At 33.4% G+C, this 56452-nt stretch overlaps 4 protein-coding genes and 1 pseudogene across 4 annotated transcripts; 2 read left to right on the plus strand and 3 right to left on the minus strand.

The window, feature by feature from the left end:
• Nucleotides 1-14300: 14300 nt before the first annotated feature.
• Nucleotides 14301-17346, minus strand: LOC132735433 (uncharacterized). The gene is made up of 2 exons (XM_060722376.1): nucleotides 17079-17346; nucleotides 14301-15551 (listed from the first exon to the last, which is right to left on the minus strand). The coding sequence occupies exons 1-2, from the start codon at nucleotides 17099-17101 to the stop codon at nucleotides 14390-14392; spliced, it is 1185 nt and encodes a 394-aa protein (XP_060578359.1). The 5' UTR covers nucleotides 17102-17346; the 3' UTR covers nucleotides 14301-14389.
• Nucleotides 17347-17484: 138 nt separating this feature from the next.
• LOC132735435 (ADP-ribosylhydrolase ARH1-like) lies at nucleotides 17485-19273 on the plus strand. The gene has a single exon (XM_060722377.1). It carries the CDS (start codon nucleotides 17647-17649, stop codon nucleotides 18766-18768), a length of 1122 nt encoding a protein of 373 aa, XP_060578360.1. The 5' UTR covers nucleotides 17485-17646; the 3' UTR covers nucleotides 18769-19273.
• Nucleotides 19274-28259: 8986 nt separating this feature from the next.
• Nucleotides 28260-33009, minus strand: LOC132735431 (uncharacterized). Its single transcript, XM_060722374.1, has 2 exons — nucleotides 32852-33009; nucleotides 28260-30139 (listed from the first exon to the last, which is right to left on the minus strand). The coding sequence occupies exons 1-2, from the start codon at nucleotides 32875-32877 to the stop codon at nucleotides 28981-28983; spliced, it is 1185 nt and encodes a 394-aa protein (XP_060578357.1). The 5' UTR covers nucleotides 32878-33009; the 3' UTR covers nucleotides 28260-28980.
• Nucleotides 33010-33148: 139 nt separating this feature from the next.
• On the plus strand, nucleotides 33149-34787 carry LOC132735432 (ADP-ribosylhydrolase ARH1-like). The gene has a single exon (XM_060722375.1). The coding sequence runs from the start codon at nucleotides 33296-33298 to the stop codon at nucleotides 34415-34417; it is 1122 nt and encodes a 373-aa protein (XP_060578358.1). The 5' UTR covers nucleotides 33149-33295; the 3' UTR covers nucleotides 34418-34787.
• Nucleotides 34788-40553: 5766 nt separating this feature from the next.
• LOC132735436 (ADP-ribosylhydrolase ARH1-like) lies at nucleotides 40554-44603 on the minus strand (annotated as a pseudogene).
• Nucleotides 44604-56452: the final 11849 nt, after the last annotated feature.

The raw sequence follows: 56452 nt of genomic DNA on the forward strand, positions 1-56452 counted from the left end.
AAATTCCCCACTCTGACGCCCAGTTCTCAAGACTTTGAAGGTCTTTTTGTAATCTTTATGGTTTTTAATTTCTCTATAGAGGAGGCAGTCGTCTGCGAACAGTCTGACTTGTGATTTAACGCTTAGTGGCAAGTCATTTATATGACAAAGGAACATCAGTGGCCCTAGTACGGTACCTTGGGGCACACCCGATTCAACCAGTCCACTTACGCTGTTATTCTCAATATCAGAACTGCAAAGATTGATTTACCACATAGGAAGCAATTATAAGCCTTTAAATAACCAGTATTTGTAACTCACTTGAAAAATTTAACTGAATTATAATCATGCATTAACTGCATTTCTATGTGGTCTAATATAAGTACTGTCTTTAACTTATAAGGATATGTTGATCCCTCGAAATATATGTGAATACCTATCTAATTGGAACATTCAAATACTTAACAAGTGTTGGATATGTAGATTAGGTACATGTAAATAAATTTCATTTACATTTTTACAGGATAATGAAGAATGTGATTTGTCTGCTAAATGGGAGACAAATGTAACATCCCACACAAACTGATGATATTCAGAGGAGAGGACAATTGCTTTGGAGACTTAGATTCAGTTACTTGAAATTTACTTTGTTTTCGACATAGAACATTGTTATATATTGTCTCTGTTTTCAAGACTCTCCCAGCAATTTGTATTTGAGAAGAATAATAAAAAGGAAATTTTATGAAAATAATTTTATTTTCTGTAAGAAATTTTAGGAAGTTATCCTTTACTCATTTGTTATATTAAGAAATTATAAGACTCTATTCATGCACACAAGAATAACACATATAATAATATAACATGAAATAATTATAAGTGAAACAATAATAGGATATGGAGAGACAGGTTATGTTGCTGTTTGATTAACTGATTATTACTCAATACATATTTTTGTGTTCTGATATTTAACGCATAATTAAAGTAACATGTACTAAAAATTACTGTAAGGACTTTGTAAAACAGTATTAATTTATGTTATTATTGCATTTTGATCATAATTTTTAAAATCTTTTAAATGTTCATTTTTTTTCTTTATAACTGTTTATAAGGCTTAGAGTTAGAAAAAATCGGAAATTTTGTATCTAAACTAAAATTAATTTTGTTATTGTGAATAACTGAAGAATAATTAAAAAATCTCAATATGATTTCTTCGTTTTATGACTTAGATCTGTTGTTTTATCAAGTGTTCAAAAATTAACATAAGTGTTCATCATTGTTCTAACTTTGAATATGTTATATGCGTTCAATATATGTTGCATCGGAATTGAACACGTCCGGCATTTAAAACTAGAACATCTGAATGTTCATAACATGTTCAATAACGAAATAGTTTGGTGTTAGGAATTTAACGTCAATGTTCAAAAATGAACGCTAGATGTTCATCAGGCGATAGTATATAAACAGTAAGAAACAAAAATTGAACATTAGTATTAAGAAATGGAACGCTTCTTGGCGTTCAATATCTGTTGCAAATAGGCCTCCATAATGGTCCATAATATCGTTGTCATATTAATATACATGTAGTAGAGGCGGCAATACAACATACGACACTTGTACTTCCTTAGTTTATACTTAATTTGCTTTAGCTGTTGGCTTATTGAAACATTCTTGTAATCGTTCCTATAGCCACCTATTACACAGGTTCAGGATAAGGTGTCTTTCTCATGGAAACAACAATCGGCGATGTGTTAAAGTGTCCGCTTATAACACAGGTAGATCCCGAGTTCAAATCCCGCACGGACATACGTATTTTTTGGTTTACATTTTTGCATTCAAAGTTGTTCCGTTGATATGACCGAAACATCTTTGTATGTACAGTGGCACCGTTTGAAAAGACATTGTAAATTTGCTGTATTTAGTGCCTCCGAGGTTCCGGATGCAATATGATATGCAATATTTACAGTATGATTTAAAGAATCACATATCAAATATTGCAAATAGAAATCAAAGGATAATACATTCTGAAACTTATTGAACATCACAACCTGAGGGTACCTGATTCTTATGTTTTGGCGTGTTTTTCGATATTTTCATGTAACCTTAGTAAACTTTCGGGATAGTGAATGTTATTGGTGGTCTCGTTATATTCAATAAGTTCTTATAAACAATAAACTAAATTCTTTTTATAAAATAAACTGTTCACTAGAAAATACTATAAACACAGTGTAAAATGTTTTGTGGTCGAAAGTTTGGTTATATTTCGGCAATTTAACTAGAAAGTAAAACATCTATTTTAGAACTATCCTTTACATTTCATTTTAAAATAGCAAGAACTATCATGTACATCTTTTTTAGAACTACTCTTCACTTTCTATTATAAAATGGCAAGATCCATCCTTTACATTTAATTTTAGAATGGCCAGTGAGATTCCTAGATTTAAATTTGTAATTCAAAATGACAAATGAAAATAATTCTTATCATAAATGTTGTTTACTTGGGGACCATACGCCAATTTTCATGGAATGGCACTACTGTGTCACATTGAAGGTTCCATGATTACCGCCGCATAAACACATCTGCGGATATTCTAAATTAAAAATTTCACCATTTTCGTGTTTAAACGTTGAATTCTGCTTAAGCCGGTGCTAGGGGGCGTGGTCGGTAACTTGCACTTTACAGTACCGTCCATGAACAGGCTCAATCAATCCGAGCCTGCAACGTTTTCAGTTTTGCCGTGTTGGGCTTTCTTTATGGATTCTGTTTTTCTCTATTATATTCAGTCCTTCCCCTTTAAGTGTTACAGGAAGTCAAACTGAATTAAGATGGCTGCCAGCTAAAGAAACATCTATTAAATCTCCAACATTAAGGGTGCAATAATGTCACAAATAAGACAGAAATAGTATTTCCTTTTGTCATTTAGATGTGAATTTCCATATTTCCAAGCATTCAAAAATGCCTTTTTAAATAAGTTTTGATCTCACATATCTGCCCCTCCGACTTTCCGTCTGAGCGTGCCAGTAGAAAGTTAATTCCGTGTAAGCCGGATCATTGGTTATAAGAATTTTGTACTGCACAAGTCTTTTGTTTCAAAGAGACAGTGTTATTCATTTGCATAAGATATATGTCATTATCTGTTAAGCCTTTGTTTTTCATGAACAAACCAGTTTTATTATACTTACTTACTCATACAACTTGGTACAATTGGCATAAATTAATATTGTTCACATATTTTAAATTTGCTATATACAATATAGAAACGGGAAATTCTATAGGATTCTAAAATGGCAAACAATAAAGGATTCAACAGAAATAGTTTAGCAAAGAAAAAAGGATTCAAACATTTTCATTCGTGAAATTAGTTCTAGACTGGCATTTTCATACTTCGTCAAAAGTAAAGTTAAATATACAGTGTCTAAAATTCTATGTTGTTGCCATCTACAAATAATCAAGATTCTTGCACCACAGGTAATGCCAATGTCTTATCGACGGACACTCGTTAAGTACCATTCTTATTTGCCCGTATACAGGTAAACAAGACTATAACTAACGCTATTTAATGCGTCAGCAATGAAAGCTTCACTCGGTAAAAACCTTCGCCAAACTTGGCGAATTTTTTGGCAGATAGCGCCGAACCACGTTTAAGAGGTGAATTTTGATTGGCCGAAAATTTATGCTATTTGTATGGCTAATTTAGAAGAAATGAAGAGATAATATACACTGTTGTACAGCGTCCACCGGATATAGACCATAAAAACACCGAAAGCTGCACACTGATTACGACCAAGGTAATGTTTAAACTTATTTCTTCATCATAACTTCATCGATTTTTTCAAACTAAACAATATTGTAAAGCTAAATATGTCTAGTTTCAGAGCAGTGTTTGCTTTTGTCTGCAAATTAAATACTTTTTGTTAAATTGGTGATAAATTGTAGCGTATTTGTTGACATTTGCGAACGATGTTGATATTTACCACTTAATCAAGCACAAAACGCATTTGCTGTATCAAATTCCGCCGTTTATACAAACTATAGTCATCCCTCTACTTATATTTGAGTTTTCACCCTTCAAATCGAGCTGCTTTTAACAAAATTTAGGAAAAACTGCATTGCCTTGTGTACAGAGTCTAGCACGAATGTGTACAGGGTGTAGATGGAAAACTGTTAGCGATTGTACGGGGTGTTGTAGGTAAACGAATGTCATTTTCTGCAAAATAAATTCAGTACCAGAGCATATACACGTGCGCTGATGAAGAAATCGATTTATGTCGGGATCAGGGATTGTGAAGTGAATGAATTAATCTTATAAAGGATAAAAATGTTTAATCAAATTGTAAACATGTTACGCAACATGTATATTAATTGCAGTAAACAGTTTCCGTTCTGCTATACCACTTTTTATGCGTGACTATAAGTTAACAGGAAAAATGTAAAACTCAAACGACCACAATGTACAGGAAATTCTATAATTTGCCTTAAACAATTTCAAACCATGTTCGAGTTAAACTAAACTTGATCTAGACTTGTTAAATTGGTTTATTATGTCACCGGTCTTAAGACTTCATTGAAAAACAAACATATGTTAATGAGCTTTGCTAAAATATCCGCCTTGATTAGTTAGGTTAATCATTAGATTTATCTTTGTGGAAATACTATATCACTGGCTATAAAGTCTTTCATATTTTTTTTTTGCAGTCAAACTCGGGTGACCTCACTTGTGATTTCGATATTGTTTAATAAATACAATGCTGCCGCTTAAATGCTGCTGCTTTTTCTGAAAATGATTATGATGACTCTTCAATGATGATGATGACGATGATGATGATAATGATGGTTCTTTCTGTTTTCAGTTAAACAATGCCATACCAATGTACAGAGTGTGCAGGGAGATATGAAACATTTAGAGAGTCTATTCGACTATTATTATTGGTATCTTCTTTTTCTTTCTTTTTTTAATGCGTTTATTTAAGGTCGCCGCCGGAAAGCCCATTTGGGCGACCGTACACTCAAGTCGGGCCATCCTAGAGCGTCCCGCCGAGATGTTTCGTCGATTTTTCCAGCTTTATTGGTGGAGGAAGACCCCAGGTGCCACTTCGGGCATTATTTCAGGCACGAGCGGGCACCTGGGTAGAACCATCGACCTTCCGTAAGCCAGCTGGATGGCTTCCTCACATGAAAGATTTCGACCCGAGTGAGGATCGAACCTACAGCGGCGAGGGACCTATGATCTCAAGTCAAAGACCTTAACCACTCGACCACGGAGGCCCCTTTTGTATCTTTTAAGTCGACTAATAACATATATAAGGCGGCTAAAACTGTTTTATAGAAAACAGTGCTAATGCCGTTTTGTAGAAAATGACACTCCTGCATAATCAATTTTCGATCTTATGTGTAGGTCAGTTATACAGTTATAATCCCCATTCGGACCATTTCCATTTAACGAGTTGGTTAGAAGACACCACAATATGTCTTATAATTGGTTAGAAGACTCCTCAATATGTCTTATAAATACCGACAGACACTATTCAGCTGATGGTTGTGATGGTGCCAATAAAAATTAAACGTAGCTATACTTTTAGGCTCAAAAACACTAAAAAGTTAAATTATTAACAAATACCTCTGTATCGTCCTCTAACCTATCCATGTTTAGTCTGAAATGAGATTAATTCCAATTAAAATAAAAAAAAACTAAACTTTAAAAATATGTGACTGCTAGACACCGTTCACATCTACTAAACCCTGTACACTAATTTACTACACCCCGTTCACTTAAAATTGTTTTCTTTGCTAGACTCTGCACACAAGGCAAGGCCGTTTTTTGCGAATTTTGTTAAAAGCAGCTCGAGCTGAAGGGTGTAAACTCAAATATAAGTAGAGGGATGACTATTATTTGTGTTAAACGGCGAATTTTGATACAGCAAATGCGTTTTGTGCTTGATTTAGTGGTAAATATCAACATCGTTCGCACATGTCAACAAATACTCTACATTTTTTTCGCCAAGTTAACAAAAAGGATTCAATTTGCAGACAATAGCAAATATTGCGCTAAAACCAGAAACATTTAGCTTCACAATATTGTTTAGTTTGGAAAAATTGATGAAGTAATGATGAAGAAATAAATTAAAACATCTCCTTGGGTGTACTCGGTGTCCAGTTTTCTACTTTCGTTTTCGGTGTTTTTATGGGCTTTATCCGGTGGACGCTGTACAACAGTGATATAGGTCGTTATCAAACAGATTTCATTGGCGCATTAACCTATCCGATTTTGCAGCTTAGCTTGAAGAATTTTGTGATCTAAACCACGTGGTCTGTGTATTGACATTTCTGCACTGTCTCGTTTATAATGTTAAAAATAGTGACAACGGTGTCTATTAAAGGCCAAACTCGACACCTCTGCACTGTAATTTAAAAACAAAGGAAGGGATAATACTGATATAATTGGTACATGATCTAATGATTCAGTAATTATATTGTTATTCTAAACTCTCTATAGACCTATACAAAAAGAATATAGAGAGATATGAAAAATTTACAACCCTAAAACGGCTAATAATAAATTACTTGGTTACCTACAATGTGATATGTACAGCTTTTTAAAGAAGAAAAAAGCTGGCTCATACTTGACCTACTCAATGAATTAACGTGGGCTCCATTTTTATCGTGTGAACTGTTTAATACGTATATTTGTGTATATAGGTACAATCTGATATGGAGTCTTTGCTAACATTAAGGTTGTCTTAAAGTAAAAAGAAATACATTTTATTCCAACATATATATTATCTTAAAGAATATATAATGCTTAATTTTAATTATAGAAATAGACAGCCTTAATGTGATGAAGTCCTGTTGATAACAAATAAAAGTAAAATTCATACTTGATTGAGCCCCATATAGCCTTTGCTCCATATTATTTAAACAGGGGCTCGATATCTACATATAGTATGTTATAGATTGTACTCTATATAAGAAAGAATAAGAAAAAAGAAAGTTTGTTTATTTACAAACAGACCAGCTGTTAATTATTTACAAGGGATAGAAATATAGATAAAAGTTGGAAATGGAGTTTTTATTATACATTGTAGGTATCATGTAGCCACAGCCCAATTTTGATGATCATGCACCAGGGACAATAAAACTAAGTGATAGTGAACAGTCAGTATTTAAGAAGATATGTATTAAAATATATTAAAAATGTATATAAATAAACAATAAATAGTTATCTCACCGTTTCACGGCCACTTTTTAGGACTACTTTAAAATTGAATCACATGTACTAAAAGAAACAATAGATTATTTACAATAAAAAGTATCTGAACTGTATACTATTACAACTATTAAAAATTTGTATATGATGCTCTTAATTAATATTACAAAAAGAACAACAGAGTTAAATTGGCAACACCCCTTGGCAAGTAATTAAAAAAAATAGCTACTATATATATATGTAGCTTAAACTGTTGGAGTTGTCTCCTATCTACAGTTAAATAATATCAAAACAAATAGTTTTAATTAAGAAAAGTTCAATACATATTATAGATCTAATATTTTGCATGGAGGAGACGCGCACCGGTAAGAGGAAAATGACCATAAGTTATTTAGTTGTTTTTGTTTTTGTTTTTTTTGTTGTTGTTTTTTTTAATTGAAATTATAAGGGTATATATTAGGTTAGATTTAAATTAAACTACTTACTGTTTATCTCAATTGTATAGAAACAGTTGGAAATTAGTAATTAAACAGCCTGGAAACGGTTTTTTTCCTGATGTTTGACCAGTCCACACGCTTAGGTCAACCCGCCCCAAACTTGTTTTTATCTTTTGTTTTTTTCTCTCTCTTGAACACCTTTTATAACCTTTAGTCTTTTTTATTTTAATTTTCATGAAAAGAGGGTACAACTCTTAATTGAACATCATCATTAAAATAGTAAGAGTTGTTTCCCCTGAGTTAATGCCAATTTTGTCAAAAAAGTATCAAAGTTAAGTTTATATTGTTATATTGAGATCTTTCCTTTATGTTAAATAAGTTCTATAATATTGTAATGTAATAAATTCTGAAAAGGAATCATTTTCTAATGTTATATTAAAAATAGATCTAGCTTTAATAACGTTTCACGTTATTGGTAAGATTATACTATTGAATACCTTTGAATTAGTTTCTTTAAATTATTTGTAGAATCTTAAAAGAAATCTTTTGTTCCTCTGTAAGTATATATCTCTCAATATATTGTAAAGAGATCTATATGCATACATGTTTGTATTGTTAAAACATCTTCACCTATATTATGTTTTGAAGTACTAGTTAGACGATGGCTTTACTGTTATCTGCTGGAGATGTGCTGCTTTAAGTGTGTTATCAAAACTTCATTACAAACCGATACCCTTTATCTTAATATTGTGTTTACACTCTGTCTGAAGATAAAATAAAATTTCCGTTTCATTTTAATTCACATGTCATTCAATTTCTGATGGTATAAGCTGTGCAAATTTTATAGGTGTTGTATTCGGTATTCTTTATTATGCCCCAACTTCAAAGAAGAAGGGGTATATTGCTTTGCATTTGTCGGTCCGTCGGTCCGTTGGTCCGTAGACCAAATGGTTTCCGAGTGATAACTAAAGAACCCTTAGGCCTAGGAACTTCAAACATGGTATGGTGATTGGTAATGACCAGTAGATGACCCCTATTGATTTTGGGGTCAAGGGGTCAAAGGTCAAGGTCACATTAACCTTGTATGTAAAAACGGTTTCCGATCAATAACTAATGAACGCTTAGGCCTAGGAACTTCAAACTTAGTATGGTGATTAGTCATGATCAGTAGATTACCCCTATTGATCTTGGGGTCAAGGGGTCAAAGGTCAAGGTCACATTAACCTTGTAGGTAAAAACGGTTTCCGATCAATAACTAAAGAACGCTTAGACCTAGGAACTTCAAACTTAGTATGGTGATTGGTCATGACAAGTAAATGACCCCTATTGATTTTGGGGTCAAGGGATCAAAGGTCAAGGTCACATTGACCTTGTAGGTAAAAACGGTTTCCGATCAATAACTAAAGAATGCTTAGGACTAGGAACTTCAAACTTGGTATGTTGATTGGTCATGACCAGAAGATGACCACTGTTGATTTTGGGGTCAAAGGTCAAGGTCACATTGACCTTGTTGGTAAAAATGGTTTCCGATTAATAACTAAAGAACGCTTAGGCCTAGGAAATTCAAACTTGATATGGTGATTGGTCATGACAAGTAGATGACCCCTATTGATTTTGGGGTCAAGGGTCAAAGGTCATATTGACCTTGTAGGTGATAACAGTTTCCGATAAATAACTTAAGAACGCTTAGGCCTAGGAACTTCAAACTTGGTATGGTGATTGGCCATGACCAGTAGATGATCCCTATTAATTTTGGGGTCAAGGGGTCAAAGGATAAGGTCACATTGACCTTGTAGGTAAAAACGGTTTCCGATTAATAACTAAAGAACGCTAAGGCCTAGGAACTTCAAACTTGGTATGATGATTGGTCATGACCAATAGATGACTCCTATTGATTTTGGGGTCAAAGGTCAAGGTCACATTGACCTTGTAGGTACAAATGGTTTCCGATCAATAACATAAGAACGCTTAGGCCTAGGAACTTCAAACTTGGTATGATGATTGGTCATGACCAGCAAATGAACCCTATTGATTTTCGGGTCAAGGGGTCAAAGGTCAAGGTCACATTGACCTTGTAGGTAAAAACGGTTTCCGATCAATATTTAAAGAACATTTAGGCCTAGGAACTTCAAGCTTTATATGATGATTGGTCATGACCAGTAGATGACCCTTATTGGTTTTGGGGTCAAGGGTAAAAAGGCAAGGTCACATTGACCTTGTAGGTAAAAATAGTTTCCGATCAATAACTAAAGAATGCTTAGGCCTAGGAACTTCAAACTTGGTATGGTGATTGATCATGACCAGTAGATGACCCTACTGATTTTGGGGTCAAAGGTCAAGGTCACATTCACTTGAAGTTAAAAATGGTTTACACTCTATACCTTAAAGACGCTTAGGCCTAGGAACTTCAAACTTGGTATGATGATTGGTCATGACCAGTAGATGACCCCTATTGATTTTGGGGTCAAAGGTCTAGGTCATATTGACCTTGTAAGTAAAAATGGTTTCAGATAAATAATTAAAGAATGCTTAGGTCTAGGAACTTCAAACTTTATATGATGATTGGCCATGACCAGTAGATGACCCCTATTGATTTTGGGGTCAAAGGTCAAGGTCACATTCACCTTGTAAGTAAAAACGGTTTCCGATCAATAACTAAAGAACACTTAGGCCTTGAAACTTCAAACTTTATATGATGATTGGTCATGACCAGTAGATGACCCCTATTGATTTTGAGGTCAAGGGGTCAATGTCAAATTGACCTTGTACTTTAAGAGGGTTTCTGACCAATAACTCAATAAGTCAAGTTGCCATGGTTGATATTTTTATATTAAACTAAAAATGCTTTTGGTATACACATTTGAAGGTCTTATGTAATATAACAACTTGGCTGTCATTAATGAGGCCTACATGATTCATAAAATTTATGCATATTTTATTTGGTAAGATTTGTAATAACTTAAATTGCTGCACACAACCTATGGGGTCACAATAATTATTACCTTGTGACTTGTCATGACCAGTAGATAACCCTTATTAATTTTTTGTTCACTGGGTCAGAAGTCATGCATAATAAACTGATCACATGACTAATTGGCTGCCCATAGGGGGCATACATGTTTTACAAACATATCTTGTTTCTTTAAATGTTTGTATCCCTTCATCACTATAATTTTGTCGCTTAAATTCAGATCCCATGAATACAATCTTTTTATATTTTGGCCTTTATTATATTATTAATTACAACTCAACATGAATTTATCATTTCGACACTGACACACCTTTACAATATAATACAAATATTGACTTGGCCAAATTTAGACAGTTCTTCTTTAAAATGTAAATATAGATGTGGATGTGTATCCTTGTTGCCATTAGAACGTGCTCACGTGGAGGTACATGCTTTAACCCGTACATGTTTTATACCATTGACAATGTAATGTCAACCCCTAAATTGGTATCATGTATTGAAAAAAATAGTTTTGATTAAAACTTAGAAATTCTTATTGTCTTCTAGGAAGCATGTTATCGGATGATCCCGTTTGTTCGTTTCTTCTTGGAAGCATAAATATAGATTTGACTCACTGTCTTATCGATATATATATATATATATATTTATAACTATTATCCGCATATGAATAGATTCCAGCAACATTGTACGTTCTTCTTCTTGGAAGCATAAATATAGATGTGACCCATTTTGTACGTTCTTCTTGGAAGCATAAATAAAGATTTGACTTTAGTTATATTGTACGTTATTCTTGGAAGCATAAATATAGATGTGACCCATTTTGTACGTTCTTCTTGGAAGCATTTATATAGATTTGACCAATTTGTACGTTCTTCTTGGAAGCATAAATATAGATTTGACCCATTTTGTACGTTCAACTTGGAAGCATAAATATAGATTTGGCCTATTTTGTACGTTCTTATAGGATGCATAAATATAGATTTTACCAATTTGTACGTTCTTCTTGGAAGCATAAATATAGATTTTACCCATTTTTCTACGTAAATATGGTCACCATTGAAGACGAGGCGTCATGCGCAAATGTCTCTAATTCAAAGGTCAACATTAAAGGAAAGAATTGAACTTAATTATTCTCATACTGTCTGCTATTTTCAAAAACTTTTTATGTTTTCATTTTTTTTTTTTTTTTTGGTGTTTGGGGATCTTTCCTTTTCAGATTTTTGACTGCAGCTTGTATCTGGTCCTTACTTCCCGCCGCATGCATGATGATATTTCAGGGATTTTTGTGTTTTAAAAAATGCATGATAGCCCTGGACCTAATAAAGATTGAGAGCATTTCTATAATGTGGTTTTGGATGTAAGTTTACATAAACAAACGGTGTAATCTTTAATCATGTATAACGAATGTATATATTTCGTATCCAGAAGAATATAAGTCTATTTCGGTTAAATTACGATAAAAAGTATGTATGACAATAATAATGATTATTAAATGCCCTCTTATGTACAATTTGAACCAAATCCGAATTATTTTTCAGCGGGTAGATATGGAAGGCCATCAGAATTTATGTGCTGCTTAATAAATTTTGTTCAATGTCTATTATACGATGCTATATTACTATTATACTATCCGTCATCTTATTATGCCTGATATTTTGCAATGCTTATGTGTCATTTCGTGATGCTGTAACGTTTTAAGGCTCACTCACCCTGTCGATGAAAAGCAAAATTTTCACGACCACTCCACCAAGAGTGGTCTGTGTCGTTATATATGGTAAGCATTCCCTTATTTCAATTCACCAATTAAGATTTTCATTATCAGTATAATGACGTTCTACCAACGTCGTAAATATGCTTATTTATCATTTTATGATGTTCATTTTTTCATGCAATAAAAGTTTATCTTATACGAAGCATACGTAGCATACCATAAGCATACCTTTGTCGGACCGTATATGTCACTGAACGTATATGTCACATGTGAGGTACATATTCGGCCAAATTATCACAGCTGTGTTTATGTGCCATATACGTTCCTGCAATTCGGTAGTTAATACCTGACCGTGTATGTCACACATTTTACACAGTAAACTATTATTATCATCGTCGTTAATCCTTCATCAACGTTGATAATACATTGGCATCATCGTCATCATCATCAATTACGAAAACAACAACAATTAGATCATCATCGTTACACATCATTAATGATGACATCATCATCGTCATCGTTAACCAGCAATATATTTGTTTAAGTCCATGCCGCCTTGCTTATTATTTTACCAGTAAGATGACAACTGTCTCAATAAACAGTGACTGACTTTGTTGAAAATATGTGCTAAATATTTTGGACATAAATATTTGTTGACTTGACTTTTTATTCATCAACTCTGAGGGGGGGGGGGGTTAAACTTTTTACTTGTCCGTGCGCTTGTGCCTTCGTACGTGCGTCCGTCCGTACCAAAATCTTGAACGTTGTTCCATAAAAAATTAAGTTGTTCAGCATTGTGTCAATGTGCACCTGGGCTTCGCTTGTCGATTCGGACAGTCATGCCAAATTTATTCACCTTGAATTAGTCAAATCGGAAATTATCAACTTGTGTCGCGCGCAGTTTCAAGATTATTTGAACTAGGGTCATGGTCATGATACTTAACACGAATGTAGTTAATCATCTGAGGTAAAGCTGGTCGATTCCTGCAGTAATGCCAAAGAAAGTGTCCTTCACTCACTTTGTACAAAATTGAAATTTATACTTGTGCCGCATGAAGCCAAAACTAGTGCCATATAACTTTACGTCAATATTAGTGAGCATATGACGTTGTGAACATTGGATGTCGCTTGCCGACTTCCCGCATTTATGCTAGAGTTATTGCCCTTAACTTGGTCAAAATCAGCATTTTTTAAACTTGTCATGCATGTTGTTGTTTGTGATTTCATTTGTAAAATTGAAGTGCTGTCATACATATAGCCTTGACTTAGGAAATTTGTGTAAAAGGTAGGTAGTCATGGAATATGTGTCCTTAGGTTTAAATAAAATATAATTGCAATATCGAAGGTAAATTTTCGACTTTTTAGCTCACCTGAGCTAGTTCAGGGTGAGCTTTAAGAATCGTTGAATGTCCGTCGTCCGTCTGATGTCGTCCGCCCACATTTGTTTGTTAACACTCTAGTGGTCACATTTTTGCCTCAATCATTATCAAACTTTGTCAGGATGCTTGTCTAGGAAATTGCCCGGATGGGTTCGAACATAGGTCATCTCGGATAAAAAAACTAGATCACAGAAGCTAAAATAGAAAAATCTTGTTAACTCAGTGGGTACTGTTTCGATTCAACTATCCTTGAAATTCCTCAGCAAGTGTGCTTTGATAACATAAAACTGTTAACATAAGTATTTGACGAGGCATATTCATAAGTAAAATATTGCTAAGTAAACAAACAACCTAATCTACACATTGCAAACTGCACATAATATCAACGTAAATAACCAAAGAGGTTACAATCTGAAAAGCAACCCTTACTGTGTCACGTCAAGCAGTATAAATATGATTATAAATACTTCAGAATCAGTCAGTCATTAATCGTACATAATACTAAGTATGTAAATTATTTAAATTTTGAATAATTTTACTCATGTTTGAGTTTCTTGAAATATTTTGGCTCCACTGGAAGTATGTAGCTTCTTATCTGATAAGTGAGATATCAACTTACATTTTTTCAGCTATTTATTAAATTATACAATTGGTCAAAATGTTGACATGAGTACGATTGAAATTCACAAATTCAAAACATTTCTCAATTTTCAGTTTGTTAGAAGCTTGAGGGAGACGTGGGTCTCAGCATCTTTTACAGATCTCCCTGTAACTTGAAACTTGGCACCAGCTGGGTAGGTTCTCTCATGCTTCATGTACATGGCATATTTCTCAATATTTCGGGGCTGCCATTGGCTGTTTGCTCTGTTATCAATAGTGAAAATAACTGATTGTTCTCCTTCTTGCCCGCATGTAGGGAAAGGTATAGCGTTTTTCATTTCAGTGGACGATGATACGACTGACTGCCAAACAAACCGTTTCCCATTGACATATTGGTCACAATCTGCTTGCGTCAACAACATTTTCCTGTATGTTGTTCTACTTTCCCGTTGTAACTCTGACCAAAATAACAGAAGCATTTGATACATGACAGCGTACGGTCCAAGCGACAGATCATTTCCAGTGGGTAAATATGATGTCTCCCTTTGTCTTCGGAACGCAATATTTAAATACGTGTACATATAGTTCTCCTCCATCGTGTACGTGTTTATAATAGCTTCGAAAAATTCGTTGCGGCTTTTGCTGCTCTTTATCTTCTTATAATTTTCTTCACAAACCACGAAAACTGCGTCGCAGACTTTGTCTCTAACTTCTTTCCAACGACAATCTGATCGATTTATGTCGTTAAAGATATCACCAAGAACCGTAATGACAGATTTGTTAGGATCTATTGTTGTGGGGTGAAATGTTTTCTTATACGCAGCAAGCGAAACAGTTATCAGCCCAAGACCTTCCCCCTGTGTATAATTGTCAACAGACTGAAATGTTGGTGTCTGCTGTGCTTTAACAGAATTTTTGTGTGTAGAAAGAATGCCAGACATCCCAGTATATCCATATGCCTGGGCAATCTGCTCAGCGTTCATTCGATCTGTCCTGCCGCATTCAGATGTGCACTGTTTGGCAAGTATATTCTTATCGCATGCTTGATATCTTAAAAGCTTTCGTATTACATCTTCTTTGTTCCAATAAACTGCTTGATGTAATATTCCCCAACGTCGATTTTCTGGAATAACGTTGAAAAGCCTGTCTCTCAATGGCCTCTCGGGCTCTCCAAGAATGCGCCAGACATTTTGCCATTGGCCCGCTCTTGCTGATGACAGAAGTACTTCTACTAACTCCGCGTCATATTCGATTGTATTTTTTTCTGGTCTCCTAAGTCAAGAGTAAAATATAATTTGTTTTTTTATTGAAATCAAACATTGATATTAACAGACAGACATTTCCTAGCTCTAGCTTTGTAATCAGTTCGGGGTCAATAAGTACAAACCAAAGTAATAGATCTCAGTTTGAAATGACCATATACAAGTATAAATAGTCAAAATTTGCAATTGACCGCCACCCCCCAAAAAGGAACATTTTCCGCGCTCTAGAGCTCTTTAGACGGACTAAAAACGCAAATCGCGTATTCGAGGTTTATTTTGTTAATTTGTTTTGCTTTGTTATTTGGTTTTATTTTCAAACAATTAAAGTTATATTATGCTCATCCTTGAGTAAAATATTTTATTCACAGAAATATATTGAAATCTATGAAGTTCTAACTGAACATGCCTTAATTTGAATAAAAGAATGAATAAACTTTATATGAGAAGCTGTGTCCGTTCCCTATTACATGTCAAGCAAAGTTGGACTTTTCTTTTTAAAAATGCTACTTTTTTAATGACACTTTACATGTTTATTCCTAGTGTGACAACCAATAGTGTGGAGGATTTAAAACATAACATATCTTCTTTCTGTAAAGTCAAGACATGTTTATTTTATATTTTTTTAAAAAAGACTGTGTAGCAATTATCAATATTTTCTAATAGCAGGTTTGAGCATAGTATATCCAGTATATACACAGTCAGCCATGTTTGTTTTCACTTAGTGGGTCCAAAGTGAAGGTAGACTATCGTTTGCAACAAACGCAAGAAAACTTGCAAAACTTAATTTCAAAAAAGCAGTATCTCATGTCTTTCTAAGCACATGTTTGGTAAAAGGTAGTGCAAGAAGGCACTCATCATTTAAAGCCTTATGAACTACAATTAAAATGTAAACAGCATTTAACCTTTCTATCGTTTAACAGTGAAGTGTGTCTGTCTGTCATGTATATAAGAAATAGATAAATTATCTTTATTTCTCTGGTACTACTTTTTTACACACAGCACGGAGGCGATATTTTTTATTTAAATCAGATAAACCACTTTTCTTAGATTCAGGTTTTTGCAAGTATTTTTGTATTTGTTGCAAAAAAGAACATTCCTCTGCACTACAACTTACTTTAAACTGGATTTTGCCATTCAAAAGATATTTTAAATTTTGCAAAACATTTTACTTTCTCTTCCGAAATTTATCACATTTAAGGTAAATATTTTTATTGTAATTCTTTTTTATTTTTGCTTATATAAGTCGTTAAAAAGTAGGAATTGTTATTGCAAATCGTTGATCATTTTACATCGTGAGTTTTGTCGTTATATTCATTTTTGCGTACTTTCACTTTGGACCCACCTAGTGAAAACAAATATGGCTGGCAATTTTGAATCACCTCAATACAGAAGAATATAACTATTTTAATAGAATCCATTTTTATTACAATTCTTTATTTTTTTAATAGTTTGCTAAACAGATTTTATTTATCATGTAATTCGTATTTATTTGAGAAGCTGGTTTATCATTATTGAATAATAGGAAAGAGAAACATACCTGCCGGGTACATTTTCAGCCATGTTTTTAATAATTTGACACTATGAAAATGAAACTAGAACATCATCTGAAAACCTGTGCGCTGTCACTAAATTTAGAATACCGAATCTTCCAATTTAAGTGTAGACAGAACTTCCCCGTGTCATATGACGAGTTTATAGAAAATGTTCCCGAGGGTTTCCCGATAAATTTACGTAACTAATAACACGTAATGTATAGTGACTTTCACGATTTCAATCATATTGTAAATTGTCATTATTGCCGAATTTTATTGTGAATTATTAAACATATGCCCTACTTTGAAGTTCTATATAATAAACCCAGGTGTATTTTTAAACACCTGTCATTAACACAAAGTATAACGTTGATAATAATTGGAAACCCAAGTAAAATTTCCGCCAATGCCTATTCATGGAAACTAATTCGTGTCAAGTAGGAATTACAAGGAATTCTACTTTTCCTTTACATCTCGGGAATTCTAACTTAAATTTCCAAATCCATGAATGCATATAACACTAACGGACATTGTTTTTTAAACTACTGTAATAATAGGAAGCCTGCCTAAGAAATGGATCAAAAGAAAGTTAAATCGAGTAACAAGTGTTGGTCAGTTGAAACGGGAAAAGAAAAATATATTGCTGGAATGGTTCTTAGTGCTGTCGGAGATGCCCTCGGCTACAAAAATGGTGCATGGGAATTTTGCACGCGAGGTGATAAGATTCATAGAGAGTTAAAAGACATGGGTGGTATTAAGCGTATTGAGGTTAGATTACCTGACTGGACAGTTAGTGATGACACGGTGATGCATTTAGCAACTGCAGACGCTCTTGTGAGACACAAAAAGTGTGAAGATAAAGAAAACCTCTATTCACTTCTTGCAGATGAATACCAAAAGTGTATGAATGATATGACAAATCGTTCCCCTGGTGAGACTTGCATGGATATGACAAGAAGGTTAAAGCCTTTCAAGGAAGCTGGATATCGTATTCCGTTTAATCCGAGAGGTGGTGGGTGTGGAGCAGCCATGAGGTCAATGTGTATTGGACTGAGATATCCACGACCTGCTGACATTGAGGATCTTATCGAAGTTAGCATAGAATCTGGAAGAATGACCCATCATCACCCAACTGGATATCTCGGCTCACTTGCTTCTGCCCTTTTCACTTCATATGCTGTTCAAAAGAAACCAGTAATCGAATGGGGAATTGGGCTGATTAGATGTCTAGAACTAGCTAAGCAATACGTTTCTTCGTGCAAGGGCATTTTCGTGGAAGAAAATATAAAAAACTGGGGCTATTTTGAAAACAAGTGGAAGGCATATTTGAGATTGAGAAACATACAAGAAGGGGTGAATAAGCCATATTTTCCAGGAGATTTTGATAATGTCGTTAAACGAGATCAGTTTTACACAATGATTAGTTACGACAACTGGGGAGGGGCAAGCGGACATGACGCCCCGATGATAGCGTATGACGCATTACTAGCCTGCGATGGTGAATGGAGTACATTATGCGATCGAGCCATGTTTCACGGGGGGGACAGCGACAGCACTGGCGCTATTGCAGGTTGTTTGTTCGGTGTTTTGTATGGGTCCAGTGATGTTCCAAAGTGCAATTATCAACATGTCGAGTACCATGACCGAATCGAAAAAGTAGCTGTCGAACTTTATGAGTTAGCTGTTTCAAAATAATATGTGAAAGAAACTGCTTAATATTTTCAATTGAAAGACATTTCAAACACTTTTGAAACAATAATTGTGTTCCTTAAATATGTTCGCTTTCAATATGCCTCCATTTATAACCATACAAGTATATTACAGATTTATTGATGAAAAATATTAAGACTGTTCTCATGAAATCATATTATTCTTTCTTTTTATAAAGGCAAATAATATTTGGACATGTTTAAGAAAAAAGTACAGTAAAATTGAAATTTGATATAAGAAATTCACATGCTATCATTGATGTTTTAATGCTTTAAGTAAACAATTTTATTCGTCCTTTATTTCTTTCAAGATTATAATAAAAAAATGCCTTATCATATATATTTATATATCAACACAATTAAATAATATTTAAAACAATTATCTATAGTTAATTCAGTGATCTTTTCAAGCATGATTCTGTAAGCAAACTTGAGGACTATATACCTTACTGTTTGAGAATAAATGTTTTAATCATGCATTAAATATATACATAAACCAAACATGTTTCTTGTGGTTTTATTTCTGGACATTGTTATTGGTCAATATAAAAAGTACATGTTTAATGACATGCATGAAATTCAATTTTGAATTTATTGAATTCGTTGAATAAAATAAAATATTATGCTCGCCAAAGGCTCGCATAAGATATCTTTACACAACTCGTTCAATAAATTCAGTAATGAACTCATTCAATATCATCGATATATTTAACCATTGTTACATTATCTTGCATTAATCCAGTTTCTTTATCTTAATCAAATTGTAATGTATGTTGTATTAGAGCTGAAACTAAATGATTTCTGTGGTAATTTTGAGGAATTTCAGAACCAGGCGTAAATGCATCTTTTCTTATTCCCTTGTTAAGTTACGTAAGTCACATTGGATTATTGAGTCACAAAAGCTTTAAAAATCATGCAAAGCGCATACCACCTACCACTTAACTTTTTGATGGGAGTAATCCATAGGTCGCTTGTTTGATCATCGGGAAGCGAAATTTATTCATAACAAATATTTTATGACACCAAGTGTAATTGTCTCTCACCGCTGATTTCGGAATCATGTGGGACCAGTAGTCGGTCGTCGATATGAAAATTACTGGCTTCTGGAAAAGATGGTCAATAATGTGATAACATCGTTGTAAAACCCTCTCTCTACATACTTTATGTAACACTAATGTAAATAGTATAACAAAATTAGTTCTCTTATTTTGTTTCTATACAGTTAAACTTTCAATTTTTCAGAAGTGCTTAGTTTATTTGGGAATTTTATGGCATATCTATATATTATGTCAAATGATAGACAATTGCAGATAATATAATAACATATTCATCTTTTAAGTACTTTGTGTTTGATTTCAGTTCACTGAGCATAGTAACTCAGAACAAGACATTACCCATAATTCTTATAATGATGAAAGAAAATGATGTTATGTGATTATGCCTGAATGAATGAAAATGTACAGTTAGTTATTCACTACAGTGATTACAACTGTGTTTGAAAATATAGGATGAGTATACAGATAGGCAGTAAATTGACCTTATCTACATATTATTGTAATTAACAACGATGGCCTGACACTTTGACAAAACACAATGTTGTGTAGTACAAGAGTTTTAGCTACGTTTTCAAACCGACTTTGGTAATAAAGTGCATAGCCCTGGTGAAGTTAGAAGTGTTGACTGAAATGTGTTGTCTGGTAAATCTTTACATAGTATATATATATATCAAAGAACTAATCTGCCTCTGGACTGTATATGGGTACATAAAGCTCTAGCTACAAAAAAAGATCGCCGTGTCAAAATCTATGACAACTGATATCAAAATTCAAATCTGCACCCAAATCTTTGGAGTTCATGTTTCAATAATGTAGCTTTTAATACAAAAAGCAGTGACGTGGTCATAATTTAGGTCCAAGATATATGCACCATGAACTCTGCTCTTAGCCCAACTGTTATAGCTGTTTTTTTACATGAACTCTGCTCTTAGCCCAATGTTATAGCTATTGCTCTGTTTACACGATGTATGTCAGTGCATCAAAATAAATTTCTGCATCTCAAATTATGCTCATAGTCCATATTTCATAGTATCATCTCTTTTTGTAAGAAGTAGATCACTGGGTAAACGTCAAGGTCAACATATTCAAGAAATCAATTAAGCATATTTTAATGCCCATCTAACCAATATTTTACAGCTGTAGCTTTAATAACACTAAAGTTCATTGGTAGAGGGGACAGGTTTATTTTACCCAAAGGCTATTATTGTAAAAGCATGTTTAAGGTTCAATAATTCGTGCCAAATTGGACAAATGGATGTACTTGGTGCGTCTTAAAAATTTATTTGGATGTACTTGGTGCGCCTTAAAAATTTATAAGTTTATAGATAATACAGTGGGACTTCTTCTTGGAAGGCTTTATTTAGTTGTGTCCTCATTATACGTGTTTTTATTTCACGGAAACATAAATATAATGTTGACTGCATTACTTCTAGGAAGTAAAAATGGGATTGTTAATCTTTTGATATGGCTTCTTTCTTAAAATTATAGATAAACTTATGCTCGACTGCGTTCGCTTCTTTTCAAAGGACAAATGTGGATATGACCTTGCCGATAACAAGAATGACGTGAATAATTTGTAAAACCATGTACCTATTACAAATATATCGCATATAAGATATCGTGCGTATCTTTATATTTTTCCATTTTTTTCAATTACACGTTAACAAAAAGATCATTTTCAGCACTCAGGAAAAACTAACACAATTTAATCATAATACTCACAAGAAAAAACTTACACAAATAAACATAAAAATATCAGCTTTATTTTTTCTTGTCAAATTGTTTATGAACCGGTAACAGGACTGGCACTTCATTAACGAGAACCAGGAAAAGCGGCGAACTTTAAAAGATGTATTTCATTTTTTTTAACATTAAAATTTACCCCGTTGTGGATTTATAAATTTTAAACGTTTAAAATCTACTTAAAAAATTATGACCGAATCACACGTACAAATTTGCCTATTTTTAAAACTGATATATAATTCACAGGCGAATTTTCGACATTGAAACCCTATGAAAGCTAGGCTAGAAAATAAAGAGTAATGGTTCTTTAACACTGCCCTTTGTCTTTATTGTATTTATAACTGTTTGAAGTTTCAATTTAAAAGCATTGATGGTTAAAGGTTATAATCAAGGTAAAATGTTTAAAATTATTAAAGGTACTCTAGTGTTATGGTTCTGGAACACTGCAAGCACACCACTTGTAACCTATAACTGTGCACCCTTCAAAAAAAGTACGGGCGGCGTTCGATGAACGCATCCCCCTACTCAGGACCATCGGTAAGTAACCTAGCAGAATATCAAGCAGGACAAAGTACGTGAACAAACGGTTATTTGAGAGTTCTGTCAAGCATAAGTAAGTACTATTAAGGGAGAAAATAGGCAAGTTTAAATTTGGTCATGGTGTTGATGATTTTTATACAGAGTTATGCCCCTTGATGAAATTTTGAGTTTCCGTTCATTATCTCCCCAACAGTTGTACAACTCAAATTTTAGATATGGAAATGTCACAGGAATGCGCAGGTCAAGTGCAATTTTTGTCATGGTTCAATGATTTTTGGCAGAGTTATGCCCCTTTCACTTTGAAAATAATATGAAATTTTCAGTTTCAATTTATTATCTCCCAACAGTTGTACATATTCAACTCAAATTTAAGATATGGATATGCCAAAGGAATGCGCAAGTCAAGATCGAATTTAGTCATGGATTAATGATTTTTGGCAGAGTAATGCCCCTTTCACTTTGAAAATAATATAAAATTTTCAGTTTCCGTTCATTTTCGCCCTTACGTTATTACACATTCATCTCAAATTTCACACATGGATACCCCAAAGGTATGCACAGATCAAGTTCGAATTTGGTCATGGTTTGATGATTTCTGGCAGAGAAATGCCCCTTTAACTTTGAAAAAAAGGAAATTTTCTGTTTCTGTTCATTATCTCACCCACCAGTTAAGGGATTCAATTTTTTACTATATAATACCAGGACATTTTAATTGGTGGTGCTATCAATCAACGATGCATTTGCTATGCACCGTTTTATAAACTCAATAGACAGTAGAATTGTATAACGCCCTTTCCGACGATCAATTCGAAAACTGATATATTTGTTTAAATAGTGCTAGTTTTGCATTTTTCCGAATTCTGAATGAACGGAATTTTTGTTAGTTAACGTGTAAATGATATAAAAAATACAAATAGATACGATGCACAACATGCGATATGCTTATGTTAAACAAGTGTTTATAAGTTGATCAGCAAGGCCATATCTATAAAACCGTACGAAGTCGATCATAAGTTTATCTATAATTTTAAGAACGAGACCCCATCACAGATTACAAATTTCATTAATACTTCATTGAAGTAATGCGGTCAAGAATATATTTATGTGTCCATGAAATAAAGACACGTAAAATGAGGACACAACCAAATAAAGACTTCCAAGAAGAAGTCCTGAAGTATTTCCCATAAACTGGCACGATATCCCGTTTTCATCGACTTTTAGGCTTTCCTTGATGATCTTGTTTATCATATTTCGAACGTTTATCTTAAACTAATCTGGGATTTTTGTTTCATAATCAAATCTGAAATAGATTTGTCCTAGATATTTTCAAGCTGTTGGTTCAAAAGTCCCAAGTGCAGAACTTCATATGCTGATTTGCTGACTCTAGCTCAAGCACTTGATACACGTAACACAAACTTTTTGAACGTTTTCGCGAAGTCAAGGACAAGTATTCTACAAATAATACTGATTATATATACAAGCAAAACCTTAGGTTCACAATTGCACATGCTGACAAATATTTCTGTAAATTCTCATGACTGAGTGACTGTATTCAAATACTTTATGAGCTACGCGCGACAAATTGAAAATTGCAATTTTTGCAATGTTTGGGGAGGCATGTTAATACCGTCCGTCAAATCTTACTGCCGCGGTAATCAGGTCAAAAAATAGTACCTTGATTTTTTCTAAGCTGACTCATCACTCATCACAGACATTTACAATATGAAAATATTTTCATTCTTTAATTTCATATCTGCAATTTGTAAAGATAATAATTCTCTGAAAAATTCTTGATGTTTGTTTGTTATTTTTTCAAAATCACTACTCCGTGACGTCATACTGCCGCGGTAATCAGGTTTAGGCATACATACGTCTGTAATAAATAGTTATGGTATGAAAACCCTTCTACATAATAACTTTATCAATAATTGTTTAACAAAAAGCATAAATGAACATTTATAAGTAAATGCTTTAATTAGGTGGCAAATATTCTTTATTTTTTTTTTTATAACAATTTTCCAATTACTACGCAGCGACCAACTGTTTACTAGAACGTTGCAACACCGTAGTCTCAATATCATGCATGTTCTTTTGTTGATATAAACCATTAATAGTCCTTAATATTTTTTAAAGACAAATAATGGTAAATTGTCGCTTACATCAGAGACATGGTTCGTGCTTGCGTGATAACTAAGGAAAACTAACTTATTAGTACACCCTAGGAGGCTGTACGCGGAAAACGCTCATAAACCGCTATATCATATAGCTGTAAAGTTGAATAGTTAAATGAAGAAATATGTGTTCAAATATGTTTAACAAGGAAATAATTATTTCAGAGAAAGACGCCAAAGATCAGTCCTTCAATCAAATGAATGACCCCGTATTGTGTAATTAGAAAGTTTATTCAATTCTAGGGCAACGCATCATAATTTGATAGTCCATGTGTAATAAATTCAAATTTTTCAACACAGATTATGAGATACATAAAAAAATATTAAAGAATAAGAAGCTTAAAAAAACAAAAAAAAACGCATATATATACGAATGACTTACAGTCGAGCATCGGGAATCCATCAACATATCTTACGAAAACTTTAAATTTGAAAACGATTTTTGCGGCGGGCTGAAGTTGATTAATGTTTATTTGAATAAATCAAATAAAACAACTTATATGTTTGTGTTCTAAAAAAATCGGCGGCAATAAGAGGAATTTCGTATTCATTTTACAACACTTGAAAAATACTACAGAAAATGTGTTTTTTTTTGTTTTGTTTTCAACAAAAGTGTGTGTGTTTTTTAAGTTTATTTTATACTCGGGGGCCGGAATAACCATATGTCCGAAGATTATAGCATCGGGGACGTCTTTTTCAAGCCGAATCTTCCTGGTAGCCCATTCTTCGTTCGTTGGTGGAATAAGGAGACAATACTGTCAAGGCATCAAAACTTCCTGACTGACGACAACAAAAAACGGCATTCATTAGCGCCAAACCTCCAGAGTAAGTAACGACAGGTCAACCAATCACCTCTGGTACTTGAGATGATTGACCTTGACCTGCGTGTGCCTTCGTCTCCGCGACGTGCACGCCTCTGGAGGCAAATTTTGGAGAAGTTTTCAACAAAAACTTCCAAAACACGCTATTTATAACACCATTCATAGCACTGACGCTTCGATTTCTCATCTATTTTGCGGGGAAATGGTCACAGGGAAAACCCTACGTAATAACGGCGCACACCCTGTTAACAATAGATTTTCCGCAGTTATATTCAAAGCTAGTGAGGTTTAAAAATACATGTAGAATCTATCTTATTAACTACCATAAGTTTGGTTGAGTGTTGGCGGTAAAAAAAAAAAGATATAACTTCCTGATCAATTTTCACTTAGGTGGATTCAATTTTGAATAAGCTTTGCAGATATGTATTTTTCAAGAAATATTTAGTTTTAATAAATATCCGAAGCCGTCAAAGTCAGCGACGAGTAATGAAAATGGAATAATTTTCTGAAACGTGATTTTATTCTTTCTGTCCGTAGAGCATGAATATTAATACTTCATCACAAGACAGTATCTTATTGAATCTCAATTTAAATGAACAGTCGCATACTTTTCTGGTATGTCATTTATAATTGACAGTTTAGGTTTTTCAAAATTTGCAGGATTAGCAGTCCGAATGTAAGACCTCAATGAAAATGTTTCTGGAATATTAACAAATGAATAGTCAACCAATTAACCATATATATGAATGGTTGAACACAACGTAAGGATAAATGACACAATGTGCACATTTCTTATTTTGGTAATAATTGAAATAACAGCACATTTTAAGCAAAAAAGAAAAGAAACTATAAGTCTGAAACATTCTGTCATAGCCTCCCCATCAGTACATTCAGTGCTTTGATTCTACTAAGTCTATTAAATACAGAATAAATGCACAAGCTTACACCTTGTACACAACTGCACATTCTGATCAAATTCCTGTAATGTTTCGTGACTGTAGATGAAATACTGTTGCAGCCATGTGCGACGCAAGATGAATTATTTTTTTCTAAGTCAAGGAAATTCATTGTCACAAAACTTAATTAATTCACAAGCTAAAACCCCAGGTGCAAAATTTTACATCCTAATTAACATAAAGGTAATGTTTGTTGACTTAAACTTAAGCATTTTAAATGGTAAACGTGACAAACATTTTGCAACGGATGCACGAACAAAAGAAATTCTGAATGCCCTCCCCACAGATGGGGCATAAAATGAAAGGACATAATATAAACTCCTTTTTTGACTCTTGTCTTAATACTGTCTCAAAACGTCGATGTTTATGTTCTATAGTTGCCAAGGAGAAAGTTCTGTTAACATCGCCTATCAAAATTCGTATAACAAAATTTACTGTACACGTGTATATATACGAACATATGACCCAAATTAACAATAATTATTTCGTTTATGAAATAACTTTAACAATCTAGCAAAAATGTTCTCTTAAAATATTCTTTTTAAACTTGACAGACATCATTTTAATGTGGATCAAGTAACTGTTGATAATTACGCAAGAAGCTTATTATTTTTGCTGATTGATGCGCTAATAAGGTAGTGCATGTAGTCTTACTTATTGTACTACGCGTTCAATTATTGTGATGTTTTTCTTATGAGCAACATTCTGACCCAGGACAAAAAAATCCCAGAATCTAACTGAGCATAGTATTTTTGTTGGCTTCATGTATTTGGCTAGAAATGGAATATTATTTTTATATTCATGGCTGAACGGCGATTCAAATCATTTTTGGAAATGCTTATACTTGTTGTTCAATTACAAAGAAACAAAATGTCTTTCTAAGCCATGCTTTTGATAAAAATTCAGACAAAACACGGAAATAAAATACATTAGTTTCCATTTTTGTAGTAAATGAACTAGGCATAGTCGTATACGTTATCAATTATAGGTTATAGTGATAAAAAATTACATATTATATCCTAAAGTCTTGAAAACGTGACTGTGTTTCATTTGATATCAAATATCATAAATCGGTCATATAAAATCGATAATCTAAGGCAAACGTAATATTTTATTGATAAAATGCAATGCTTGTGTATGATTCACGTAGACATATATTTCTAACAGGTGTAATAAAACTAAATTAACAACGATAAACATAGGTTACTCAGCCCCTAAAGCATAATTTCAATACACACACATACGTAAGGTCGTATCAATAAAAACAATTAAGTTAGGTCGTATCAATAAAAAACATTTAAGTTAAGTCTCATTAAAATTTACACTTGTATTAGGTCTATCGATACACAAACTTCAGTAAGGTCGTATCAGTTCACTCCCTTAAATAAGGTCGCATTATTCGAGGAAGGCCAACGTTGCTTAGGATAGAAAATGCCCGATCAAGCAAAACATAAGATTACATACTAGTATAATAGCCGAACGCTATGAAAGAGTAGAATTCGTATCAGCCGAATAAAATTAACGGATACACGAGCTGGAAGAGAAAACTTAAACCTGAAAAATAATTTAACTTTTTTAGAATTTTGAAAAAAAAACCTATTGCTTGGTTGACACCGTAAGTTCAAAATTCCACATTTTATCATTTCATGTTAAAACGTTGAATCTGATTAAGCCGGTGCACAGGGGTGTGGGCGGTAACTTGCATTTTCCATTACCGTCCATGAACAGACTGGCATGTTCTAATGACATTCTCCTTAATGTTTCAGGAGTCAATGCCAAACGATGCGTGGAATGTTACAACAGGGATAGCTGTTAAAAAGATACCATGTTTAATAATTCAATCCACTCATCGTCATCGCTTGTTCTGTAAGGTGAACCATACAAAATTGGAGACATGTTCTCTTCACCAATAAATCTTGGTTATGCATAGACTTTACTGACAAACGGGCGAGACTTGATGCAAGAATGGGTTGCCATTCCCACAAGGACAGTCTGAAACTGCATGACAAGGCGTTGTCAATCAGTTGCCTTTAACAATGGGTCACATAAACGTTACTGAGTTTGAACTTGTTTACATAAATGTGGCTGTAAAGTTTGGAAATACGTTGTGTGTTCCAAAATATTGGATATAGGAGTACTTCTACTTCTTTAACACATATTGTAACTAATGCAAAATCAGTAAAATGTTTAATATGCCCTTCAACAAAATTTATTTAACATGAGATTAACATTTAAAAACATTGGTACTACGATAATTAAACCATTGCTGAAAATATCCACACTTACACATTTGGTGCTTTGTAAACATTAAGTAGTACCGTTTCGATTTGGCTCATATAATAACTGGTCAATAAACGCATACATTGTAATCGATATAACACAAAATTGTTCACTCCATCATGCTTTCTTAAAAAGAAGGATTTAAGCAGTTAATTATTTAATAGATATTATGATGCTATGTAAACAGTGGTATACTCTACAATCATCTAGGTTTTAAATATTGATTAATAAAAGCTTGTTCATCGTGTATATACGTGTATACATAATATATATATTCATCATATATAGCCAGGCATGGATTAACTTGCTTATCTTGGTTAATATGTTTATCAACATAATTGAATTTCCGTTACTTTTGCCAAAAATAACTAAAATAATGTTGTTTAAAAATATCAATTATAAATTAAACTAAAAAAGGGTATCAAAACCAAAGTATTAACAGGGTTGTCTATAAAATATTTAATTAAGTAAACTTGAAATAGAAAATTACACGTTCGAACATTTAACTCTCTATTACTGGTTCAATTTATATTTTAAATGATTTATTACGTAAATTATCGAAGAAAAATTATTATTTATTTAGGGTTGAAACCTCCCCCCCCCCCCCCAGCCATGCCAACATAATCTAAGATTTAGTTTGGTAGAAGCTTGAGATAGACGTGGGTGTCCGAACCCTTTACAGATCTTCCCGTGACTTGAAACTTGGCACCAGCTGGGTAGGTTCTCTCATGCTCCATGTACATGGCATATTTCTCAATATTTCGAGGCTGCCATTGACTGTTGGCTCTGTTATCAATTGTGAAAATAACTGATTGTTCACCCTCTGGTCCGCATGTCGGGAAAGGTATAGCGTTTCTCATTTCAGTGGACGACGATACGACTGACTGCCAAACAAACCGTTTCCCATTGACATATTGGTCACAATTTGCTTTTGTCAACAACATTTTCCTGTACGTCGTTCTACTTTCGCGTGGTAAATCTGACCAAAATAACAGAAGCATTTGATACATGACAGCGTACGGTCCAAGCGACAGATCATTTCCAGTTGGTAAATATGACGTCTCCCTTTGTCTTCGAAACGCAATATTTAAGTACGTGTACATATAGTTCTCCTCCATCGTGTACGTGTTTATAATTGCTTTGAAGAAATCATTGCGGCTTTGGCTGCTCTTTATCTTCGTATAATTTTCTTCACAAACCACGAAAACGGCATCGCAGACTTTATCTCTGACTTCTTTCCAACGAGATTCTGATCGATTTATGTCGTTGAAAATGTCGCCAAGGACCGTAACAACGGATTTGTTAGGGTCTATTGTTGTGGGGTGAAACGTTTTCTTATACGCAGCAAGCGAAACAGTTATCAGCCCAAGACTTTCCGCCTGTGTATAGTTGTCAACAGACTGAAATGTTGGTGTCTGTTGCGCTGTAACTGCATTTTTGTGTGTGGATAGAATACCTGACATCCCTTTATATCCGTATGCCTTGGCAATCTGCTCAGCATTCATTCCATCTGTCCTGCCACATTCAGATGTGCACTGTTTAGCAAGTATATTCTTATCGCATGCTTGATATCTTAAAAGCTTTCGCATGATATCTTCTTTGTTCCAATAAACTGCTTGATGTAATATTCCCCAACGTCGATTTTCTGGAATAACGTTGAAAAGCCTGTCTCTTAATGGCCTCTCGGGCTCTCCAAGAATCCGCCAGACGTTTTGCCATTGACCCGCTTTTGCCGATGATAGAAGTACTTCTATTAACTTGGCGTCATGTTCGATTGTGTTTTTTTCAGATCTGAGTAAGATAAAGATATCATATCATTTTTACTGGAGTTAAATATAGGTATATATAGATATAGGGTCATATTTCTCAAATCTCACATATTCGCAATATGTACAATTTTTAATGTAATTATCATACCATAGATCCAGTTCTAGCATTGCTCTTTCGGTTCAGGGAAAAAGTCCAAGGAAATCAAAGGAAATTAAGAACTTGTAATACAGTTACGAAGGTCCTTAGCCTAGGGGAAAGTTTACATGAACACCACAATAGTAGTACTAAAGTTTAAAAACACAAAAGTAGTATGAATATTGGCTTTAAGTGCAATATCATCATATATGCAAAATTTGCACATGCAAAGCTACGTTAGTTATAGGAAAGTAATGAATTAACTTCTGTGAATGTGTCTGTGAAAATATGTTTGAGCAGTTTTATCACCGAAAAAGTACATAAAGGGAGGAAATTAAAATAAATTTATTGTTATATTGCAGTGGACTGTTTTCTATATACATTTTAAGTTTTTTTTTATTCGCATATCCGTGAATAATGGTGGACAGTCGTGCCAAATAATTTAAAAATCTTCGAATGAGATGAAAAGGTTATGACCCGGGCATAAATTTACTTTCTATCCCACAATATTGACTTTTGATTTCCATGTGAAACCTTGAAATAGCAGGGTCTGGGTGTGTGACATGACACGTCGCCTTATGTTAGTGATCGTTTGTCCCAAACTATTACAGAATCTCTTGGAGATAAAAAAAATACACCATTGCCACACAAAGTTGACCTTTGATCTCCACGTATGACCTTGAACATAAATGTTTTGGTCTGGGTGTTGGACAAGATATGTTTTAAATATGTATGAAAAATTAAGTCGACATAACAATCATACCGTAAAAGGCTTTTTAATTCATAACATACGACATAATTGAATACATTTATATGTCATCGCCCTAAATAACGACATATATCAACACAATTCAGAGACACAGTCCATAAGTTTTCCCTATTAATCATATACGTTGACGGATCACGGGATTCCCCTGCCCTCCCCACAACAAACAAGAGCTGTCACAGGAGACAGCGAAGCTCGACTAATAAAATACTGGACACAGTAAGGAGGACAAAACTATGAAAGAAAAGTCAATTATGTATAATTATGTATAAAGTTATAGTAAAAAAATAATATTTGTTAACATAAATTCCAAGATCAAGGGGAATAATTCTAGAAATAGTCATGCTAGAGTTATGGACCTTGTCACACAACATTTTAGTAATGATAAGAAATATATATTTGAAGTTTGAAGTAGATACCTTAAAAAGTAAAGAAGTTATTATATTTCTTAAAGAAAATCCTAAGTTCAAAGAGAGATAAATGTGTAAATATTGCTTCAAGAGTTATGAACATTGTCACATAAAATGTAATTGATGATAAGGAATAAGTATTTGAAGTTTGAGGTAGATACCTTTAAAAATAAAAAAGTTATAAAAAAAAAACATTTTTCTAGTAAAAAAATCAAAGTTTATGGGGAGATAATTCTTGCAATATTGGTGCTAGAGTTATTAACCTTGTCACATAAGATGGGGATGATGATAACGTAAATATATTTGAAGTATGAGGTGGATCCCTTAAGAAATAAGAAATAAAGAAGAAACAGTAAGAAATAGTACTTTTTGAGGAAAATTCTAAGTTCAAGGGGAGCTAAATCTGAAAATATTGGTGCTAGAGTTATGAACCTTGTCACATAAGATGGGGATGATGATAAGGTACATATATTTGAAGTATGAGGTTGATCCCTTAAGAAATAAAGAAGTAACAGTAAAAAATAGTATATTTTAAGGAAAATTCTAAGTTCACGGGGAGATAAATCTGAAAACATTGGTGCTAGAGTTATGAACCTTGTCACATAAGATGTGGTTGATGATAAGGAACATATATTTGAAGTTTGAAGTTGATACCTTAAGAAATGACAAAGTTGTAGTGAAAAATATTTTACTGCACCAAAACTTTAATCTAAAATCTGGACGCGGACGCCGACGCCGGGGCGAGTAGGACAGCTCTCCAAATACTTCGTATAGTCGAGCTAAAAATGGGGCACAACTATAGAAATACTCTTTGCAACGACCATATGATACATACAGGTTAACATATTCAGAACAAGATATATTTAAAACACACTTTATTTTTCTCAATTGGGAAAAACGGAGTGAGCAAATGATCTGGCATTTTATACAAAATTTACTGCTCTTAACCTACATCAAATGTCTAATTAATGTCGACAAAATATCTCCAGTCCCGTCAAGTGAGACAAATAAGAAATAAGTTCAGTGGAGTCCAATTAAAGAGATAACCAAATTAACAGATATTAAAAGGCGTTTGGCACATTTGTCAAATTATCAAAAATAATATCCCCTTTTCATCAAGAACAAAATTACATTACTATTCTAAGCTACATGTATACAACTGTCCAGTACCCGTTTATTAAATGTTACTATCCAGCACCCGTTTGCTACATATACATGTAACTTCTTTCAAGTATCTGTTTATTATATCATATTATAATATTATATTATATTTATATTATATTATATTAAGTAATACTGATGAAAAGGGGAAATAATTTTATGAAAGTTTGACCGTTATTGTCAAGACCATTGCGCTTAATTTCTTCGTAGGTATCTGTTCTAATAAAATGATTTACAAAAAAAGATTAAAAAGAGACATACCTGCTTATTACAGTGAAATTAGCCATTTCTCTTACTTCGTTACAATAAATAAGAAACTATGATATCTTCTGTTTGGTTTTCAGAAAACCGGCCGAATTCGTTGAAACGCTGCAACTAAAAATAGAAAACCGGATATTCCTAATTAAATATAGATAGATGGGACGTCACATATTATGTGTTCTATAAAATGAACCAAATAAATCGAAACTGTTCGCGACGAAGATTTGATAAATCATATTGGTAACCCAAGTTTAATTTTAACTAGGAAGTCATGTTGTTAATGTGTCACACTAGTGTTACAAGGAATTCAACTTTTCCGTTCTCATCTCAGGAATTCTACTTTCTGTTTCAATACCTTACTGAATGAATTCGGTTTGAATGATCAGTATTTAACGGACACTTGGTTTGCAAACAACTGAAATTATCGGAAGCCTGAATTAAGAAATGAATCGAATGAAAATGGAAACGAGTACGAAATGTTGGTCAGTTCAAACGGGAAGAGAAAGATATATTGCTGGTATGGTTCTTAGTGCTGTTGGAGATGCCCTCGGCTACAAAAATGGTGCATGGGAATTTTGCACGCGAGGTGATAAGATTCATAGAGAGTTAAAAGACATGGGTGGTATTAAGCGTATTGAGGTTAGATTACCTGACTGGACAGTTAGTGATGACACGGTGATGCATTTAGCAACTGCAGACGCTCTTGTGAGACACAAAAAGTGTGAAGATAAAGAAAACCTCTATTCACTTCTTGCAGATGCATACCAAAAATGTATGAATGATATGGCAAATCGTTCCCCTGGTATGACTTGCATGGAAATGGCAAGAAAATTAAATCCATTCAAGGAAGCTGGGTATCGAATTCCGTTTAATCCGAGAGGGGGTGGTTGTGGGGCGGCCATGAGGTCAATGTGTATTGGACTGAGATATCCGCGACCTGCTGACATTGAGGATCTTATCGAAGTTAGCATAGAATCTGGAAGAATGACCCATCATCACCCAACTGGATATCTCGGCTCTCTTGCTTCTGCTCTTTTCACTTCATATGCGGTTCAAAAGAAACCAGTAAGCGAATGGGGAGTTGGGCTGATTGGATGTCTGGAACTAGCTAAGCAATACGTTTCTTCGTGCAAGGGCATTTTCGTGGAAGAAAATATAAAAAGCTGGGGCTATTTTGAAAACAAGTGGAAGGCATATTTGAGATTGAGGAACATACACGAGGGTATAAATAAGCCACATTTTCCAGTAGATTTCGATAATGTCGTTAAACGGGATCAGTTTTACACGATGATGAGTTACGACAACTGGGGAGGGGCAAGCGGACATGACGCCCCGATGATTGCGTATGATGCATTACTTGCCTGTGATGGTGAATGGAGTGTATTATGTGATCGAGCTATGTTTCACGGCGGGGACAGCGACAGTACTGGAGCAATTGCAGGTTGCCTCTTCGGTGTTTTGTATGGGTTCAGTGATGTTCCGAAGTGTAATTATAAACATGTCGAGTATCATGACCGAATCGATAAAGTAGCTGTCGAACTTTATGAGTTAGCTGTTTCAAAATAATGTGTGAAATAAACCGCTTTATTCTTACTTACTTATGAATGTATTGACATAAAAAACATTCTCCATTTATTATCAAATCATGTTTATTACATATTGAGTATTGTTAAAATGTAAAGACACATAACTAGTCTTGTTGGATTTTCATTATTTCTTTTTATGGTAGGAAATAATAATTGTCATTTTTGTCGGAATGAATACACTGTAGTCAAAATTTGATGTAAGAAATATACATGTCATCATTGCTGTCTTAATGCTGTACATCAATATTCGTATTCACTTTTCTTTCATAAAAGAAGTATAACGATAAAAATGAAGAATGGTTCACTTTATATAAAATATGTACTTCATCTCAATAAAAGTGATATTCATATATGTATATAAAAATATTTTTTCTAGAAGTATCTTTTTTCCACAAGGTGTTGGTGACTTTTTTTCTGAACATTGTTGGTCAATGTGAAAAGTACCAGTTTTAATGATATGCAGAAAATATCCAATATTATTGAATTTCTTAAAGCCTGATATTTAATTTATCCCGTACTTCACTTCAGTGTTGTTATGTTTTTCTGGTCCTTCGGGATCATTAAGACAAGCATTTTTAATACTAGGGGGCGTGAGTGATGTTGTACTTATTATCCCTCATGTACAGAATCAGTCAAACCGAATCTGCAATTTTCCAGTATTTTCGCTGTTTTTAATGCTTCCGCGGGAAGCAATTTACGTTTATATAGTGTAATAATTATTCACGAATCTTATCATTTACAAATGCAATAGACCACTTGTTTTGATGGTCAGGAGCAGACATTTAATTGGTAAAAGAATTGCATTCTGTTAGTTTTTGCAATTTATCGTCTTAAAACTCATTAAATCGTTTGCGGTTGTCGTAGAAAACATGTCTTCTTAATGCAGCATGCCTCCAGATGAGCGAAAATATTTCAATAAATCAAACTTGTGAAAAATGTACTAAGATTTAGGCAAAGTAGAAAGATTCAAGATTCAAGTTATAATATTCATGTTATGATTGATTAATGGTGAATTTTTGGTATTTATAACTATATTTCTACTGCGTTCCTAACGCAGCAATGGCATGTTTTGCATATTTTGACCTCTTGTTGTAATAAACATGAGTTGTAAGAGACATTGATAATGTGTATAATGATTCCGTTTGGTTACTATACAATAACACACATTTTATTTAATTTTCAAAATTTTCATGAAAATTAGCACTAATCTGGAGGCGTGCTGCTTTAAGTTTTAGACTTTCAGGGTGAAACGGTTCACACGATTACAACAGATGTCTGTAATATCGTTCGGCGTTCTGAAAGGAAAAATAATTTGTAATGTCTGTGATGTTGTTCGGCGTTCTGAAAGGGAAAAAATAAACTGTTTAAGTCATAATGACATTGACCCCATTAAATGTTCGGTTTATAAAATGTGTCTATAAATCACTTGTTAAAATAAGGCCCTATGATATGACTCATAAACGAAAAAATTTGGTCACCTTGACCTCAGTGACATCAAAACCTATTAAGTGCTTGAACAACTTGAAAGGTGCATACGTTCAAAACAATTTTGTCATGGTTTATGCTGCTTGTGGTAACTTATGAAGAGATCAACTAGACAATGATGCTACAGTCTTAAGGTTAGCTTCATACAAGTATTTAGTATAAAACTTTGTAAAATATATGATCTCCGGACAGGTCAGTTTCTGTTCTTAGAGTCATAATTATTTCAAAAAGTAGGTAATGTTACATGTCGTTATGCAAGTCCCCTACCCCCCTCCCCCCCCCCCAAAAGGAAAAATAAAAAAAAAAAATAAAAAAATACCCAAACACACAAATGATCTGCTTTCGTAGAATTATAATAAGCTTTTATTTATAATATAAGTGACCTCAAGGGTAGGATAAATTTACCCTGGTGCATTATTAATATTACTTGTAGACAATCACACGACTACTTTTTGCTTGCCAATTAGCCTAGCTATATGTGCATTAAAGTTTGTTAGAAGATTTTTTTTTTAGTTTCTTTTTTAAGGAAATTATAGCTCCTTTTAAATACGTATGCATCAGGCTCGAACCACTTATACAGCTTTTAAAGAGGGCTGCATTTGAAGTTTAAACAATAGTTTGAGTATAAATGAGATTTGTAAATAAAGACAGAGGTAGCTTAAAAAGGGATAGCAATAAGCCTAAAACAGTAATTTATTTACAAAGTTATATAAAACGCTGACATGTTAAATAGCATATAATTGCAAGCATTCATAATATATGCGTTGCTGCATCGACCTTTAAGAAAATGACATATTTTGTACTTGTATTCATATTATCATTATGATTAACATAACGTGTGATAAATGCCAATTCTTTTTATCTGAACCTCTGTCGTCAAGTAAAGGCCTCAATAGACGGTATGATTTTGCAATACAACACCAATTAAAACTAAGATGTACAGGCGAATCTTACTGTGTGAAAGCTACTATTTCTTGAATTCATACAACTTAATGGATAGGATATGTACTTGTTGTACAGACCTCCCACGATGACAGGTCACGTATTTCCCAATTATCCCTTGATAATGTGTTTAATGAATGAAATTCCAGAACAAAAAGGGCTAAAAGGTTAACTTAGTAGTAAGATGGGGGTGAAAATGGCGAAGAAAAACTCTTCAAGAGACCGAAAGTTGTGGTATGTTCGAATCCTAAATTATTCAGAAAATGATTATGTCACGGTATTGAACTGATCTCTAATCAAAAGGTGGTTTTAAAGCGGCCGGATGGCAGTAGAGCCGCAGTACGGTATTCCCAGTGTATAAGGTTCGAGTCTCGGTCAGGCTGTACATTAATCTCGCCCTGTGACAATTAAAGACTTGTTTTTTGTTGTTGTTTGTAACAAATGGATGTATTTCAATCATTACTCATGGAGTGATTTTGTGAGTAAAGGATCAAATATTGGGAGGGAACTGTTTTTTTTAGGAAAACCTGATGATTCTTACAGTGCAAAATTACGGTCTGAATGCAAGAATTGCTTTGAAATTGTACATCATATCTCCTATTAGTGTTGTTCAACTAAATTCTACCGTCTGTTGAGGCCTTAAGTTCAACTTGCAGTAAACACATGGTAGAAAAAAAAACTTTTTATAACAAACTTGTTTTTTGTTTGTTAGTTTTGTTGTTGTTATTGACATTGCATGGACATGTAAATTAAAGCAAATTTAATTTCATCTGATAAGGGTCACCTGTTCGGTTCACATTCGTACACAACGCTACGAATATAACTTGAGTAGTGTAAAATGGGATGATTCAGATAAGCAAACATGATTAATACAGGTATATATATATATATTGGGAAAAACCAGTAACAAATGAGAAAGGGGGAATTCTACGCTGCAGTTTTTAGAAAATGCACTGTTTTATTTTTCATGGAATTTTACTCTTAATTTGGAATTCCATTAACCTAACAGTTGGATAAATACATATAACGTCGAGAAAAGAAAGTAGATTTATTTCGTTGTACAATACCATAATGGGTGCTTCAAACAGGTACGGTTCAAAACAAATAACTTTTTATTTATTTTTTTATAATATGTGTTAGTCTATCACCAAATAACATAGATGTTAATTATAAGTAATTATAATTTAAAGTTTAGTGTATTTGGTTGGTTTACAATTTGTGCACCAGATGCACCAGCTGATAAAGGTAACGATTCCGTCACAAGGCGCACAATTAAAAGTTTAAAAAAATCAATGTTTATGATTAAACATTTTACACATTTTTAAATTCAAGATTCTTGCTTTGACAACAAAAAGCTTTTTGAAAACTTTTTACTTTTCCATTTTTGGATTCAAAATAGTCGGTGCTTATCAATGTTAGTTCTCGCTGAAAAAAAGGGGGATTAAAAAGGGTCGGGGATATTTGGCAAACCCGACACCCCAAAGAAGTCATTTTTTAAATTTGTACCCCATAATGTGATGGGGAGTATTCATAAAGCAGTATTTTTGGAATGAGTTAATATTTTGAAGAAAACTTAAAATGAGGTATGCGATAGCGGCGCAAAGAGATGTACATCAGAATGGGGTGATACGATGGAATGTGTGCTCTAGAAATTGAAAGACCATCAAAAAATGGGATAAAATACTTGCAAAACACAAAAAAAAATACTTAATAAAAAATTTCCCAACTTTTAAAACCCAGCTTTTTTAGGACTCTTAAGTAACACAATCGCTGCGTATAAATCTACCTTTCATCCTGGATATATCAGCCCATACAAATCAAACATTGAAATTTGAATGATATCTGGAAGGACATAGAGAGCAAAACTGCAAGATTTGAAGCTGTAAAGAAACAAGTTTGCGATGCTATGCACATCGTGTCAACCAAAAATGCGGAAATGATAATGGGTACTACGACCAAGGAGAATTTCTACAAGATGATTGTAAAGGTATACACGATCGAGAAGAACTATCTTTACAATTATATCAGTATGGCTATGCGAAGACAAACAAGCATCAATTACAAGCCAACAGGAGATGACTTGGCCCTTGGACCATATGCTGTTATGTACCAGATGCTTTTGCTCTTTTGGGACAAAATAACCCCTGAAAGCGGAACAACGTACCGTCAGATGAAAATGATAAAGGAGGATGTATACATGTATACTGAAGGTACGGTTTTCTATTGGCAATCTGTTGTTTCATCAACAAAAGATCAGACAAACGCTCAAAGTTTTCCAACAGTTGAAAATGTTACAGGCGATAAGGTTGTTTTGTTTATAATAGACAACAGTACAAAATGTATATGGCAACCAAAAAATATCGAAAAATATGCCTCGTTTGACGAGAATGAAAGAACATATCCAGCAGGAGCCAAATTTAAGGTCATAAAGGCAGCAAACTTCAGTGGAGACCACTATCAAATAAAGCTACAGCTGTTGTCCGAGTAGACTAGTTGAACTTTGTCTTGAAATACAGTCATAGTATCCTAATTATTGACTGACCAAAAAAAAGCATATTCATGTATTATCTTATGTTAATACATCTTTATCGTATGAAATAAAGCATTTACAGAATTAATGTACAAACAAAAATGAACATGTTTAAGTTAGTCTTCATTGGAACAGTCTTAAATACTTTTATAATTTGTTCGACATTTCGATAGCAAATAACTTGATATATTTATGTTAAATGCTTGTTACATTATCTTACATTTTGCAAATTTCTGTATGAATTTTAAATTGTAAAGTATATTATATGTCTATATGTCTTTATTAAATGTCAAATATTTATTTCGTCTCATTTTATTTGAACTTAAAGCTATACACAGATGATTGTTGGGAAGGCTTGGGTGCATCTTTTCTCAATCCCTTGTTTGCTGTCTTAAGAGACATTGACTCTATAAGGTTTTATAGAGTCACAAAAGTTTTCAAAATGATGCAAAGCGCATAGTTCTTCCACTTAACTAATTAGGGAGAGTATCGGTGTAATGTAATACATGGGTCGCTTGTTTGATCAGGCGAAGCAAAATTCCTTCGTGACAATTATTCACGGACACCAAGTGCGATTGTCTCTCACCGCTGATTCGGGAATGGCGTGGGACCAGTAGTCGGTAACTTACAATCAATATGGAAATTTTGTCTAATTGACAAGATGATTATGTATGGTCAAAAGACGTAAAATCGTCTCCCTACATACTTTATGTAACCCTAACCGTAAGCGCATTATACAACACTAAATAGTATGAACAGAAAAAGTTCTTTTATTGTTTTACTATACAATTCAACTTTGCATTCTTTCAGAAGTCCCTAGTGAATTTGGGGTCATAATTCAGTATATCAAATGAAAGACAATGTACAGATATATTTATCTGCTGAATTAAACGTGGTTTAAGTATTTGTTATATACAGTTCAAGACAAGAGAGTCATGATGGCCCTATTTCTCTAAACTGAGGATAAAGGCTTACTTAACTTAGGGACTGATGGAACTGTAAGCAACAGAGGAAATGCAGGCATAATATCAATTCTAACAACAAACATCAAAGTTCAAATCTGGAATCTTCATCTTGACTGTGCATTAATTAATTAGAAATAGAAATTTTATACATATAGCTGTATCTACAAATCTTAGGTCTCTGCATCAAAACTATGTTAACTGATATCAAATTTCATATCTGCAACTGAATCTGTTGCAGCTGTTCCAATTTTAATGATGTAGCTTTTAAAATACAGGTCCAAGTTATATTCTGCATCAGCAACTATACACACCGGCTGGTGTTCCTTATATTGTACTTAATACCATTGAATTTTATATAATGGTCTATATCTTAAGGAAACTATTCTAACTTTGAGGACTTAGAACTTATTTTTAGTCCAGTACATTTGAATTTAAATAAGATGTTGATTGCAGGAAGCATTTATTATTAACATTAAAATAAGTATTTTTTAAAAAAGTCGTGAATAAAACAGGTCAGTGCGAGTATGAAAACGGAAAATTAGTGACATCAATTGTAAAAGCGCTACAAAAGGATTTTACGGTCCGTGAACTGTCCGGCATGCGTGATGCCTGCATCTGGTCTACTCATTCAGTTCTGACACGTAACACGTGTTTTAAACACTATGTTAGTTGATTTAGCTATCAATATGTATCATTTTATATAATAATGATAAAACGCAATAGTTTGTATTACTTTCCTCGATATTGTTTAACAAATGATAGACTGTGCTCAGTAGAAGAGAATACTTTTCAATTGAAATATATTTCTATTCAAATATTGTTTTGAAATTGTACGATGACATGCATAAGTTAAAGTTTAAACTATAAATTAGTTTTTCATTACTAATTTAACATTATGAATCCATGCCTGTTAATTTCCCAGAATTCTCAAACTTCAGGGAAAAAAGCGGAGAGTTGCCGCCTACCGGGTAATATGTTTGGAGAGTGAAACGATAATGTGATCGCTTGCCTCCTCACTTTATCTCAACATGGCTAGTAATAGTTACATGATTCAGACAAAAAGGGCACTGGGAAAATCACTTTCAGAAAGACTAACGCTTGTTACATTTTGTATTTACTTACAACGGCATTTATATATTGTAAGCGTGCGTTGGCTTGCATATCCATTGTCATTTGAAATTTTCATAAAACCGTTATTTATAAACCTATTCATTTTTTTACCGTATATAGAAGATATGTTGCGATTTTTGTCTGTTGTAAAATTATGTACGTAAATTGAAAAATGTGTTAAGTAGAGCTGTAGTCATATAATCCTTTTTGAACAATCCTCGTAATTGTCCATCATTGGTCTGTCAGATGTAATCAAAAGAAGAAAGCGTAGTGCCAAAATGTGAAAGGGTTGAACACTAAGCATGTGGTATGTTTAACAAAGAAGGACCATAAAAATTAATAAAACGGTTTATATAAAATTTATTTAAAATAATTTTTTTTAAAGAGCTATTTCTGTCTTTAAAAACCCACTGTATGTACCATAAACTGGCTGAGGAATTCTGTTTCCGTCATCGTCTCTTCGACTTGTAGAAAATGAAGTTACTATATACCAGCGTTTGTTTTATGAGATATATCAATTTAAATCATTATTTAATCAAATGTCTTCCTTTAAGTTTCGCTTGAGGTACTGTATTTATGCCAATAACATATATTGCTAAATGAACGTTTCATTTTTCATTATTGTGTTATCCAATTATTTGCTCAAGCATCATAAAAATAATTTACAAGTGCTGATCAGGCGAGCATTTAAAGGACTTTCTTGTAACGATTCACTAGAATGGATTATATATAAGAACTCATTTTTGTAATTCATATGCACATACTAAATATATATCACATGATAAATCATTTAGTATTACAAATGCCATTGAAATGCGTAATTACGAGCAAATCATCTCGTAATTAAGACATAGTTTCTCGAAAAAACGAGATAGTCAGTTTGTAGATGATCAAATAATAGTAACAGGATTAATCTGCTAAACAAATGTCAAAGCCATATTGTTCAAGTACAAGTTTGTTTTCGTTTATTGATCCAAGAGGGTGGCAACAATAGTCAAATATTGGAAGAATGTCAGCATTGTATAAAAGAATTTTCATTTTCGTAAGAACATTTATAATAAAAATATTTGAAAGAGCTTCTTAAGTATTTAATTTCTCACAAAAATAATATGATATAGACTAGTGTTTATGTAATGTATTGACTCCACATTACATCTTAAGATGGCGTCGTGTATACTTCCTGGCAATGTAAGCGGGCAAGTTCAAGCTTTCGTGTATAGAGAATAAATATTTTCGGACTGTCAAAGTGGCTGTGTTGTGCACAGTCGATGCTAATCTATGGGTGGCTATAAAAAGCTCCGACCTCGCAATACTATGCCTCTCTTATTCAGAATAATGTCGTAAAGAAGGAGTCTCTGAACCAGTGTACCTTAGAGTCATAGGTTACATATGTTGATCTTTTCTGATATGAAGAGTTTGTTCTCAACGGGGGACTATTAATTACTTACGAGGAAGAGCTTTCCTTATTACAAAGTAAACATACATGTACTCATAAATGTTAGTACACGACAAAATAGAAGTTTCCCAAAGTGCATAGCTATCCCCATATTTAACTATTTTGTCAGTCTTCTGACGTACAGCTTGACAGTAAGACAGACGGACATTCAAAGGAAATTCTATATGACTTCCTCTACCCCTTAGTAAAAACATGACATGTGATATATACCAATGCTGACATCTTAAGTTTCCCAGTATACTGTAGAGCTGCAAGAATTCCAAATCGCAATTTTATATCCTTAAATATCCTTAAAAGAAAATTAAAAAAACACCAGATGCAGAATAAAAATGATGATAGCTTTTACTGTGTATCTTTATCATTACTGTAACTAGTACAGTTTTTGTTTTAATTTGTTTATGTTAATGAATCATCTTTACATTACTATTAATTATATTAATTATTCGTTACTGGTACAACATTTAATTAATAAGGATGTGTCTAATATTTGTCAATGCATCCAATTGTCTTGTTTTAAACAGTTTTGAAGATAATGGTTAAGTAAAATTTTCTTAATCACTAAAATAAACCTCTTCATCAATGTCTTCTTCTTATTTGCATTTATTTGTAATATCAATAGACTCTTTTGCAAGATTAAACAATTCTCTGCCTACATTTTTCAGTCGCTCGTAATATTCTACATCTGCGGATGTTTCTAAATTCAAAATTTTACCATTTCATGTTTAAATGTTGAATTCTGCTTAAGCCGGTGCTAGGGGCGTGAACGGTAACTTACACTTTCCAGTACCGTCCATGAACAGGCTCAATCAAACCGAGCCTGCAACATTTTCAATTTTGCCGTGTTGGGCTTTCTTTAGGGATTCTGTTTTTATCTATTTTGTAGTTGTTCTTGAAGACGTTATCAATTCCGTACAAAACACCATAAAGACAAACTGCATTAACACCAGTGCTGTCACTGTCGCCTCCATGAAAAATTGCTCGATGACATAAATAAATCATCCAAGTTTCCTTTACAAGCCAATAATGCATCATATGCGTTCATTGGTGCATCATGACCACTTGCTCTACCGATGTCGTCATAACTAAGAATGCGGTACATCTGGTCACGTTTTTTCACTTGGTCTTCTTCCGATGAAAAAATTGGGTCTGATGTCAGAAATATTTCTCATTCGGAGGTAGAATTCCCATTTCGTTTGAAAATAATTCCAATGATCAATATTTTGCTGTATTGTGTAATTGTCGGCATGTAAGGCTTCTCTATCGTTTGACACATATTCTTTTGCTATCTTCAGTGTTGTTAACAGTCCTTTACCCCACTCTTTTAGGGGTCTGTCCTGAACAGCGTACGATGTGAATAGAGCTGCTGCCAGCGAGCCAAGGTATCCAGTCGGGTGATGGTGAGTTAGCCTTCCTGACTCTACGCTTATTGCAACTAAATCGTTGACTTGCACCTCGTGTGGAAATCTCAACCCGATACACATAGACCTCATAGCAGCACCACATCCACCACCTCTCGTATTAAAAGGAATTCTCAATCCATTTGGCGGTCTATCGGGTTGAAGACGTCTGCACATTTCTTTACATGTTATTCCTGGTGCCCTTCCGACCATGTCATTCATGCAATGAATGTAATTGATTGCAATTTCCTGGTATAACTTTAATTTATCAACATCTTGCTTGTGTTTTATGAGAGCTTCAGCCGTTGCTAAATGCATTACTGTATCATCACTTATCATCCATTCTTTCGTAATAACTTTCAATTTTGAAAGCCCTCCCAGACGCTTTAGCTCTTCGTGAATAATATTCCCATCCGAACAAAATTCCCTATTGCCTCTTCTGTATTCTAACGCATCTCCAACTCCACTAAGAATCATTCCGGCGGTATATTTTTCTTCTTCGATATTTGCTAATTGTACAGCCATTTTCTTTGGTATAAGATTGTTTAGTTCTTGTACCCTCTAATAGTCGTTGGCGTGTAATAGCGTAGCTTCATAGGTCATATTCAAAAATTCAAAAACAAGCGAAAGTAAATTATATTTTAAACTTTGAACTACTTATAGTAGTCTTGATTAAACAAGGTTATTGACATAGAAATATAATGTCAACAAAACTTATATACTGATCAGGTGCAGGTACAGTGTACAGCGCACCCGCGGGGCGAGATTTAAGAAATAAAACGGCGGGAGCGCAGAATGAAAACACGCTAATTAGCGTCCCTCAAATAAGCGTGTGCTTATAAGCGTGTTTTCGTTTTTTAACTTGTTCATTTTCGCTGCAAATTAACGTGTTTTCGTCCTGCGACCCCGCCGTTTTATTTCTAAAATCTCATTCAAGTTTTATTTATTAACTTTTGCCCCACGCCTTCGCTAATGAGCGTGTTTTCCCTCCTCGCCTCCACCATTTTAACTTGTTTCGTTATCGACTTTTCGCTTAGCAAAGTCGCTTGACGAAAACACGCTGATAAGCGGGGACACGCAGCGAAGTTTTATTTATTAAACTTCGCCCCGCACCCCCGCTAATTAGCGTGTTTCGTCCCGTAAATCCGCAGTTTTATTTCTTAAATCTTCCTCTGCGCCCCCGCTGGGCGAAGTTTTATTTATTTAATTACGCGCCGCGCCTTCGCTAATTAGAGTGTTTTCGCTCCGCGCTCCCGCCATTTAAAGTTGTTAATTCTCGACTTTTGGTTGGCGGGGTCGCGGGACGAAAACATGCCAATAAGCGCAGGGGTGCGCAGCGAAGTTGTATTTATTAAACTTTGCCCCGCGCTTCCGCTAATTAACGTGTTTTCGTCCCGCGACCCCGCCGTTTTATTTCTTAAATCTCATTCTGCGCCCCGCGAGGCGAAGTTTTATTTAATTAACTTTTGCCCCACGCCTTCGCTAATAAGCGTGTTTTCCCTCCTCGCCCCACCATTCTAACTTGTTAATTATTGACTTTTCGCTTAGCAAGGTCGCTGGACAAAAACACGCTGATAAGCAGGGACACGCAGCGAAGTTTATTAAACTTCGCCCCGCATCCCCGCTAATTAGCGTGTTTCGTCCGGCAAACCCGCTGTTTTATTTCTTAAATCTCGCTTTGCGCCCCCGCTGGGCGAAGTTTTATATATTAAATTTCGCCAAGCGCCTTCGCTAATAAGCGTGTTTTCGCTCCGCGCCCCCGCCATTTTAACTTGTTCATTCTCGAATTTTCGGTTGGCGGGGTCGCGGGACGAAAACATGTTTATAAGCGCAGGGGCGCGCGGCAAAGTTTTATTTATAAATCTTTAGTTACACATCATCATTAAAGGTTTTGATAAAATGTTTATGATAAAAATCAAATTTCGCTCTTAATATTCAACATATTATATGGATATATTGTTAACATCTTAATAAAATATAACAAACTTTATTAGTTACAATAGTTGAAGTACAACGTTATTTAATTCACCTAATTTTACATATTCAAATTTATTCATAATGATAGAAAAGTCGTCCACAAAAGAGAGAATCGAAATGTGAGTTAACCGATTTCTACAATTGAGTTTCAGAGGGAACCATAGAATACGAAATTCATGTTTGCATTCATCATTTGTACTAAAGATATTTCAGTCATTAATAATCGGGTAAATTATTTCTTCATTGTGACTTTACCTCGATATATACGCACTATCAAATCTGTAACGTCCTTTAAGAGGTACATACACGACACTTTAGGACCAGGAAGTGGAAGTCGGTCCGCTTAATTACAAATGGACCAAGTGGTTGAATAAACTTATAATGATACCAGAAAAATAACTTCTTTTATCAGACTAAAGAATGGTCAGTGAGAATAAATAGAATTACGAAATTTCATTTTGACAGATTTATTTCAGGACAAGCCACATTTATAAAAAAAAATCACGTTTCCCCTTAGTCATTATTCATTTAGTGAGCTGTTCATTTCTGAGCCGTGTATTAATCTCTAATTGTGTACCACCTACATGTTTAATGTAAATATTCATTTATTAAAACATATTAAACTGAAAATGTATAATGATCAGCCACATCTGAAGTATATATACGTACAATGGACACAAGTTTAGTTAAAAACTCGACCCAAGATTTAAACAATAGGCATCAAAATTCTTATCTGCTTCCCACAAATGGTATTGAAATAATACACACATCTTCATTTTAATGTTACTTTGATAACTAAGGAAATTACAAACTTGTACAATGTTGTTCACCACATCACATAATTATATACATGTACATATAGAAAGTACAAAACATATAGTCCATACAGTTATCAGACCGTATATAGTCATCAATTCTGAAAGTTTATTACTTCCATAACAAACAAGCTTTCTGTACTCGTTAAAACGAGTTGCATATATTCAAATGTTAATAAACATGATAATATGATTAAGATGCATTATATGAAAACGTTCTTACATTTTTTTACTTAGTGCAAATATTTCATTATGTTCATATACATAGTTTTTACTAAATAAGATACTAAATTGAATCTGTCTTTGAACTTCCTATAATGTTTGTATTTATTTTATTCGTTCATTTGAATTTGAAATGTTTTCTTTTACAAGGGCAGATTACTCACGATGAAGGTTAGAAAGGATATATTGTTAATGCTTTCATAAAGCTAACTTTTGTCTAGTAATTGTGCAAAAATTTCAAAAATTGGAGATATTTTACTAAAAACGTTGCAAATTTTCCTAAACATCTGATGAAGTAAGGTTGGTAAGACTTACGTATGAATTATCTTTGCTTGCATTGACCAGGACAAGAAAACCAATTCAAGAGCTATCTTGTGGCTATATGTAACCCTATCATAAGTTTTAAAGTCCTTTGATTAAGTGAACTGATGAATTGTTATTATCGAAACAACCTTTTTGACAATATTTCTGCATCCATATTTTGTCTAGAAATGTTAACTCAAGATTGGCTACAAGTTTTTTCCCATATTAAGTCTCTGTGATCTAGTATATGACCCTAAGTTTTTTTGTGAAAATGTCTGCAGACACACTTGAGCTAATAATGAATACAGATTTTCATTGGTTTTGTATCAGAGCTTCAGCTGTAGCCAGATGCATAACAGTGTCATCGCCGCTTACTTTCCAATATTTTATACAAATGTTACTTAGTCCTCCTAACAGTTGTAATTCTCTGTGGATCTGCGCTCCAGAATTGCACATTTCCCATTCACCATTTTTAAATCCAAGTGCATCTCCAACACCACTTAGCACCATTCCATCAACATAACGTGCTCTACTTGTTTGTACTGACCAGTCTTTGTGTTCATTCATTTTACTTGAAACATATAGATTTGGCCTGTGTGCCATTTAAAAAGTTTAAATCATTTCTGAATTTAACAAATACAACATTTATTTATTATATAATAGTCAATTTTCGTGGAAACCGCCCATGCAAATACAGCATGACGGTGTGATTTATATTTCGTGCATTTTTAGAAAACAAAACTGGTTTACATTTAACGCAGGCGCATTAAAATCTCAGATAAACCTTTTTTCAATACCGTTATAAAATATCGGTTTAAAGCAGCTCGCCTCCAGATTCATGCTAATGTTCATGAAAATTGTTTTGAATGTGTAATATTGTTAATTCTAACACGACCGGCATTTTTCCCTATTGAACATAGAGGAACCGAAAGTGTGTGTCATTATGCTATAAAATCACTGTTTGACGTTCTATGACATGTGACGTAATCACTATACACGTATATAACGTAACCACTAAAAATGTGCCGCGCTGACAATAAGTACGGGAACAAATCAGACGTGATTTAGCTTAATTATAATGGACGGCAGCATTTATTTGTTGATGTCGTGTTAGAATCTAAATAATATATCCAAATCGGTGATTTTATTGCTTGATAACATCACTGTTTGTCGTTCGGATGCGCATCAGTATATCACTCGGGCTACGCCTTCGTGATATAATTCCCCGCATCCGAACTCCAAACAGTGATGTTATTGAGCAATAAAATCACAGTTTAGGATATATTATTTCTTAAGTAAGCAAAGGAAAGCAATTTACACATTATCAATGGCACTTACAAACAGGGGCGTACCTCGGCTTATTATGAGTGTACGCCGAGTGCCGGATTTTTTGCCAGAGAGGATCTTATATATCAAATATACTAGTAGCTATGTGCTATAACTAAGGATTTACGGTATGGGATGTTTAAGCTAATATTGCACTACTATTGTCTTGATCTATAGTTATGAAAATAACACCAAGTACATCAATGATTATATTGAATGTAAGAGAAATAGCACGAAGTCTAACGTGTACACTGTTTTAAATATATCAAAGTTATTTGTTTTAGAAAAACAAAACATAGTCAGGTATCTCTCTTGTAAAAAAGATGGGTTTTATATCCTTTTGTAACAAGTTTAGTTTTTTCTTTGTTATTTTTCTTTTGTTTCACCATAACTTAACGTGAGATATAAGCTTTAAAATGACCTGTATGACTTTAATACAAACACTACAGCTTAAATGTTTAGTGTAACGAGATTTTATCGTATTCACAGCTAAAATATAGTATCGCACGATCAATTAGCTTCTCCTTAAAATATTTTAAATGCGTATTATGTCAATGTTGTAGACAATACATATTGTCTTTAACATTTTTGTTCTCAACTCTAGTCTTTCAATTTGCATTTGAAATATTTAAGTTATTTCATTACGAAGTTAAATGCCTCACGCACATAAAGCATGTTGGAATAAACAGACTCGCCAATTTGTTATCTAATGTCGGCGAAAATAAAATAATTTAGACATGACGTGTCTTATATGGTTATATATATATATATACGTCATTGTTGTCAGAAGTGTGCATTTTCTTTACTCAATAAAATAATACAGTAGAAACAAGTTTCTGTAGTGATATATTTTGTAAATACTGGTATTCTTTTTTAGGGTCAAATAAGCAAAAGTTTAATTTGATTTTTGACGAGGGATGTTGTCAATAGTTCACTGCAAAGATCTGATTTACAGTGTCAAAGCTATTATACATCATTTGAAATGAATATAAGTTGAATGAATATTACTAACTTAAAAATAATATACTGATTTATAGTTACAAGGAAAATTATAAAAAAAAGACATTCAATACGGCTTACTCACTCCCTTCCATTGTGCTGCAAACGCCAAATTGCAAACAAGATCTGAATTTTTCATATAGATCTAAATGTAAAAAATGAAATAAATGTTTACTTTCCACTGATTCGATTCATCTGAAAAATGATTGTAATATATTGGACATATTATCCTTATTTGGATTTTGACGAGGTTTATTTAGCATTATAACGCTTAACTCGAGCTGAAAAAAGAGAAAATTCCAAAGAAATTGTTAATATCATATTTCTTCATAATTGAATTTTTGATTGTACATAAAAAGGTAACGCATATTCGAATAAGGTAACATCCTAAGCATACCTGTAGAATCAATTATAGCAGCTACGAATATGTTGATCTACGCCCAAAAATGATTTCATTTTTGATTTTTTTTTTTTTTCGAAACTTTTCCTTTTTATACGCCCGTGCGTATTGGCGTAAGTTACAAACCACGTAAATTACCAAATCGTGGTCAAAATATGCATAAATAGCCTTTACTGCGTTAGTAACGCAGTAGAAATATAGTTGTAAATACTGAAAAAACAGTCATAAATCGTATTTTTAATATGTAAAATATATTGCCTTTTTATTTTCCCTTGCATCTATAAGTACATTTTCTCAAGTTTTATCTAATTTAAATATTTTAACTCATCTGGAGGCATGTAGCTTTCAAACGTTACAGGACTAGTGGCAGTTTTAAATAGTAAAATTAATTTGCCATATGTAAATTATTATATCTTTGTTTAAGTACTGCAGAGGGGAATTGCATTGACAAAGAAGCTGCAAAAATAAATGTTGCCCACCTCAGCAAAAGCTTCTTTGTCAATGCAATTCAGAATAAAATGAAATATTTGAATGGTGTATTCTTTTTTACCATCTTCTTTAATAAAGGTTATTAAGATATTATTAAAATGAAAATTAAAATAGAGAAATACCATAATTTTCAGTTCATTTCTAGATTGTTCTTTATGTTTTCACCAAGTTCAAATGGAGCCTAATGACATGGATAAAACCAGTTTTGTATGCCAGAAAGGACAATATCGCTTCAAAAATCTCAGTTTTGGACTTACCAATGCCGTAGCTACTTTCCAAAGACTTGAATATACATGTAATTATAATGTCTGGTCTATAATATCAAACAGTACTTATTTATGTTGATGACATATTAATATTCACCACTGACTTTGAAACACATTTAGCCCAGTTAGAAGAGGTTCTCAGAAGACTAGAAAAGGCAAATCTAAGAAGAATTCTATAAGACCTAGTCTTTCGTTCTAATCCACTTCTTTGAATATTGTCAAATTTTGTATACATGTGCATATATTTCAAATGTTATTATGTAAATATTCTGAATATTCTTAGAATAAATATGTTTAAACTAATCTAAATGAGTAGATGGATAAATACCCTTAGTTTATATGATTTTGATGTAGAACGTTCGCTATAGAAATGCAGATGCATTATCACGTAAACCTTGCAGAGATTGTAAGTCTGAGCCTGATCGAGTCTCAGATCAATGAGTCAGATCAATGTATTGGTTCACGTGTTGGGACTGTTACTACATCCGTTCGAGAAGTAAATTTAAATGATAAAGAAATGACCAAGTGTTAAGAAAATAGCAAAAGTAATAGCAATAAAAATACAGACTTCCTGACAAGGGCCCTGGAAGGTGGTCTGTTAGTAAATGCAATAGAGAGGGCGAAAATTCCAATATGACCTGTGACCCCCTAAGGAATTCTGTTAGTCTAGAAGATAACTTGAAAGCAACCCAGCAACTGGAAAAAATCAATATAATTTACCACAAAATAACAGACCTACAGCCAATGACATTTCACATTTAGATAGAGAATATAAGGCTTATTATCCCCTTTCAAAATTCCATTTTATTTCGTTTCGGCCATTGTTTTCTCGTTTAGGGCACACACATTTTTTTACTTGAGGACCATAGCACTCCTTTAAAAGTATCAATCCATCGTCCCCCACCCCGTTCGGTGTTTACTTGTTTAGAAATAAATACCTTTTAATATTATATGAGGTCCAAAGTTTACCTTGCTTTGATATACATGTATAGCTTTCTTCTATATTTATATTCTGTATTTTATCTAATATCCCTTTTAAGATTAATCAACCGTATTCATTACAATAACACCCCAGTAAGATATCCGAAATATGCCCCCCCCCCCCAGTTAACTTAATAATATATAACCTACAAATATATAACCATATAAATCTATAAAAACTTTCCTCAGCTTGGAAGCTAGGTATGCTGTAGTCCCCAGTCACTTGACTAACTTGCCTCAAATAAGTTATAAGCTTACCTCATAACGGATCCGTTGTATTCTAAGTAAATCTCTGACTTTAATATTACCTATGTATTTGTATAAATTGATAAAAGCAGGTTAATTGGTACCCATTGTGTATACTTATATCCCTTGCCACCTATACAATTTCAATTGATTGTAACAATAACAATTTTATGCTTCAAAGGTAGATAAATTCACTGAAAAGTAATGGATTAGATAACTCAATCCAAATAAACTTTGTTAATTCAAAGCTTTATTTAGATGACTTAAAGAAGAAGACTCCCAACAAATTCCAATAAAAAATAAAAATGTTATAGCAAATTCCCTATGAACCCCAACCATTAATTATAAAGAAAGAGCACAGCACAACGGGTAATTTTACCTTATCTTAACCTCTTAGGAAATGATACAAAATCCGTCATATAACATAAATCTATTATATTTATTAACAGACATATCTAAGTGAATTAAATAAGGAAATCCCAACAAATTTCATTGCAAATTGATTTTTTTTTGGTCAAATTCCCTAAGATGCCTAATTATCCAAGATAATACGTACACTACATCACTAAAATCAAAGTGCTGCAGCACTGAATGCGACGGACATGCAACCGGAGAGACATTAAGGCCTTTTTTTAGAAGAAAAAAAAAACAACACAAAAGATATAACAGAGAAAATTTGTTCCATACAAGTTCGAGATTTGTAGAGCAATATATTTTATGTGTCCCATTCTGATATAATTCAGATTTTCTACTTTCAAGCAGAACAAGTCCAAATTTTTAAATACAGAATGAAATTTATGCATAAAAACTCTGGTCCAACTTGTAAATCAGTGTCCTTATCGATTTATTCCAAGAAATGATATGTAAAATCGAAAAAAAAACTGTCAACGAAATATTTCTAAAATAAAACCATGCAAATAAACTACATGTGAGAATGTAAATTAGAATTGCTTCGTGTTATATCATAGTGGGCATATAGACAATAATATAAGTCATTTGTATTTTTATTTCTCTTGGATATGTCTCATTAAAAATATTTTTGGTTAAAATCATCAGCAATTAATGATGTTTTTTTTTTTAGATCTTTTTTTTCATTTACGTCACTTAAGCACTACAGTGTTTAGTTAAATTCAATGATGATATCATCAATATTTTACTGTATGCAGATGATGTTGTGCTTATTGCTGAATCTGCTAGGGATTTACAAAGTTTGCTTGACATTCTCAGTGTCTGGTGTATTAATAATAAAATGAGTGTTAATGGGGATTTATAAGTCAAATGTAGTTCATTTTAGAACAAATAGTTGTGTCTTAACAAATCATGTTTTAGCATAGGTTCGACAATGATATCTGTTGCACATAGTTATAAGTATCTTGGTGTTATTTTAAATGAATTTTTGAATTTTGCTGAAATTGCTAATGCAGGAAGAGCAATTGGTCTTATTATTTCCAAATGTAAAACTTTTGGTGGCTTTCAGTTCTCTACCTTTACTAAACTTTATGATTCCATTGTCAGGCCTGTCATTAGCTTTGCAGCCCCGGTATGGGGAGATAAGTCATACTCGTGTATAGATGCTATTCATAATAGGGCCATGCGTTATTTTCTAGGGGTAGGTAAATACCATTCGGAACTGCCTCGGCCATTATCTACAATATTGACCTCGGAAACAATACGGATTGAAAGTAGTTCTACACGTGGTTTTACTGATGTAGAACAGAAACAGAGATAATGTAAAACGAATGTATATATTTGACATCTAAATGTCTGTTCCCGGTAAGCTCTTATGCTTGAAAATATTGTCCGACAACAATTTGTTATTTAAGTTATGCCCTCTGATGTTCAAATTTTTAAATAAATCCGACCCAAAAATGTCAAAGGGTTGGTATTTTGGGGTACTTTCGGTTTCACAGCCATTATTAGTAAATATATAAATAATGTCTTGTTTGCTTTTGTACCTATGATTCACTTATTTCAGGTGGACTTTTACTACATATATTGGAAATAAACGTGTCAACAACTCCAGCATTAAATTACTATTTGTTTAACATGTTTTAGTTTCTTAGGCGTAGGTTAGAGACGGAATACCGCATCCGTTCTGTGTATTCATACTATTGTTGTTCGAGGTCCTTATCCGAAGACTGACGGAAAGGGCCGAGTAGTTGCGATTGGTAAATACACCCCAAATTCAGCAGTCCTAGGTGAGATGGGCTGGAAGCCACTGATAGTTCAGCAATGGGGCGCTGTTATACGACAACACTGTAGAATGTTAAATATGCATGACGCAAGATTGAATAAAAAAGTCTTTAATTGGTCAAGATCAGTAGCTAGTATTAGGTGTAAGATTAGTATTTTTTTCGAAATTACAGAAATGTTACAGAGTATTAATTTTGAAGACCAGATTTATTTTAACACAATCAAGTGAATACTAAAGCAATTGTAACAAAAATTGAGGAAAAAATTTTTTGATGTAGAAGTTAATAAATGGAAACAATCATTAGAGCGGTGTGTCTTCTATATCAGGAAATGGTAGAAATAAGCTAAGAACATATAGAATGTTCAATCTTGAATGTTTTTGAAACTGAAACTTATGTAAAAACAACATTTGCCTTTTCATTATCGAAGAGCTATGGCATTATTTAGATGCGGTGTTGCACCGATAAGATTGGAAACGAGGAGGTATGAAAATCTGTCAATACATGATTTCAAGAACTTGTTTTAAACTGTACTGATACTGTAGAAGATGAGATACATATTATGTTTCACTGTCCACTCTATTTACAATTCAGGGAAGACCTATTTGAATCTGCGAGAACAATTGTTAATAATTTTGACAACTTATCTGATGTGGAGAAAATGCATAACGTTTTTGTTAATCCATTTTTTGACTAAGTTTACAGCTAAAGCATGCTTTTAATATTTTAAAACATAGACGTCTTTTACTTTATTGTAGGTAACTATTCTCTTATTAAGTAGGTATTTAAAATAGAGTGTTGTGAATCTTACAGATTGAATTTATTTTATTAAATAAAAATAATTATACATTTTAGTATTTTATTTCTCTTAATTTTCATTAGAATTGTTATACATCAGACTAGTGAATTGTTTTATATATAGACTTTTTAGACACATAAGTAGGAATATGAAAGCTTAAAATGATAGATTCACAGCATCCCCCAATTCATTTATTATGTGTGTATAGTATATAATCATATAAGTATGTAAATATGATCTTTTTATTATATTTACCTATAGATGTAAAGCTTTGCTTACAGGTCTCTTATAATTCTATATTGAATGGCATATGTACTTTTACCAGTTTTATTCATTTTTATTGTGATATATGAGTTGTACATGTGATTAGACGTAAATAAACTATTTGAATTGAATTGAATTGTGTTTAGTTGCCCCTTTCAATTTCACACTAAATTCCACTTTCAACTTGTTTGCTTCGTACAATTGTATAGAATTTCTTAAAGTATTGCATGTAAACAAAGTAAGTATCCGCTGGTTTATTACATATGTATTATGTGTACTCGTCCGAAAGTAAGCACAGATGATGCAGAACCTATTTTTAGAATAGTGTTATCTTCTGGTTATTGGCGACGCCGGTGAGCGGCGTCGTCTATTATGGAACGCTTTTTATTTTTGCCTATGGAAGGAGCTGTTATTATTAGCAGTTAATTTCATGTTGTGTAAATTAGTTTTATTTTGATTCGTAAAAATCAAGTAAACAAATGTGTTGTTATATTTGTATTTAATAACTTTATGTAAAAAGCATGGTGCATTGTGATATTATTTTCACGAAATTGCGGGTTAAGTTTAACAGCTTGTCCTTAGTTTTAATGACAATACTAAAACCGGATTTCGAATATCGTTGTGGTCTAGATTGAGGCCGTATCATTTATACATTTTCAAATTTTCCTACAAGAAGAAAGTTCACCTGCAATTGAGTATAAGGATAGGTTATGGAACTGTTGTAAACGATTATCCTATTGATTTTATCCTTATTACATTTATCTGTTGCGCAGAATGGTTGTTTTTACAAAGTGTACCAGTATCCGGATGTTGAAAGCTATCCGATTTTCTGCAATTACTGCTGACATCCC

The sequence above is a fragment of the Ruditapes philippinarum genome, unplaced genomic scaffold (genome assembly GCF_026571515.1).
Source record: "Ruditapes philippinarum isolate M1 unplaced genomic scaffold, ASM2657151v2 ctg6615_1_1_1_1, whole genome shotgun sequence".
In the NCBI taxonomy this organism is placed as follows: Eukaryota; Metazoa; Mollusca; class Bivalvia; order Venerida; family Veneridae; genus Ruditapes; species Ruditapes philippinarum.

Coding starts and splice junctions, on each gene's coding strand:
- LOC132735433 (XM_060722376.1), bottom strand. CDS start 17,101: ATGGCTGAAAATGTACCCGGCAG. Junction 15,552..17,078: donor GCTGAAAATGTACCCGGCAG/GTATGTTTCTCT, acceptor CTCTTGACTTAG/GAGACCAGAAAAAAATACAA.
- LOC132735435 (XM_060722377.1), top strand. CDS start 17,647: ATGGATCAAAAGAAAGTTAAATCGAGTAACAAGTGTTGGTCAGTTGAA.
- LOC132735431 (XM_060722374.1), bottom strand. CDS start 32,877: ATGGCTAATTTCACTGTAATAAGCAG. Junction 30,140..32,851: donor AATTTCACTGTAATAAGCAG/GTATGTCTCTTT, acceptor TATCTTACTCAG/ATCTGAAAAAAACACAATCG.
- LOC132735432 (XM_060722375.1), top strand. CDS start 33,296: ATGAATCGAATGAAAATGGAAACGAGTACGAAATGTTGGTCAGTTCAA.